We start from the raw sequence: 72089 nt of genomic DNA, 5'->3' as shown, positions 1-72089 counted from the left end.
CTACTCCATTTATCAACTGTATGACTTGGGACAAATCTCTCTACTATAGTCAGTTTCTTCATTCATAAAATGAAAACAACAATTTCTGCCCTATTTCACAGTGTTTTTATAGGAATCAAATGAGACAACAGATGTGACAATGGCTTAAAAACTATTAAACAACATGAAAATATTAGATTTTTCTTCTTCCCACTCAAGCAACAATAAAGGTTATAAATTCTAGGACTACTGATACTACAATGAGTGTAATAACAAGGAAAAATGACTAACAATGTAGTAATCATTAGGGAAATACAACTTAAAACCATGATAAGATACCACATCACACTCATTAATTCGGCTATAATAAAAACAGACAGACAATAATAATTATTGGCGATGATGTGGAGAAACGAGAACCTCTGTGCTATTCCCATTGCTGGTTGGAATGTAAAATGGTGAAGCCACTCTGGAAAACAGCAGTTCCTCCAGAAGTTAAGCACAAAGTTACCATATGACCTGCATTTATATTCCTGGGCCACTTACCCAAGATAAATGAAAACAGATGTCCACAAAAGAACTTGAACATAAATGTTTATAACATCATCACTTGTAACATGCAAAAAGTGGAAATAGTCCAAGTGTCCATCAGCTAAATGACTGGATCAACAAAATGGTATACCCATACAATGGAATTTAATTCAGTTGTAAGGAATGAAGTACTTATACATATTAAAACATGGATGAGCCCTCAAAACATTATGCTAAGTTAAAGAAGCCAGACACAAAAGACCACAAAGTGTATAATCCCATTTATACGAAATGTCCAAAAGAGGAAAATCCATAGAGACACAAAGTAATTTAGGGATGCCAGAGGTGGCGAGAAGCAAGGACTGCGAAGTAACTGCTAATGGGAATGGAGTTTCTTTTGGGGGTGATTAAAATGGTCTGGAATTAGATAATGATAATGGTTGTACAACTCTGTGAATACACTAAAAATTATCTAATTGTACACCTTAAAAGAGTGAATTTTATGGCATGTGAAATTAAATCTTTAAAAAATGGGAAAAGTATATGCAGATAACAGAAATACACAAAAAGGAGAAGAACTATGATTTTTTGCTTAATATTTTTTACGGTTCCTAGTAAGAAGGATTTTTAAACCAGTTCAACATAAGAACTCAGAATTCAATTATATGTGGGGCAAAAGAAGAGTAGCAAAATACTGTTATATTAAACAATATCTTAAAAACATATACAACTTGACACTTTTCAAAGTACTCTGTTATTTTGTCACATGAACTACAAAAATACTCTTGGTAAGTACACAGAACAGTGTTTTTTCCCTTTTCATTAAAAAAAAAAATGGTAAAGTCATTTAGCTAAAGTCACATACATGGCTAGATGGTCACAGAGTGCAGATTAAAACTCAAGATTACTAATAAAATGTATTCTAAACCTTTCCTCAGAGGATCAGGAAATTGGGTGAAAGAAGGAAAGGAGGAATATCAACAGTATGCTAGTCTTCTCTCTATATAATTATGATTTTATGTCTATTATTCACTGGTTGCTTTGTTAGAATCATATAATGCAAAAATTTAGTCATAGTCGCCTTGATATTTAATTTGGTATTTTTTAATCTCTTTTTAATCTCTGCCCCACCAGTTAAGAACAATGTCCAGCCTTACTTTCTGACCTTATGTAATGAAAACAATATCTGTAATTTTTCTAAGCAGACAATTATTATACTATTGATTATTCTCTTAGAAATTATTCTGCATAAGCTACCCTTGTGTCCTGAGATTCTAATGTCTCACTTCTGGCACTGTGTCTCCTCAGCTGAGAGTTTAAGCCTTTGATTTTACTGATAAGAAACTTTGAAAACTAAAAATGTTGAAGGATTCACCCATAATGGGAAAGCTAGTTAGTAGCAGAGGCAGGTTTTGAACTCACAAGGGAGAAGTTTGCTTACTGGGAACACAGTTCTTTAGACATTCACAGTCTTTACCGTAAAGTAACCAAACTGGTAACTGTGAATGTGGATGGCAAATCACTTTTCTGGTGTTATAGCCAATTTAAGTAGAGATGAAGGCCTTGGAAAAAATACTGGGAGAAACAAAAGGATATAGGTCTTTTCCCCTATCGAGGATTTTTTTTTTTAACCCAAAACTTTAAAAATTTCAGTTAACACATACACAAAAGAAATTTGAGGTTTTTATAACTCTTTTCCCCAAAGATTGCCATATATGTAGGGCCTATTAAATATACAACTGCCAACTAAGCTATCAGTCTGGCAGGATTAAGTTGAGGCAGCTAAACAAGGCAAAGGAGACATAAGTAGCCCCTGCTAGTTGATACTGTCAAAGGTCAATGAAAAAACTGAAATATTATTAGAAATAGCTTCTTAAACTATAGATCACAGCACATTAATCATTTATAAAAAGAAGAATAAAGTAGAAAATAAAGTGCTTCACATGTAATAAAGGCAAACATTATAGTGCAAGACATGTTACTGGTTTGTGTGATGTGTGTTTTGGGTTACAATGTAAATTTAATGTAGATCAAATATATTTACTTTCACTTACTGTGAAATAAAATACATTACACAGATTTCATTCTCAGAGAATATGACCTAAATGTTTATAGGAGAAACATATACACAGAATTTGGAAGGTTCCTAAGTTGAAAATGAAAGAAACAAAAACCACTCTTGGGAAGAAACATGCATTATAAGAAAGGAAAGATCAAGAAAGAGCAAATACTACAAAATTACCTCGACAAGATGTCTCTGAGCTTTCCATTGAATCTAGCTTTAAAGCATCAAACACCTCAAAATCAGATTTCTTGACATGGATCAAATTGTTAATTGTGCCAAGCTGACTGGTAACCACAGGCTGAAACAGTGAATGGAAAAAAAAAAAAAATTTCATGAATCCCCATTTCAAATGCATCTCGTCCATTCAACTCTCCTCTTTTTAGAAGGGATTATACTTGGCACCACCATCTTTTATCAACAGGGAAATCCAACAGCAATGATATTTGACACCCAGAGGAATGATAGCTAAAAGGAGACTGTTAAGCCAGTGATTACCCTCAGAGGTCAAGGTCTTACCTCTGATGGATCATGAACCCACTGTCCATCCACAAAAAACTTGTACTGGTGCTCTCCCTCAGGGAGGTCCAGGATGGCAACAAAGTCATTATGGCTACAGAAGAAAACAGAAAGTTAAACAGACTAAATTCTTATTACAAGACAGAAGATAAAGTAAAAGCCATGAGGCAATCACAGTATCATACCAGTGATCTCCCACATTCCTAAGTGATTGCACCCCCTGGAGTAAAAAAATAATTTATAAACCCACTCTCCTTTTTCTATATCCCCTTGAGCATGTATTTGCTAGCCTTCCTAATAACTTTAATTTGTAACTAATATCTGGAAAAGAACAATAAAGATATTAATCCCCCAGAATGTTTCACCTTAGTACAACTATTTTGCTTCAGCAGAACAGATCCCTCAGGAGTGTAAAAAGGATAGCAAGTAGGTTCAGAATAAGAAGTGCCTCAAGGTACTCTTTCCACATTTTGGTGAGCATTTTCTAGCAAATTACCTACATACAAAGGGCCATAGTCAGTTACATAATTGACTGTTGCTCTGCAAGCAACAAATAACATTACTACCTAGAACTTTACAGTGTGTTTTGTTTAGTGCAGAAGTCAGGGCAACTGGACTCAGGCAGTTATGGGAGACTTCCCACAAGCACAGAAAGACTTCTATTAACACAATCCTAAAGAACATACCTACAAAACTGTTACAAGTCCCTCTGAGGCAATGACATTCTAAGTGGTACAACATCTCTGACTCACTATAAGGTTAAAAAAAATGTCACAGATATAGTTACTGGTCACAAAAAATGTTCTAGAGAGAGTCCCTAGCAGGTGGAGAGGAGTAGTCTAGCCAAGTCTCTCTCCTGAGAAAGGAAATTGGGTCTCTACTACTGGACCCAGTAGACTCAACCAAGACACTTGTCTTCACCTCTTAATCAGTGGAATCTTGGTGCTCCAATTGTTGAAGGACCCAGAGATGAAGACCTCCTTGCCTCCTTCAGACCAGCGGATAACAGTGGGCCGGGCCTGCTGTGTGGGCTTTACGGAGTCCTCCAAATCCTGCTGCCATGATACAAACTCTTTGTCCCCAGGGAGCTGTAAGAAGGATTAGGTCATCCCTAAATTGTGACCCTGGAATTTTGAAAAGGTCACTCTCCTCCTTAGGGCAGAGAGGGGTGCTACATTTCTGATAAGGATTAATAAGTCTTGAAATGACCAACTACATCAAATTTTGAACAAAACTATAGAAAAGAAACTCATCTAGGACCCAAATGGTCAAATGGCTTATGCTCAAAGTCTGCCCAAATCATAGCCTAATTTCTGAGTCTAAATGAATCACTCATCCTTTCAGAGCCTTAGGATTTCCCTTAAAATACAAACAAACAAAAAGCCTTACTTCCTGTTACCAGATTAACTCATAGGCAGACAATCATGACATGCTTCTCTCTTAAGAGAAAAAATATGAAAATAAAGCATGATTCTACAAAAAATAATTAAGTTAGTCATCTATTTTTTTTCTTTTGCTGTGCCATGCAGCATGCACGATCTTAGTTCCCCAACCAAGGATTCGAACCCTCACCCCTGAAGCGGAAGCACAGAGTTTTAATCACTGGACCCCCAAGGAAGTCCTAAGCTATGTAATTTTCATATGTATATATAAGCATCTCAATTATCAGTTGTAATAGAAATTAGAGATACTAAAATTCTTAAATAATTCATAATCTCCTCTTTAGTTAATAGGTTATAAAAAGACATTAAATATATAAAAATCAGATCATTGGTTTCCTAAATTTTGAGAAACAGTTATGAAATCTTACTTATTTATCTATGCCAGGCTTATACTAGTAATTTTCAGGAGTAGGGATGAAAATTGTGGAGCTATAAGAAGCATCAGATCAAAAACACAGTTTCCTTTAAAAAAGTGGTTCCAATATCAAATGAGGTATGTAGGATTGCAGAAGAAAACTGACTCCTTAGTCAAGTTTCTTTTCATTACCATCCTTTATAACAGAAACTGGCAAACTATGGCCAGTGCCAGATGCTTTTATAAATAAAGTTTTATTGGAAAATAGCCACATTCATTCACTTATTTTCTATAGCTGCTTTCATGCTGCAATGGCAGAACTGAATATCAGTGACAGAGACTGTATGGTCTGCCACAAAGTCTAAAATATTTACTATCTGGCCCTTTACAGAAAAAGTTTGTTGACCCACCCTTTAGAGTGGCTTAAATGACTTTGGTAAATAAGTCTTTATGGTATCAAGTCAAAATATTATTAATACCAAATAAAATAATGTGGGATTAAAAAAAAAAAGACTAGTTTATTCACTTGCACTTTACTTTCAAAATGGCTGGGGCAGTCTACCTTCCATACTGTCTCTGAATATTCCTCAAAACTACAGTATGAGACGTTACTGGCAACATAATCCTTAGTAAACAAACAGAACTGAAGGAACTTTCACTTATATAAGGAAGTGACTTAAGAGAAAAACTTGATCTCCATTTTCTCAAAGCAATGAACTCGTCTGACAGTCTGGATTAGAATTATAGAAATTTTTACATTCCTAACAATTACATATGCCTCAGATTCTGATTCAGATATAGAACCTGGGAATCTATTTTTAAGAAGCTTCCCAGACAATAATACTAAAATTTAATGTTGAAAATAAAGAAAGAAATCTCATCATTAGAGATACATCCTAAAATACTTGCAGATAAAGTAGTATTTGATATGATGGTCTGAGATTTGCTTAAAAATAATTGGTGGGGGTAGAGTGGATTGGGGTATAGATGATATGAATTCATTCATGATTTGATCCTTGTTTAAACTGGATGACAGTTATATAGGATTCATTACACTGTTCTCCTGACTTTGAAACATGGACAAATGTTTCAGATTTTCCATGAAATGTTTAAATAAATCCCAGCTAAGTCTAATGTGCAAATAGGACTGAAAACCATTGAACCAGTCCACTGAAGAAGGGTGGCATTTGAAGCAATACAGGCCCATCTGCCACTGTTTCTATCATTTACTTATATGCTTTATTATTTTAGAATTTGAAAGCTACAAACTATTAATATGCCTAGCTTTGGAAGAAAGCCCTTCCACGTATGATATGACATTTCTGTGGTAGGCATCAGTGCAGCTGACAAGCAGAAAGATTGTTTACTCCAAATTAAATACTCAGCAAAATCATCAGGAAAAGAGGCAAAACAATTAGAATTACAATTGAAAACTGTTTAAGTGAAACACTGAGGAAAGAAATAGAATAAACTGAGCAATTGTAAAATCTTAGATTTGGAAATGACCTTGGGAATTATTTGAACCAATCTTATTTCACAAATGGCAAGACTGAGGTAAGGGAAAGAAAGATCCAAAATAGGCTCCATTTCAGATCGAGCAACTTGGCTTTTATTCAGGACACCGATTACTGCAGTCACAGTTTGACAAGTACACAGTACTTAAATCCTGAGTCATCAGTGTAGGAAATGGATAAAAGTACAATCACCTTGAGAAAGCTTTGAAGAAGTAAATTCAGATGGCTGGGAAGACAGCCCAAGCATTGAGGAAGAAGTCCTGAAGTGGAAGAAGGAAGAAAGGAACAGAGAAGAAACCCCAAGAAATCACCTTCACTTCTCTTTGTGATTATGTTTTCAATTGGGATCCAAGAAAATAAAACAGAATCCACATTTCATGTGTTATCAACCCAGCAAAATTACTTTCTATTTACCCTGGTGGCTCAGATGGTAAAGAATCTGCCTGCAATTCAGGAGACCCAGGTTCAATCCCTGGATCGGGAAAATCCCCTGGAAAGGGAATGGCAACCCACTTCAGTATTCTTGCCTGGAGAATCCCATGGAGAGAGGAGCCTGTTCATGGGGTTGCAAAGGGCCGGAGATGAATGAATGACTAACACACACACACACATTTACAAGAGTAAGTAGAATAAAACCTCAGATGTGTGGCAAGGGATGAGTGATAACGTCAAACACACCCCAATCTCCTCAATCCCTCCATTTTTCTACTTCATCCCAGTCAGACTACCAGGTAGAATTAATGTATTTAATGCAGACAGCTCTAAAAGTGATTAGAAACATTCGGATGTAATTTCATTGCGGTCAGCTCCATCTATCCTTTCTGCAGGGTGAACACAAGTTGCCACTTTCCGGAAAGTCCTAGACTGACAGCCAGGTCTTCAAGGAAACTGTGGGTTGTCCGTTTTCAGCTTGGTAATATTATGAAGTACTATCAGGAAGTGAAGAAATCCTAAAATTATCTGCTCTCCCACTTAAGTAGCAGCTGGACGTGAAAAAAAGCACCTCAGCCACAACAACTATTAAGTATGAGATGAAAACAGCAGTCAACCAAACAATGTCTTTTATTGATCCCCAAGACTAGGAAAAAGTATTCATATAAGCAAGGGGTTGCTGCTCACAGTCATGCCAAAGGGGAAGAGGATCTGAAGTGCTGATCTCTTAGAAGGGCAAAAATGAGACTAATACAAAGAAGTAGAAGTGTTCAGGGAAAAGTAAGTCACCTGCCTACCTTAGGGCAGATGTGAGAAACTGCCGCCTATGGTCACAACTCAGGTAACCTACAGTCTGAAGTTTTTCACAACCTACAAATTCATCAATACTCTAGAAGAGGGCACCCGTGCAGGTCAAGAAAACCAAGGGGGAGTGGGGGGTGGGGAGGTTTGTTGGTCTCATGCTAAAAATGTGGCAAACAGAGGAGTCCAGTAACAAGAACTCCGCCTCTATCCTATGTTGAGGCAGTACCGCAAAAAGAATTACCACTCAGAATCTCCGTCCCCAGGAAAAAAAAAAACAAAAACAAAAACCACCTTTAATTCTAAAAACCTTAATTCGGGTCAGTGTGGTAAGAAAAAAGCAAAAGAGGGAGGAGGAGCCCTGACACCCAGCCTGCAGCAGGACGGCCACCAATTGGGGGCGTGGGGACGCTCACCTTGGAGTCCGGCAGGCTGAAGACGCTGGGGTCGTCCGTGCTCCCCACCATGATCTTATGTTCCTTACCCGGAGCATGGCCGCCGGCGCCCTCGGCGCGCGCAGCCTTGGCGCCGTGGCGCTCCCCGGCCACTCGATCGCTGGTGGTGTTTCCCATGGCGGTGCAGCTCGAGTCGGGGGCCACCTGCCGTAGGGAACAGCATGGGGCAAGGGACACCCCGGCAGTCCTGTCAGGGGAGCCCCCGGCCCCGCCCCTGCGCCTGGGGACCCAGGCGAGGGAATCCCCGCCCCAGGGAAGCCGCGACTGGAGGACCTCTTCCTCCCTGGCCTCCAAGAACGCCCAGAACCCCCAAACCCTCTAGAGGCCGGCTGCTCAAGAAACCCCCTTTCGGGAACTCCCCCGCACCCCCCGCGCTTACGGTCCAGGGGAGCCCCCACCCCAATCACCTCCCACGATGCTCTCCCTCCTCCCGGGACCAATGGTGCGATGGCTGTTCTGCGGAAAAAGCCACCAATAAAGTTATCGAAATTGAAGCCTCGCCCCGGGCTAGCGAGCCGGGTTTCCTCCTAAAATGGCTACAAGATCGGTGGCGCGGGGCCCGCCCCGCGCGCGTTCCCTGCGGCCGCGCCGCGACGGCGCCCGGGGCCAGCCGGCCTCTCTAGCCGCCGCCGGCTCGGTGGTGGGCCGCCGCGCGCAGCCTCCACCTCCAGGCGGGGGCGCCCGTGCCGCAGGCAGCGGAGTGCGGGGCCAGGACAGCGTCCCTGACAAGCCTGCGCCGGAATCTTAGGTTCAGATCAGTTCAGTTCAGTCGCTCAGTCGTGTCCGACTCTTTGCGATCCCATGGACTGCAGCACGCCAGGCCTCCCTGTCCATCACCAACTCCCGGAGTTTACTTAAACTCATGTCCATCGAGTCAGTGATGCCATCCAGCCATCTCATCCTCTGTCGTCCCCTTCTCCTCTCGCCTTCAATCTTTCCCAGCATCAGGGTCCTTTCAAATGAATCAGCTCTTCCCTTCCCATCAGGTGGTCAAAGTATTGGAGTTTCAGCTTCAACATCAGTCCTGCCAGTGAACACCCGGGACTGATCTCCTTTATGATGAACTGGTTGGATCTCCTTGCAGTCCAAGGGACTCTCAAGAGTCTTCTCCAACACCACAGTTCAAAAGCATCAATTCTTCGGTGCTCACCTCTGTTTATAGTCCAACACACATGACACATGACCACTGGAAAAACCATAGCCTCGACTAGACGGAACTTTGCTGGCAAAGCAATGACTCTGCTTTTTAATATGCTATCTAGGTTGGTCGAAACTTTTCTTCCAAGGAGTAAGCGTCTTTTTAATTCATGGCTGCAGTCACCATCTGCAGTGATTTTGAAGCCCCCCAAAATAAAGTCTGCCACTGTTTCCACTGTTTCTCCATCTATTTGCCATAAAGTGATGGGACTGGATGCCATGATCTTTGTTTTCTGAATGTTGAGCTTTAAGCCAACTTTTTCACTCTCCTCTTTCACTTTCATCATGAACTTGGTTGAGCCCAAATACCTGCCATGGGGAAGGGATGGTTCCCAAAAGATACTTGGGGTCCCTTCCTGGGCTCTGCTGCTCGGTACCCAGTGGAGCAGCATTAGCTTCTTCTCAGCCTCCTCACCTGGCCTCAGGTTTGCCAAATGTTTTCATTTTGTAGCATCTTTTCGACAAGCTTCCCAGAGAGGTGAGTTCCTGTAAGGAATAAGAAAACGGACTTGCAATTGAAAGCTAAGGAAATAATGGTAATTGCTGGGGGTTAAAACTAAGTGTTCTGTGGAGTACTTAGCAGGGCGACCCTGCTGAGTGGGGCCCCAGGGAAGAGGGAATATTTAGACAAATCTTGACAGATTGTCAAAATTAGAAGGAGAAAGCTATTCTAGGCTAAGAAACAGTATTTGCAGTGAGCAACCCTGGAAGAAATAAAATTCAGGAAAGAAAGCAACAGAAACATCAGAAGGAACACTTAAGGCAGAAAGGGCAATGACCCCTCAGGTTGGGATAAATTCAGCTTTCTACTGGTAATTAATGGGATATCTGTGGTGTTTACTAATTCTCACTCTGTATTATGATTATATGCATGTCTAATGACCTACTAGAAAGCCTTGTTGCTCAGTGTGTGTTACAGCGACCAGCAGCATTGCCATCATCTGGGAGCTTGTTAGAAATGCTGAATCAGAGGCCCATGCTTAGCCCTGTCCAACTCTTTGCGACCCCATGGATTATAGTCCACCAGGCTACTCTGCCCATGGGATTTTCCAGGCAAGAATACTGGAGTGGGTGGCCATTTCCTTCTCTAGGGGATCTTCCTGACCCAGGAATGGAACCTGCCTCTGCCGTCTCAAAGGCAGATTCTGCCTTTTAACAAGATCCCCCAAGGGAATGTGAATACACCTGAAAGTATAAGAACCACTGCACTGACAATAGGCAGAGAGAAAATCTAGGTTTGATTCTTTTTCGTATTCTTGCATGCACCTTGTACAGAGTAAACTTTTAATAAAAATTTTCAGAATGAAGGGTACATGAATTCTGCTTACTACATTTATAACAGGATAATTCCACTTGGTGGCTCAGTGGTAAAGAATCCACCTGCCCAGTGCAGGAAAAGCAGGAGACTCAGGTTGGACCCCTGGGTTTGGGATGATCCCCCTGGAGGAGGAAATGGCAACCTTCCAATATTCTTGTCTGGAAAATCTCATGGGTAGAGGAGCCTGGTGGGCTATATAGTTCATAGGGTTGCAAAGAGTCAGACATACCTCAGCAACCATGCAGAAATTCCACTTAGTCTTTAACGCAGACAGTCATGGGGGAACCCAAGTCACACAAGGCCACCCTTTCTGAATGAGCAGAAAGTTTGAAAAGTTCAAACTTTTTAGTGGAAAAGTTCATTTTTATTTTAAGTTGAATATCCATCACTTAAGTCCAACAAATCCACTGCTTCTGCTTATGTTTTTACTCTGCCCCTAATAAACTCAGTTATTCTGTGGCTCCTCACCAAAGACAGTTCACAGGAAGAAAAAGTTACATATTTCTGCAACCTTTTGCTTACTCCTACAAAATCTTTACTGTCTAGTTATCTTCTACTTGGATAACCTTATACCACCCCCACTTCTGCCTCCCCACCTCCCTTTTATTCCGAGTTCCTATTAATCTTTCTACAGGAATCTGAAGTGAAGGCCTTGAAGGACTAATATATTAAATCTTAATTTATTTACTATTCAGCTTTCTATCCCCAGAGTGGTTTCTGCACAGCAAATAATTTGTCCCTTGTGTGTATTTCTTTATAAGCATCAGATCACCATAGGTGAGACAAATCTGGTTTGGGGGGATTATCCATGTCACTGTTCTGCTCTAATAGCATTTATGAATCAGTCAGTAGTGAGTAATAGAAGTCAACTTTGCATATTGCATATTTTAGACATAGGACAAAAGTAATTTCACACTCTAGGAAGGATTAACTTCTTATCCCCAGTCCCATGTCTGTTTATTTTTCCTTCTACTCAGGAATGACTAGGTAAAGAAACATGACCTCTTAACTAATACTTGTATAATTTTATCTCTTTAGGCTTAATCCTGTTGCCCCAGTGTCCTATCTTTCCTTCTAGAGGGAAGGAAAAGAAGGTGGTAATAGGCAAAATAATTGGTGGAGGTTCTCTTGATATTACTGTATCTCAGATGTCATTGCCACTGTTCTCAGATAAGCCATTCTGCCGAATAAACTGAGAATAAAGGAGAGCTTGGGAGACTTCATAGCACAGTATGCTTTCATGTGTGCTGCCAAAGGTGTCCTGCTTCCTCTGAGAAGTGAGGATGGGGAAAATATATATTGATTTTATGGAACTGGATGACAGGTTAGATTCTGCATCTGGAGCTTTACTGTCTCCACTCCCCAGGTTGCATCCCCATTTATGATCAGGAATAAGTATGACATCTCATCTTGGTCATTTCCATTTCCAAAACAATTTGATCTTTTTCTATAAAGTTAAACGTACACCTAACATGCAATTTAGTAATACCACTCCTAGGTATTTATTCAAATGAAATACAGACAGGTTCACACAAAACCCTGTATATAAATATTTGTTTGTACAATATGTGGCTTTATTCATATTCACCCCAAAATGGAAACAACACAGGTGTCTTTCACGTGGTAAATCCATAAGCAAAATGTGGTATAGCCATAAATGGAATGTGCTCAGTCATGTCTGACTCTTTGCAACTCCATGGACTGTAGCCCACCAGGCTCCTCTGTCCATGGAAGTTTCCAGGCAAGAATACTGGAGTGGGTTGCCATTTTCTTCTCCAGGGGGTATTCCTGACCCAGGGATCAAACTCGGCAGTGAAAGAGATTAAACTCTCCATATACACATCATGGACAAACTTCAAATGCATTATGGGAAGTGAAAGAAGCCAGTGTCTATTTACATGACATTCTGGAAAAAGCAAGACTTAGGGTCAGAAAACAGATCAGTGCTTTCTAGGAGCTGAAGGTGGGAAGAGGGGTTTACAAACGTGAATGAGAAACTTTGAGTTATAGAATAAGTTTACATTATAGAATACTACTGTGTCTTGAATGTAATGTATCTGTCAAAATTTACAGAACTATATTACAAAGGGTGATTTATTGTATGAACATTATGCCTCAATAAAAATAAAAACAATTTAATTCTATTTAAAATCAGCGTTAGGAAGAGGAAAGATATAAGTTTATACATAAAAGAGACTACTCACAGAAATACAGAACAGATTTTGAACTCTGTGGGAGAAGGTGAGGGTGGGATATTTTAAAAGAACAGCATGTATACTACCTATGGTGAAACAGATCACCAGCCCAGGTGGGATGCATGAGACAAGTGCTCGGGCCTGGTGCACTGGGAAGACCCAGAGGAATTGGGTGGAGAGGGAGGTGGGAGGGGGGATCGGGATGGGGAATACGTGTAAATCTATGGCTGATTCATATCAATGTATGACAAAACCCACTGAAATGTTGTTAAGTAATTAGCCTCCAACTAATAAAAAAAAAAAAAAAGAGACTACTCAACCATTGTGGAAACTCTTATTAGAAACAAATAATATCAATATTAATGTTTTCCAACTTAATTGAGGTATAACTCCATTATATATACTTAAAGTATGCAGTGTAATGATTTTATCTATGTATGCACTGTGAAATGATTCCCACAATAAAGGTAATTCATACCTGTCACTTCACATTTTTGTGTGTTTGTGTGGGAAAATGCTTAAGATTTACTCTCAACAAATTTCAAGTATACAACACAGTATTATTAACTTTAGTCATCATGCTGTTCTTATTCATCTTATAACTGAAAGCTTATACCTTTTGACCAACATCTTCCCATTTCCTCTACCTCCCAACCCCTGGCAACCATCATTCTACCCTCTGTTTCTCTGAGTTTGACTGTTTTTTGTTAGATTCCAGGTATAAGGGATTCAATACAGTATTTGTGCTTCTCTGACTGATTTATTTCACTTTGTATAATGCCTTCAAGGTCTGTCTATGATGTTGGACATGGCAGGATTTTCTTCTTTCTCATAGCTAAGTAGTATTCCATTGTGTGTATGTATGCTACATCTTCTTTATCCATTCATCTTTAGACAGACACTTAAGTTGTTTCCATGCCTTGGCTATTGTGAATAATACTGCAGTGAACATGGGAGTGCGAATATATTTTCAAGATCCTGACTTCATTTCCTTTGGATATATACATGTAAGTAGGATTACTAGATCATATGATAGTTCTGTTTTAAATTTTTGAGGAATTGCCATACTGTTTTCCATAGCGGCTGTAGCAATTTACATTCCTACCAACAGCATACAAGAATTCCCTTTCCTCTGTGTCCTTGCCAACACCAAGTTCTTATCTTTTTGATAGTAGCCATCTGACAGATGAAGTGATGATATCTCATTGTAGTTTTGATTTACATTTCCCTGATGATTAGCAGTGTTGAGTGCCTTTTCATGTATCTGTTGGCCTTTTGTATACTTTCTTTGGAGAAATGCCTACTCAGGTCTGTGACATCATGACTTATAATAGGAAACATGTATTTGGTCTTTGTCTCTATTTCTGGCACAGAGCTCTCAAAATCCTTGGCATTTTCTAAGTGATGAGAACATTAAAGGTGTCTCTTGTTAGGTTAATGAAATGACTTTTGGACTGAACCTAAGGATGGGGCTGGTTGCCAGGAAAACCAGACACTATTTAGAGGGTTGAACTTTCAGTCCCATACCCCTGACCTCCAGGGAAGGGGACGGAGCTGGAGGTTGAAACAGTGGCCAGTGGCCAGTGATTTAGTCAGTCATGATTATGTACTGAGGCTTTCATAAAAACCTCCAAAGGACAGGGATCTGGAGAGCTTCCAGATTGGTGAATACATGGAGAGCCACAGAGAGTGGCTTACTTAGAGAGGGCCTGGGAACTGAGACCTTTGACCATACCTTGCCTTATGCATCTCTTCCTTCTGGTTCCTGAGTAATATACTTTTATAATAAACCAATAATCTAGATAGTAAATGGGTTTCCAGAATTCTGTGAGGTATTCTAGCAAATCAATAAAACCTGAGGAGGAGGTCTGGGAAACTGATCTATAGCCCATCTCTCAGAAGCTCAGATGACAAGCTGGACTTGTGGTTGGTGTCTAAAGTGCATGTTTTTATAGTGGGGGTAGGACAGTCTTGTAGGACCGAGCCCTTAACCTGTGAGATCTGACACCATCTTCAGATAGATAAGATAGGTGTTCCATTTCATTCTTTTGCACGTGGATATTCAGTTTTCCCAATCTCTTACTAAAGAGACTCTCCCCATTTTGCATTCTTGGTGCCTTTGTCAAAGATTTGTTGACTGTATATATGTGTGTTTATTTCTGGGCTATCTATTCTCTTCCTTTAGTCTATGTGTCTTCTTTTTTATGCCAGTGCCATACCATTTTGACTATTAGTATTTAAAATCAGAAAGTGTAATACCTCCAGCTTTGTTCCTTCTCCTCAAAATTTCTTTGGCTATTGAGTCTTTGTGGCTTCTTATTTTTATTTTATTTATTTTGGCCACACTGCACAGTTTGTCGGATCTTAGTTCCCCAACCAGAGACTGAACCCAGGCCCATGGCAATGAGAGCACTGAGTCTAACCACTGGACCACCAGGGAATCCATTCCTTTTTTATTTTATTTGTAATAATTTTATACAGGCTGAGAAGCAGTAGTGAAGTTTATGTATTCTGTCTACCAGAAGGAAGAAGGACAAAATTCAAGGGTCCAGAATTTTCCCCACATATTATCATAATTCTTTCAGGCTTCAAAGGATTTCCATATGAATTGTGTCATGTGATCCTTGAAACCACTTGTAAGGGTAGGTAGAACATCTAGATGATCATTGTATAAAACAGGTTCAGGTTAAATACTTGGCCAGTTATTTCCTGAAATGATACGTATAGTCTGTTAATTTTAAAAATCCTTTATGTGGGGCCTAGTACTTGCTGGTCTTAGCTAAAGGCCCTTGCTCGGACTTGCTCACAATCTTGAAATCTGCATAGAAATCACTATGACCCCAAAGAGATATGATTCCTAATCTGACACTTATAGACCCATAAATGTCTATAATGACACATATGACTGAAATGTTCACTGAAAATGTCCTCCAAAATTATAGGCTTATATTATTGGAAGAATTAGTATCTTAATTAACCTCTTAACTAAAATTCATTGATTTAGCACCTGGCATATACACAGCATCACCATGTAACTATTGATTTGATGCAAGTAGACTGCTAACTGTAAGTTGTTTGACTAGGGGAAGTATCTTTATCTTTCTAGTTGTAAATTTTCTCCTATAAAAAGTAAGAGGATTAGGCATGGGATCACTAAATCCTAGATTAGAGGTGAAGCCATTAGTGATAGCTTATGATGGTTGGAGAGGGAAATAGCAACCCACTCCAGTATTCTTGCCTGGAAAATCCCATGGACGGAGGAGCCTGGTAGGCTACAGTCCATGGAGTCACAAAGAGGTGGACACAACTGAATGACTTCACTTTCACTTATGGTGGTTGGTGTCGGGTTCATGGCCTCTGAAGGAGAAGATTTCACTCTAGGACCGGAGACGCAGTCTCAGTCACTCAGAGCTTTGTGCAGCAGAGATTTTGTTAAAGTTGAAAGTATAGGGAAAGCTTCCAGCATAAGGAACTGGAAGTGGGTAGAAGAGTACCCACTTTGTTAGTATGAGCTGAGCATTATATACTTTTAAGTTGGCTGCTGAGAATAGATAAAAAGAATACTTCAAGGTTGTAAAAGTTTTACTGGACCCTTCCCCCACAACATACATCTTGAGAGAACATCAGGAAAAGTATAGCCAGGAGGAACAGGTGCCAGGTAACATGTCTCTGGGATTCAGTAGTGCCAGTCTTGAGAAAGAACAAAATCCCAGTTAAGATATATTGTTATAATTACAGTCATTAACTCAGAGCCTCAGAAAAGCATTTGCATGAGTAAGATATATCATTGTAATATTTATATAGGACTTAAGGGAAACAAGTCCTATGTGACTAAGGCAAAAGAATATCTGAAAGAATGCTTGCCTGCTCCTCAAGGGGCCTTGGACTCCCTATCAAGCTGCATAAGCTTTAACTCTCTCATTAGTATGAAGTCATGTTTAGCTTAGTGTAGAAATAGATGGATAAGTATAGAAATAATTGTGTATTCATGAGTTAGAATACACATATTTCCAAGCTCTGTCCTCTGAAGGGCCTGGAAGCAATGACACCCCAGTAGCAATGAGCACACGTAGCACCAAGTTTTTGATTTCTAATACCATTCTCTAGTGAGAGTAACCAGGACTCCTGAGAGAAATGGCTGTTCCTAAAACTGGGACAGGGAATGCACAAGATGAGTTTGGAGCATCTTGTAGTGCCAGAAAGTAAAGAAGTGCTTTAAAAAAACTAATGAGGGTATGTCAGAGGCACCAGTGCAACAGCTCCAAATGGCTAAAGCTGGAATAATTTGAGCAATGGAATAAATAATGTAGTATTGGATTATACCCCATGTTATGAAATAAATATCCATGAATCCATACTGATATAAATAATTGAACAAACAAATACATGGGGGAGGATTCTTCCCAAACAGAAGAATTCTAAAAAATTTATGTAGATACTCTGCCCTCAAGGAGATGGATCATAACTCTTTGACCCTTTAGTATGGGCAGAGCATAGTAACTTCCTTCCAAAGAAGACAATTTGGAAAAAAGAATAACTTTACAGTGGAGAAGCTTAACAAACACAAGCTCAACAGGTTAACATCATTAGTGGTAAATGATTAATAGTACGCTTGGTATGATGTGATGAGAATAGCCCTTCACCTCTGTAGTTTTTCTCCTGACAATGCAAAACCCTAGCCTCATCATGAGGGGAAAATATCAGACAATCACAAATTAAGGAATAGTCTACAAAATACTTAACTAGTACTCCTCACAACTGTCAAGATCATCGAAAACAAGGAAAGTGTAAGAGACTGTCACAGTCTAAAGCAGCCTAATAATAAAGGGCATGTGATATTCTCAGTGGGATCCTGCGATAGAAAAACAACATGAGGTATAAAGTAAATAAATCAGAAATAAAGTATGGAACTTAGGTCTTTCAAACTGTCAAGGTCCTGAAAGACAACAAAACATTGAAGAATTGACAAAGATTAGAGGAGATTAAGGATACATAACTACTAAATGTAATATAGGATCCTGGAACTAAAAGGGGAAATTGGTGGGAAAAGTGATGACAGTTGAATAAGTGGTTTAGTTAACAATTTTTTATGAATGTTAATTTCCTTGTTCCTTTGTTGGTATGTAAAGTCTTGCCTTTAGGGAATTTGGGCAAAAGTTATGTAAGAAATCTTTGTTTTAGTTTTTCAACTTTTATGAAAGAATGAAATCTGTTCCTCCCCCCCCCCAAAAAAAAACATAAAAAATTACTAAAGCAATCCAAATAGTAGAACACAGACATCTAGTACCATGATGTTTCGTAAGAAGACTCTTCACATGAGAGAATTTGCCTGCAAGGAAATCGAGAAAAAGAATGCTCTGAAGAGAGCTTTAAAATAAGTTTATTTAAAATCCACAGGGAAGGGAAGATGCTAGTTTGCATAGACACTGACTCCATACCACTCTCATCCTAACGCACTTTCATCTATGGGTTCTGGCAGATAGTGGAGACCTCAGGATCAGTTTGAAGCCTGACAGAAAGAGCAGGTACAGGTCTTCCTCACTATCTGGCTAAATCAATGGTTCTTAAACTTTACCATGCATCAGGAGGACTTACTAAAATTTCTGATTCAGTAAGTCTGGGGTGGGGTTTGAGAATTTCTGTCACATCCCAGATGAAACTGATGTTTCTGGCTCAAGAGCCAAATTTTGAGAAACACTGGGCCAGGCAAGAGTCTGGAGACCAGTATTGGAGACTCCTCATAAAAGGCAATGTGCAGGAAAGGGTTAGCTGACTCCTGTAACCATAATAGTCCTTCCCATATCCCCCAAAATAAAGAATTAAAACCAACCAGAATATGGGGAACAAATCTTCTGTACAGAAAAATTCCAAATAACTTATGTATGTATTGCCCTCTCAAGGAGGGTATGACTCCAGGCCTGAGACTGTTTATCCTCAGGAAGGCCAGGTGGCATCCTTAACCCATGTCTGGTGTCTGAGAATTTGGATTTGGGGAGGGTTCTTACCACCCTGATAAGAGTAGCTCCCTGAGACGAAACTGTATAACCATGTGGGTTTGTTTTTTTAAATTATGCTTGTAAAGGAATTTATCCATTTCCTGTAAATTATGGAATCTAGTATCTTATATTTATTTATTCTTAGTTTTGACTGTGCTGGGTCTTCACTGCTATATGCAGGCTTTCTTTAGTCGTGGTGGGCGGGGACTCCTCTCAAGTTGCAGGGCATGGGCTTCTCTTTATGGTGGCTTCTCTTGTTGCAGAGCTTGGGCTCCTGAGTGCGGGCTCAGTAGTCGTGGTGCTTGGGTTTAGTTGCCCCATGGCATGTGGAATCTTCCCAGACCAGGAATCGAACCTATGTTCCCTTCATTATCAAGTGGATTCTTAACCAGTGAAGTGTAACCATGTGTGTTTTATATTGAACACCTGCTTTCCTTTTGGGAGCCTGGAATTTTGATATATGCTAGGGCTACGTAACTAGCCCTCATTACAAACCTGAGTGGAAAGATGTGACAATCTTCTGACTGCTTCTGTCTTAGGGGAAAAAGAAGCAAGGTTTAGTAGTCATGAATTTAAGATGTCAGGTGGTATTTTTCTCTCGCCCTATTTGAGTGTTTGAGTGAAGACACATAACAAAGGTAATACCCAAGCAAGTATGCGGGAAAGGGCAATGGAATCCAGAGTGCAAGGTAGGGTATGGATATAATGTTGGACCATGGGTTTTAGACCAGGTGGGTTAAGAAGTGAAGATAGAGCAGGCTGATGAAGCTTCCCTGGTGGTCCAATGGTTAAGAATCTGCCTGCTAATGCAGGGGACGTGGGTTCAGCCCCTGGTATGGGAATATCCCACATGCCGCAGAGCAGCTGAGCCCATGTGCCACACCTGCTGAAGCCTGCGTGCCTAGAGCCTGTGCTCTGCAACAAAAGAAGCCATTGCAGTGAGAGGCTTGCACACTGCAACCAAGAGTAGCCCACCCCTGCCCTGAAGCAACTAGAGACAAAAAAACCCACACAAAGCAACAAAGACCCAGCACAACGCCCCACCCCCCAAAAAAGAGGAGGTTGATGGAGGGCACACAGGGGAGTCAAAAAACTGTTGGAGTTAAGAGTACTGGAGTAAGTGTGCTGGAAAGATAAGAGATGTTTTTGGAGAGTAAGATGCTTGAAATCAAGGTTTTGATGATAATGACATAGGTAGATTATAGGATCATTGGGGTGAGAAGGTCATTGAACTGAGAGGCCAGGTGGTAAAGGTCTACCTCAACACTTATACTCATTCTCCCATCCTCCTTAATATCAGAACCTTGATTTTTACCTGGGCACATTGCCTCTCTGTATAAGGATACATTTCGTAGCCATTCTGGTAGCTAGATATATGTGACTAAATACTCCCAATGAGATCCAAGTGGCAATGTTCTGTGGAAGGCAGTGTTCTCCTAGGAAGCTGCCTTAAGAGAAAGGAAACTATATTTTTCTTTCCTTTTGTGTAGAATGTCCATATAATGGCTGGAGCTCCAGCAGCCATCCTGGGCCATAAGACAGAAGCCATATGCTGATAGTGGAGCAGAAAGAGATGCTGTGGAACTGCTCTACCATTTCAGGACTGTCTTCCTCCAGACTTTTTAATATGAGGGGGAAATAAACTTTAACCTTGTTTAACCCACTGTTACTTTGGGTTACTGTTACTAATCCTAACTAATACATTGGAGGGGTGAAAGTGTTACTTACATAATTGTGGAAATCAACTACAGAATAAGGTTATACATCCATGTTTATAGCAGCATTATTTACAATAGCCCAAACATGGAAACAACCAAAGTGTTCATTTGTGGAGAAATAAAGAACATGTGGTGTATATACACAAAGGTATATTATTTAGCAATAAAAATAAAGGAAATCCTGCCTCTGCGACAACATGGATGGATCTTGAAGGCATTATGCTAAGTGAAGTAAGACAAAGAAAGAAATAGCATATGATCTCAGTTATATGTGGAATCTAGAAAATAAAACACTTCAATCACAGATGCACAGAGAAGACTGGTAGTTGGCAGAGGCAGGACATGGGCAAAATGGGCAAAGGAGGTCTAAAAGTAAGTGTACCATGCTTGGTAGCTCAGTCATGTCTGACTCTTTGCAACCTCGTGGACTGTATAGCCCGCCAGCCTCCTCTGTCCATGGGGATTGTCCAGGCATGGGAATCATGGTGGATTCTTTACCTCCTGAGCCATCAGGGAAGCCCCTAAAGGTAAATACTTCCAGTTATAAAATAAGTCCTGGGGATATATTGTACACCATGGTGACTATAATTAACAATATTCTGTTGTACGTTTGAAAGTTGCTAACAGAGTAGATCTTTAAAGCTCTCATCACAAGAAAAAAACTTTATTAACTATTTGTAGTGATAGATCTTAACTATACTTACTGTGGTGATCACTTAATAGTATATGCATAAATCATTATATTGTACTTGAAACTTTGTATATTTGTATACACTTGAAATTGTAGATTTGAAACTAACATAATGCATGTCAGTGATATATCAATAAAAAACTGAGGTTAAAAAAAAGTGCTGAAAAAATCAACTACAGGAGTAATATGTATAGAGAAAGGTGGAAAGCTTGGTGCTCAAATCTTCACTGAATGAAGAGTAAACAGGAGGTCTCTAAATAACTTCAAATAGAAGAGACAGTAGGTACTTTAAAGAAGCTGGGGAATGTGACAAAACATGAAGAAACAGTAGTGAGGTGTCAGGGAATGTTTCACGGGAGGATTCCTACATGCTGTCTCTCATGAGTCCTTTGTCCCTCTTCAAGCGGAACAGCACGCTGCTCCCAGGGACTGAGGTCATTGTGTGAGGCAGGCTTGGGTCTCCTTTAGTAAACATTCTCTTTAGGACAAAACTGCTTAGTCTCGTCCCCCTTTCTTGAGATATGGATTGTGTCCTGACCTTGTGACTAACATTACCCCTTGTTCCCTTGGTAACAGTTGCTGTACATTTGGTTTTGTGATCTCTATCATTCCCGAAAGAAGTTTCTTATACCACAGCCTATATATACTCATAGAAAAATCATTAAAGCACCTTTGCTCCATCAGAGCTTAGGTCCCCGGGTCTTTTTTTGTCTCTCTCTCTCTTTCCCTCTTTTACTTTCTTATCGTCGACTCCATACCACCAGGTTCCGGTCCATTAAAGGACCCCAACAGTGAGGACCAGGACAGCAAGGAGGATCAAGGAAGACTTGTCGCCCATCTTCTTTCCTGTGCTGAGACTGACTTTTTAAATCCTGTGTTTGATCGAAGAGATAAGTTATAGACAGGACATATCACTTGTGTTTCAAACCAAACAGAATATTAGAGATGACATACTGACTCAGATCAAAGATTTATCCAAGAGTATTTTCTGGAAGAACGTGCTTGGCCCACAAACATTTCAAAGTGTTAAGAACCCCTCAGTCTCCTGATCACTTTTTGTTAAAATGGTAAAGTATTATTCACTATTTTATTTACTTTTTAAAAAACTCATTCATACTGTTATCTCCCATGTTGAATTTATTTAATTAACTAATCACTAATTTACTGAGGTCTTACTATGTTTCAGACACTATATTGGGTACTAGGAACATACAAATTAATTATAAAGTATTTTTCTCAAAGGAATTTACTAGTTCAAAGAAGAACTAGGTGAGAGACACAATTGATATTATGTAGTGTGACTGTGATATTCATCATGTATAATTGAGCAATATACCAAGTGTGGTGCAGGCATAAAGATAAGTCACCTGTTTCATCCTGGAAATCAAGAGGAGATTTCTGGAAGAGATAACAGACAAAATGAATCTTGAAGGTGAAATATGAAATAGGCTGGAACATGTAACAGGAGGAGGGAACAGCATGACAATGTATATAGAAGCATGGTAAAAACACAGCACTTTGGTAAATTCCAATAGGCAGTCTGGAGGATGTTTATATAGTATATTTTATATTACTATTGATAAAATTAACAATGCAGAGATCCAATATTGAGTAAAATTATCTCATTCATGAATGTACTTGTCATTGATATATCATACAGTTTGCTAGTGGAGACGATTGGCTTAATATACCTAGCCACAAGAGAGACATTAACTGAGTGTCTTAAGAAAAGGTGTCTTTGGCCTCCCATTACCATTTTCTCCTCTCCGCACCTGTAGCCTGTGCTTATTCAGCAAAGGGGAAAATTGCTATGTAAGTTACAGTGTGCTTGATCACAGCAGCTTTATTTGTAGACTAATCAAGGGAAAAGACAGCAACTTAAATGAATGGGACTGTCCAACAGAGCTTCTTCTCTGAGAAAATTCCACTAGACTGTGGCTCTGGGTCAAATCCTGAACCAAAGGAATATGTTTCTTTTTTCTTTACTAATTTAAGATTTTTAGAATAGTTTTAAGAGAAACTTGGGAAGATAGTATAGGGCCCCTGTATATCCCACATCCAATTTACTTTATTGTTAACATTTTACATTATTGTGGTACATTTGTCACAACCAATAAACCAATCAGTACACTGTTATTAACCAAAATCCATACTTTATTAACACTTCTTCAGTTTTTACTTCTTGTCCTTCTTATTTTCCAAGACCCATCTAAGATACATTGCATTTAGATATCAGGTCTCCTTAGGCTCCTCTATACTACAGCAGTTTCAGACCTTCCTGTTTCTTTGATGAGCTTGACAGTTTTGAGATGGTCAGGTATTTTGTAAGATATTCTTGAACTTGGGTTTCTCTGATGTTTTCCTCACAGGTAGACTGGGTTATGGTTTTAGGGGGGAAGACCATAGATGCTAAGTACCTTTCTCATCACATCATATCAAGAGTACATACTGTCAACATGACCTCACTGTTGATGTTAATCTTGATCACCCAGTTGAGGTAGTGTTTGTTGGACTTCTCCACTGCAAAGTTATTCCCCCCGCTTTTCATACTGTTCCCTTTGGAAGGAAGTCACTCTCTGCAGCCTATACTTAAGGAGTGGGGAATTATGCTTCAACTCCTTGAGGGTACTGTAGTTATGTAAATGTTCAGAATTCTTCTTTGGGAGTTTTGTCTGTTCTGCCCTATTTATTACTCAATCACTTATTTATATCAGTATGGACTCATGGGCATTTTTAATACTTTATATTGTAATCCAGTACTAGTGAGGCAGGAGGTAGATAACCGTGCCCCCGCCCCACCCAGTAAAGTGATTGGAGATTTATTCCCTGTGAACTGAAACTCCAAGACAAGAATATCGAGACAATTGAGGGAAGAGGTTGAGCCCTGCCCAGGCCATGTATTTCTTATTCTTGAAGCCAGGAGACCTCCTGACCACACATTCACAGAAAGTCTCCTTGAAGGAGAGTGCTAAGGGATGCTCAACCCATAGGCCTTTTCCATAGACTCCATCTTGGCACACACGGGAGGATCCTGAGATATACCAAATATGAACACCAAACCAGGCAAATCAAAATGATTGGCCGAAAGAAACTGGAAGAAATGGCCCATAAAAGTAATTCAAATTGCCACGAAGGCACAACTCAGGGACGGTCTCTCTGTCTATGTATCTATCCACACATATGGTACTCTTTTTCTTCCTAATAAATACTTTTGCTGGTTTCACTACTTTCTCTCTTTGTGGGAATTCTTTTCTGCAAAGCTGAAGAGCCAGGGCCTTGTCACTGACGACTGGCCTAGTGGCTAGGATTTGGTGCTTTCACCATCATGATCCAGCCTCAGTCTCTGGCTGGGAACCAAAACCCCACTTCAAGCTGCTGCAGGCCTAGGCCACTCGAGATCACTAGATTATTTATACTGTTATTCAGCTTTGGCCACTGGGACCATTTTCAGTTGGTTCCTGTGTCCCTATGACATACTCCCACCAGTTTGCTTTTTTTTTTCATTTATTTTTATTAGTTGGAGGCTAATTACTTAACAACATTGCAGTGGGTTTTGTCATACATTGATATGAATCAGCCAAGGAGTTACATATATTTTCTGGTACTACAAGAAAGCTTTCTCTCTCTCTTTTTTTTTTTTTTTGTATAATATAATTAGGAAAATGATATTACTTTTTAATATAATTACAAAAGAAAGATGTGGTAAATTGATGAGTATTAATCAGTAACTGGGGCTTCCCAGATGACTCAGCAGTAAAGAATTCACCTGCAATCCAGGAGACACTGGAGATATGGATTTGATCCCTGGCTGGGAAGATCCCCTGGAGAAGGAAATGGCAACCCACTTCAGTATTCATGCCTGGGAAATCCCATGGACAGAGAAGCCTGGTGGGTTACAGTCCATAGGGTCAAAAGAGTCTTAGCAACTAAACAACATGACTTAGCAACTAAACAACAACGACAACAAGGTCAGTAACTAGGGCTTTGTATCTTGAGTTTGTTTTGAGTTCACTTTCCTATTCACATCTGACTTTTAGCTTGGTTTACGATGATGGGCTTTTTTTTGGTAAACTTTCATATCATACATAAAGTGAGAGAGTCAATGAACTTAGAATTACATGCTTTTTATTTAAAGAGGAAAGTGGAGTATTTATTACTGATAACTAGGAATTATGTTGTCAAAGGACTATTAATTCAACAAACTTACACACTAAAAGAGGAAAATGTATATGTTAAAAGAAGGAAATGAAAAAGAAGTGGCTTTTCATTTACTCTTGCACCAGAATAGTCTGCAGATTAGAAAATGCTAGGTCCATTTTAGAGAATTTACTGTATAGCAAAAGGAACCCTATTCAGTGCTCTGTGGTAACCTAAATGGGGAAGAAAATCCAAAAACAGAGGGCATATATGTATACATATAGCTGATTCACTTTGCTGTACAGTAGAAACTAACAAAACATTGTAAAGCAACTACTCCAATTAAAAAAAAAAATACTAGGTCCATTTTAATAGAAGATAAATCCCAAGTATCACAAGAATTATGGAAGGCAAAAGACCTTCTCATTCTCAAAAAGTTTTTCCACAGGCAAAATAGCAGGGAATTGTACACATATTAATAGTTTTATGATTAAGAAGAAGTTGTAGTTCTCACATTTCTGGTTCTCTTATTTATACTGGGAAAGCAGATAATTTCTAATGTTGTTTCTTCAGCTGGTCAAACGTATTCTTTTGTTAAGTCATAGACAGCAATCCCAAAATGTATTACACAACAGCGTCTTTATGAACACACACTTGATGGGTACATCCAGTACCTTTCTTCATGAAATTCAGTTTGCCCAACAGTTAACATTGAGTTAACTTCTCTGAGGCAGAAGAACAGAGCAACACTACTATGGATGAGAAAACAGACTCAACAGCAGCTCTTGGACATAAACTGGAGTCCCTGATTTTCATTTCATTTGCTTTGTTTTTCATAACTTGCAATTTCTGACATAACTGTTAAAAGTAGAATACCCCCTATATTTAGTTATCATCAATTTTAATTTATTACATAACTGGCCTCTTTGAATTACCTTGACTTTCTGAGTGTGGGAGGGTATGGAGGGGAGAAAGTAGGAGTTGGGGGTGGGGGGGAAATCCAGTCACATTTGTAGGTCATACTATAGCAGTTGATGGCTACTTATCACAGTTCCTAAGATAAAGTCTTGTATCCTAATATGAGAACTGAGAGATCAAAAAGGACTGGACTGCTAATTTAAAATCCCAGTTTTTCCAGTCAGGTTGAGCCTGTTGGCAGCTGCTAGATTGTTAGAACGATCCATGAGCCTAGATAGTTGAAGGTAGTTCTCAGTGAGAAAACAGAGATGTGTTGCTTAGGGGAAAAGAAGAAAAATGACCAGCTATCAGATATACTAGTGAATAGATAGTGAAATGAAATGTTTAAGTGTCTATATGTCTTATCTTAGGTGTGTACAACAGTTATAAGACCATTTTTTTCCCCTCTTATCTCTCAGGAAAAATGCATTTAGTTATATATTCAAAACAACAAAAGATTCAGCTTCTAGTAGAACACCAAATACTGTCAGAAGCACAGTTACATGGAGTCACCCATTTCTTATGTAGATATTGGCTTATGTTCCCCACCACAATATTTGATAAACAACGGCACACATTTATTAAGCACCTGCCACATGCCAGGAATTCTGCTAAGGAGAAACAAAGATGACTAAAAGAGTATCTAAGCTCATGGTCCAGGAATGACTGGAAGGAAAATGTAATGAGTCATAAGAATAAGGGAAGTAAGTCAATACAAATGAAATGCTGAGATTTCACTGTAGGGAAAAGAGGAAAAAGAATGAATGCTTTGGAAAGAGAAAGAAAAGTAGATTTCTGGACAATATGAAAGATCTCTTTTTGGACAATGAACATTGTTGAATCTTGTCAGGCTCCAAAGGCATCTGCAGATTCAGCTTTCAAAGAAAACTGGGACCATGACAATGGAACAGCTACAGATAGGTTATAATCATAGCAAAGAAAACAACAGCCAACATAAACTTGGCCATTGTTATTGTCGAAGTCTTGGAATTATCGGTTTCAACTATTCTTGTCATTAGTGGCTTCCTGATACGATCTTCTGTGGTGAGGATCACTTTCCGAGCTCTATCCCACTTTCCAGGACCCTGTAGACGATACTGCATTGGAGTACAGGGTCCCCAAAATAACTGGAATGCTAGTTTGGGGTCAGTGAAGGCCAGGGACAGCAGATTGGGCTTGACGCCCACCAGATCAGCAAGCTCATCCATGGTACTTATATAGTCTCCCTGAATGGTATGGCGTTGGCTTTCCACAAACCTGAAGCAGAGAAGACAGAAACCACGGCCTATTAACAATTCAATCAATCAGTGCTTTCTGAGTGTCTGCTATTGGCTCAATATGGGGATAGGAACTGTAGAAAACAGAGAAGAAAGCTAAGACCCTGTCTCTATCCTTAAGGACCTTATTTTTTTTTTTTTTTTTTTTTTTTTTTTTTAGGACCTTATAATCTATTGGAGTAGACAGGTACACATGAAACAGAGAAGAATTTAAGACTTTGTTAAATCATGTGGTTTTAGGCTGATAAATAGAAATGTAGAGGAGGGTAGTTGAAACAGAGCTATGATAAGTTCTTGAAGGATATGGAAGAAATAGATAAAGTAAGAACAAAGAGGAGAGCATTACAAGTCAAGGGAATGGCACAGTGAAGGAAGAAAGCAAGAATGAGGATAGAATGTGAGCACAGAATATTCGTGGGCACTACCTACAGTAGAGGAAGCATGTTGTAGAAAATAAGGGTGGACATATGGAAGCAAACATAGCAGATCGAGATACAGAGGACTCTGATGTTGTCAGAAAGAACGCACCACAAAAATTCTCAAGTTTGGGATCCTCACTTACTTTATGAGGGAGGTGATGGTAGAGTCCAAAGGGCAGGACTTCCCAGGACCAACATTAATTTGGAATCCTGAAAGGAGGGGGAGGATGACTTATCCTACAAGTTTCCTCTAAATGGAACCAGATGGAATGATTACACCAAGTGCAGATTTGAAGAGCAAAATGGGCTTTGGGGAGAGAAAATGTGGCAACAGTACAATACCTATGTGAAAAGTACATGCTGAGTCGCTTCAGTCATGTCCGACTCTTTGCGACGCTATGGACTGCAGCCCACCAGGCTCCTCAGTCCATGGGGTTCTCCAGGCAAGAATACTGGAGTGGGTTGCCATGCCCTCCACCAGGGGATCTTCTCCACCCAGGAATTGAACCCACATCTCTTACATCTCCTGCATTGGCAGGTGGGTTCTTTACCACTAGTGCCATCTGGGAAGCCAGTGGGATTTAAGAGCTAACTGATGACTTTCTCTTTTTACTTTCTCTACAAAAAGAAAGAACAGTGGGGCAGAAAAAAATAAGAGAAAAGTCAAGTCAGGTTAACTGTGATTAGATGGGCTTACTAGAAATCCAAAAAGGACAGGAAAAGGAACTTCCCTGGCAGCCCAGTGGTTAAAACTCTGCACTTCCAATGCAGGGCAGCGGGGAGAGGAAAGGAGGGTATGGGGTCAATCCCTGGTCAGGGAACTAAGATCCCACATGCTGTACAGCCAAAACAAATTTTTTAAAATAAAAATAGAAATGCCAAAAGAAACTATAAAAAACAGGGCAGGAAAAATGATAGAAAATAAATTTGAAATAGAACTGGTAAGATAGAATTCCTGAGGAACTGATAGATAGGCAAAGGAATTTATGAAATGGGACTAAAGTTTAGAATAGAAGAAGGTAAGACAGGAAAGAATTTGAGAGTTTTCCCTTATGGGTGTTGTGTTAGCTCATGGGTTTACAGGCATGTAGTGGGTCAACAACTGTAGTATTCAGGGAGATGTCACAGAGATACACTAGTACCTGCTTTGTAGGATTGTTTCAAGAATTAAATAAGCTCATACATGTAAAACACTTAGTATTTGCACAAAGTTGACCCTCAATAAAGGTTAAATATTATCCTTAGGCACTGCTCACAGTCGGAAGGTAAGTCAAAGGAAAGAAGGAGGAAAATTGACATGGGGTAATAATAAATATATTGAAATAATATAATAAATAAATAAATAAATATAATCAATAAATATAATTGATAATAAATACATACTAAATAATAAACATAATAAAATATTTAAATAATATAATATTGTGACCCCATGGACTGTAGCCCACCAGGCTCCTCTGTCCGTGGAATTCTCCAGGCAAAAATCCTGGAGTGGGTAGCCATTCCCTTCTCCAGGGGGTCTTTCCAACCCAGGGATGGAACTCAAGTCTCCTGTACTGCAGGAAGATTATTCACCATCTGAGCCACCTAGGAAGCCCAATAATAAATATAATGAATAATGAAAATAATAAATAGTGCCAGGGAAAGAAAGCACTCCAAGCAGGAAGAGGTGTTAAAAAGCACGAAACAGTAGTGAAAGAAAAATTAAGTTGTTCATAGATAACTCTTAAGAGAGCAATTGCAGGAATAAGGATGGAAGTTACAATGGAAGGAGAAAAGGGTGCCAAGTGAAAGCATGGAATACAGAATGTTTATATTGCTGAAGCTTGGCAGTGAAAGGAAGGAGGAAAACAGGGGGGCACCTAGAAAGGGTATCAGGGTTAAATAAAAACTTTCTCCTCCTCCCCACACTGGTATAATCACATAACTGAAGAAAAGCATGTCTTTGGGCATGGGGTGATTGTGCCTCTGACTTTTAGGACTTGATCAACATCAACTTTGTTCAAATAAAAATCACCCAGTGAATAAGCTTAAGTTCTGAAACTCAGATTGCTAAATAAGCACTGAGCACCACCTTCCCAGATCATATAGACTATTCATACCAAGAGCGACTGTGGCCTCAGTATGCTGTCACAGGCCAGCCAGCAAATGACCTCTGCAGATCTGCAAGTCTACCTACAGATTTGTAATTTGACCGTATCTACCTCTCATTAATTCATCGCTGCCCCTCCTTTCTCTGGCAGCCAGTGATTCTTGCCAAAATAACATACCTGGTTTTCTCTCCATGTGCTTTTTACTACTTGACTTTTCTTTTAGGCCCTACACATAGGATTTTCTTCAGCTCTTCTCTCCTTTCCCATCCATACTCAAATCATTTGGTGGTATTTCTCTATTCTGTTGTCACAGACTATTATTTCCTTTCCTTCAAAATATCTAAATCCTTAAATGAACACAAGGAAAATAAATATAGTACAACATTGCCCTTATTAAGAATTGAGTGGGAAAAATTGGGAGAATTCTTACTGTTTTGCCATAGCTTCGTGACCCTTAGCTATTTCTGTCATCATTTCACCTTTTGGGGGCAATGTCTTTAACCCTAAAGAGAAAAAAAATAAAAAGTTTAAGTGTAAAATTACCTCAGTATGAATAATAATCCTATTAACAATTACCATGCTCTGGAGAACTGGAGGGAATACAGGCTAGTTTTCTGTACCAAGGAAGTTACACATTCAGTTGATCACCTTACCCTTCCACCACCAGAATATAATCATATTAACTTTGGTAGCTTACTCTTTCCCACTTTGTCTTTGGAAGAAATTTCTCCTAATCTGCTTTCCAACCAATATCTGCCTCCTCCCTAAAATAGTCTTTCAAATGGGAAATGAGATATGGACATGAGAAAATGATAAAAAAGTATATGAAAAATTAGGCTCAAAGTAAAAGGGTGGGAGGATGATGGGAAACACATCTGTACTCAGACTCAGTCACAAAGGGGCTTTATACCACAGAGAGAAGGAAGTAAAAATAAACTGTCAATCTGTTTTATGCCTTAAGTCCCTTGGGAAATAAACCTTACCTTATAAACTTTTTTATTTGGTGAGAGTGAGGGGTAAGGTCAAAGGCAATTCATAATACCCAGTCTTAACAAATACATTTATGCACCAATGCACAGAGTTCCAGTAGCAGGCATTTAACACCAACACCAAGGACATGGCTAGACAAAGGTAAGAAAGCACTAACATGGAAACTCTCAATTTCAATGATTAGCTTTATGCCCAGAACTTATAGGTACTATGCCATATAGAAAATTTGAGCCAACTCTAAAGGTACTCAGACCTTATGCCTTTGCTTCTGCTGTTTTCTCTGTCTTTTTTTGCCTTCCCCTTTATTCCTTATTTGTGTAGAAAAAGCCTGTTCATTTCCTCCCTTGGTTGTATCCAACTCTAAACCCAACTCTAAAGTGAAGCCCAGCCTGCTACAGTCCATGGGGTTGCAAAGAGTCAGACGCGACTTAGGGACTGAACAACAACTGTAGAGTTCAGAAAACCACCAAAGCTGAACTTGCATTCATTGAATAGAGATTTATTGGCTGCCTCCCATGTGCTAGGCATTGGTCTAGTCTTGGAAGACAAAGGCAAATAAACTTGATTCTTTCATTTAAAGAACTTTCAGGGGACTTCCCTGGTGGTCTAGTGGTTCAGAATCTGTCTGCCAATGCAGGGGATGTGGGTTCAATCCCTGGTTAGGGAACTCAGAACCCACATGCAGCAGAGAGGCTAAGCCCTCGCACCACAACTAGAGAAGCCTGTGCCCTGCAAGGAGGACCCAAGGCAGCCAGAAAAACAAAGAGCTATGTTTGCTCTTAGTGGGTTAAGCCAGCTAGAAGATCTAGAAGATTGTAGGATCTAGAAGATGAGAGGATATATGGTAAAAGTAGTGAAAGAGGGGCCTGAAAAACCAGCATGTGAAGTAACTTGTGAAGGAACTTGAATGCCATGCTATGACATAATGCCTCCTTGTGATCCAGAGAATTGTTTCACTTCATATGGTTTGCAAAGGAAGAAAGTTACTAAATGAAAGTGCAATCCTTGTAAGGTCTCTTGAGAGGTTACAAAAGAGACAAAGATAAAAGAAAACTAGATTTTGGTCAAGGCAAGCAAGCAGACTCAGTGTTCCAGAAAAGGTGTAATATTTCCTTAACAAGAGAAGAGTAATTCTAGAGAACAAAGGAAGAAAGGAAATGGGACTTGTTAGGAAAGAACACGTCAGGCAAGAAGACAGGCTGAGCTGGGCATGTGTGAAACTAGCTGATTCTAAAGGCGTAAAGTCAGCACAGTGAGGGTATAATTCAGAGATGAGAAAGGCAAGAATTTGGTAGGTAGAGTGTAGGGGTATGAGTCTTAGAAAAAACTCAGGGTTCCTTTTGGAAGTTTGATAAATTTATAGGGATTCTCTGATGATTCTTTCTTCCAGTGTTGAAAGCTGGAGGACTTAGCACTAAACTCTGCTAGCATAGATAACTGGGCTTTTTATACTATTCCCCTAAAAGCCCTTAATCCCACAGCCATAATGCAGAATCTTCCAAATGCTTTTTCCCTAATCCTCTCAATAGTTCACTTATTCTGGAAGAGTCTCAGTTGTTTGTTCAAAGTATACTAAGGTGCTGTGGCCTATTTTAATGCAACTTTTTCCTCTTACTTAACTGACCCACGTAAAAGACCCACTTAATATGACTGGAGTTAGCTAACTTAATGGGTTACTTGCATTGGATTGCTGGTCCAGCGCTCAAGGAATACAAATCTACTGGATAGAATTAAAGAAATAAGAAATGAAAGAACTCTGGGAGTCCCTGGGAGTCCCTGTGGTTAGGACTCCATGCTTCCAATGCAGGGGGCATGGGTTTGATCCCTGGTGGGGAACTATGATCCTATGTGCCCCATGGTGTGGCCAAAAAATGAAGAGAAAAAGAAGAAAAATGAAAGAACTTTGGGGAAATCTGGAAAAGATTTTTTTTTTTTTTTTTGCTAATCTTTTTAAAAAATTCATTTATTTAATTAGAGGCTAATTACTTCACAATATTGTGGTGGTTTTTGCCATACATTGTCATGAATCAGCCATGGGTGTACATGTGTCCCACCATCCTGAACCCCGCTCCCACCTCCCTCCCACCCCATCCCTCTGGTTTGTCCCAGGCCACCAGCTTTGAGTGCCCTGCTTCATGCATCAAACTTGCACTGGTCATCTATTTTACATATGGTAATATACATTTTCAATGCTCTTCTCTCATATCGTCCCACCCTTTCCTTCTCCCACATAGTCCAAAAGCCTGTTCTTTACATCTATGTCTCATTTACTGTCTTGCATATAGGGTCATCTTTATTGTCTTTCTAAATTCCCATATATATGCGATAATATACTATATTGGTGTTTCTCTTTCTGGCTTACTTCACTCTGTATAATAGGCTCCAGTTTCATCCACCTCATCAGAACTGACTCAAACGTATTCTCTTTAATGGCTGAGTAACATTTGACTGTGTATATGTACCACAACTTCCTTATCCATTCTTCTAGCAGTGGACATCTAGGTTGCTTCCATGTCCTGGCTATTGTAAACAGTGCTGCAATGAACACTGGGGTACATGTGTCTCTTTCAATTCTGGTTTCCTCAGTGTGTATGCCCAGCAGTGGGATTGCTAGGTCATATGGCAGTTCTATTTCCAGTTTTTTAAGGAATCTCTACACTGTTCTCCAGAGTGGCTGTACTAGATTTCACTCCCATCTATCACCATTGTTGCTTTTTCTCTACTACCATGAGGTCTTCACCAGGGAAGAAGCTGTAATTTTTATAAGAACTCTGAAACAGTTCAGTTTAGTCACTCAGTCGTGTCCGATCTTTGTGACCCAATGAATTGCAGCATGTCAGGCTCCCCTGTCCATCACCAACTCCCGAAGCTTACTCAAACTCATGTCCGTTGAGTCAGTGATGCCATCCAACCACCTCATCCTCTGTTATCCCCTTCTCCTCCTGTCTTCAATCTTTCCCAACATCAGGCCGTTTTCCAGTGAGTCACTTCTTCACATCAGGTGGCCAAAGTGTTGGAACTTCAGCTTCAGCATCAGTCCTTCCAATGAATATTCAGGACTGATTTCCCTTAGGATGGACTGGTTGGATCTCCTTGCAGTCCAAAAGACTCTCAAGAGTCTTCTCCAACACCACAGCTAAAAAGCAACAAGTCTTCAGCACTCAGCCTTCTTTATGGTCTCTCACAGCCATACATGACTCCTGGAAAAACAATAGCTTTGACTAGATGGACCTTTGTCAGCAAAGTAACGTCTCTGCTTTTTCATATGCTGTCTAGGTTTGTCATATCTTTTCTTCCAAAGAGCAAGCGTCTTTTAATTTCCTGGCTGCAGTCACCATCTGCAGTGATTTTGGAGCCCAAGAAAATAAAGTTTGTCACTGTTTCCATTGTTTCCCCATCTATTTGCCATGAAGGGAAGGGACTGGATGCCATGATCTCAGTTTTTTGAACGTTGAGTTTTAAGCCAACTTTCCCACTCTCCTCTTTCACTTTCATCAAGAGGCTCCTTAGTTTCTCTTCACTTTCTGCCATTGGGGCAGTGTCATCTGCATATCTGAGGTTATTGATATTTCTCCCGGCAATCTTGATTCCAGCTTGTGCTTCATCCAGCCTGGCATTTTGCATGATGTACTCTGCATATAAGTTAAATAAGCAGGATGACAATATACAGCCTTGATATACTCCTTTCCCAATTTGGAACCAGTCCGTTGTTCCATGTCTGGTTCTCACAGTTGCTTCTTGACCCTCACTCACTTATACACTCACTACAGATTTCTCAGGAGGCAGGTAAGATGGTCTGGTATTCCCATCTCTTTAAGAATTTTCCACAGTTTGCTGTGATCCACACAGTCAAAGGGGCTTCCCTGGTGGCTCAGCTGGTAAAGAATCCGCCTGCAATGCAGGAGAGCTTGCTTCAATCCCTGGGTTAGGAAGATCCCCTGGAGAAGGAAAAGGCTACCCACTCCAGTGTTCTGGCCTGGAGAATTCCATAGGGTTGCAAAGAGTCAGACATGACTGAGAAACGTTCACTTTTCACACAGTCAAAGGCTTTTGCATAGTCAATAAAGCAGAAGTATATGTTTTTCTGGAATTCTCGTGCTCTTTCTGTGATCTGACAGATGTTGGCAATTTGATCTCTGGTTTCTCTGCCTTTTTAAAATCTGGCTTGTATATCTGGAATTTCTTGGTTCACACAAAGTTAAAGCCTAGCTTGAAGGATTTTGAGCATTACCTTGCTAGCATGTGAAATGAGTGCAATTTTGTGGTAGTTTGAACAATCTTTGGCATTGCTCTTCTTTGGAATTGGAATGAAAACTGAACTTTTCCAGTCCTGTGGCCACTGCTGAGTTTTCCAAATTTGCTGGCATATTGAGTGCGCAGCACTTTCAAGCATCATCTTTTAGGATTTGAAATAGCTCAGCTGGAATTCCGTCACCTCTACTACCCTTGTTTGTAGTGATGCTTCCTAAGGCCCACTTGACTTAACACCCCAGGATGTCTGGTTCTAGGTGAGTGATCACACCATCATGGTTGTCTAGGTCATTAAGATCTTTTTTGTATAGATTTTCTGTGTATTCTTGCCACCTCTTCTTAGTATCTTCTGCTTCTGTTAGGTCCATAACGTTTCTGTCCTTTATTATGCCCGTTTTTGCATGAAATGTGCCTTTGGTATCTCTAATCTTCTTGAAGAGATCTCTAGTCTTTCCCACTCTATTCTTTTCCTCTCTGTCTTTGCATTGTTCACTTCAGATGGCTTTCTTATCTCTCCTTGCTATTCTTTGGAACTCTGCATACAGATGGGTATATCTTCCCTTTTCTCCTTTGCCTTTCACTTCTCTTCTTTTCTCAGCTCATTTTAGGGCTTCCTGAGACAACCATTTTACCTTTTTGCATTTCTTTTTCTTAGGGATGGTTTTGATCACTGCTTCCTATACAATGTTATGAACCTTCATCCATAGTTCTTCAGGTACTCTGTCTATCAGATCTGATCCCTGATTCTATATGTCAGCTCCTTTTTAGTACCTCAAATGGCACATTTTCAAATCCCTTAACCATTCTTATCTCTCTCCTTTTAATGTACTCCAGTTTCACTTTTAAAATATCTTTAGGTGTGGTCTGACCAGTTTAGAGAAGAATGTTGTAAATTCCAGGGTATTATAGTTTTTTAATGATGTCAGGTATAATTAAGTCTTTTAGAAGCCACATTATTCTGCTAATTCATACTGAACCTACTACCCCAAACCCCCAAGTTTTTCTCATGGTCTCGTAGCCAAAACTTTCTGAAAAAGGGAATATAAAGGGGGAAAATTGAGAATTTGAGTGGCTGAATCTTCTATATTCTGGACTAGTCTTTACCTGGTCTTAATTTTTTGCTGAAATCAAGTCACACACTTCTATATTTGACTTTCTCTAACTATAATGAAAGAATATTGCTTCACAAATGTGTATCAGTTTTCTAACATCTAGAAGAGTGGATTTTAATCTGGAGTGCACATTGTAATCACCTGGGGAACATTGTCTCAATGATTTTATATCAGCTCCATCTCAGACTTATTAACTAAATACCACCAGCAAAACATGCCTATTTTGGGAAATTTTCCCAGGAGATTTTGCTATAGGTCCATGGTTATAAATTACTACTTTATATTCCCTCAAAAATTAATTTTTGAGCACTAACTTTGTGCCAGGCACTGTTATAATCATACATACTATCTGACTATTTACAAGCAAGAACACAAACATAATTAAATATACTGCTAAGTAATTAGGTAATCATCTTACATGGTCACTTACCTTTAAATACTTGAGTGGCCCAGCGTCCTTGGAGCTCTGAAATGGGCATAATGGCACCCAAGGGCTGGATCAAGCCTATGATTGCAAGAGTTGGCTTTTCAAGGTTAGGAGGGAAGACCTTTTTATACAGGGATACCTTGTTTTTGACTACTTTGACAGAATCTTCAAGAAAAGGAAATGCAAAGCTATAGCCTGTAGCAAAGATAACAGCGTCAATGTCATCCTCCCTGGAGCCGTCCTCAAATATGGCTGCTGTCTCTGTGAATTCCTTCACATTTGTTTTCACCTTCACAAAGCCAGAAATTATACGGTTTGGCAGGTCATCATTTACTGTTGGATGCTGACTGAAAACTCTGTGAATGATGATAAAGAAGGAGAAACGAGAGAGATCATGAGAGAGAGAGAGAGAAATCATTACCATGTAAATAAAATTCTGCTTTGATTGAGGTGGTTAATCAATATGCCAATAGTTTCCCTTTATTCATGAAATTTGGGAAGGGTCTAATATATACCAGCTTGATAAAGATAAGGATGATCTCAGAGTAGATGTTGGACTGTGGCAGGCATTGAAAGGGAAGATATTGGAGAAGTAAGGGAATAATGGTCTTATTTGAAAAGTACATGTATGGTTTCTCAAGGAATAATAATGCTCTTGGTGATATAATAAGGCCAGAGTCTAGTGGTTTCTATCCATATGTCAGAAAGTCTGCAGAACTGTATTATCAGCATCCTATTGAGTCTCATTTTAGTTTCAAAGAACCAGAAGGTAGACTTGAACCATCATTTTCCAAACTGTATAATGAACTACATGTGTATAGAAATCTACAGTTATAAATTGATTTTACATACATGAATGTGAACCTAATGAAGGAGACAGGCCAGTTATCACTATCCAGGTTTTATAGATGAGGAAACTGAGGACTAAAGAAGTTAAGTGACTTGCCTAAGGTCCCGCAGCCTAGGACTTTAGGATTCACATCAATACGGTTTTTTATGAACTCCCTTGAGATCCTCTGGCTATGGTAAGTAGTGTTTCCCAGAAATAGCATAGGATAAGGTGACAAAAAAATAAGACAGGTTTGCAGAATTTGGACCTTTCTAAAAACAGTCTGAATCCTTGGATACTGTGTTAACAGGCTCTGAGAATCCTCAGCCTGTCATGTTCAGACAGAGCTGGCCTCTTCTCAGGAACTGGTCTGTTTAAACAGTATTACTGGCTTGCTGCATTTAGCAATTCTTTGACTCAAACCTTTAGGTTTGTGATTCTGTTCTCATTCTAACCTTATCATTTCATCTTTCTCTCCAAACTCACTCCTTTTCACTAACAGTACCACAGTTCCACACTGTCGCCCAAATCACAGACCTGTGAGTCTCACGTCTGGTCAGCAAGGCCGCCCTTTCTCCTTTAAACGTCTTCAGGATAGTTTTACTCATTCTCTGTTTCACTGGGACTGCTAGAGTTGTCTTCAGGGCCTCCTGCTCCATCCCCCTTCAATCTGTGTTCTACATTATTTTGGGAGTGACTGTTCAAAAATGTATTTATTATTATGTCACTCACTTGCTTAAAACCTTTCGATGATGGCTCTGGACTGTCTTCATTCTAAACTTTTTATTTTATTTATCTCCAGCACACCTGGAGATGTCCCCAGGCACTCTTCTATCTCTGCCTAATAGTCTAGCCTAACCAAACTAAGTGCAGGTCTTACAGGATATTGTATTTCTTGCTATTCTAAGACCTTGTACTTAGAATTAGAATGCTACTTCCTTACCCTATTTGTTTGACTATCTCCTCTGTTATTTCATAAAGACTCAGTTTATTTTTGTGATTCCCAAAGTTTTGGATGCTACAGTTTCCATAATTGGGTCAAATAAATGGCTGAAAGTTTGTTGGGAAACACACTCTCCAAGTATCATCCCACTGATTAATTTCAAAGAAAAAAAATATCTTTACAGAAGAGAAACCTGGTAGCTACTACCAAATCCATGTGATCAAATTTAACATCATTAATATGCAATAACCTGTGGTCATTTGGTTCCTGATGTGATCCACCAAGAAGGCACAACATAACCTATGAGTATTTGCACCAGAACCATTTAATCTAAATATAATAGAGGAAGAACAACTATGAAAGTCCAACTTTAGAGAGTTCCTGCAAAACAAATGGCTTCAATTCTTAAAAAAAACAAAAATCCACGTTAAAAGAAGAGAATTATTTCAGATTGAGAGAGATTAAAGAGATATGACAGCTGAATGCAATGGTGTAATACCTGACAGAATCCTAGATTTTAAAAATAAAAAAGCTACAAAGAATTCCCTGGTGGTCCAGTGGTTAGGACTCTGCACTTTAAGCCATGCAGTGTGGCCAAAAAACAAAAAGCTACAAATATTATTGAAACAATTTGGGAAATTTGAATATGCAATATATTATCAATAGATAATGGTACTTTATCAATGTTCAGTTTGCTAAACATAACATATTATGTTTATGTAAAAGAATGCCCTTTTTCTTAGGCAATGTATGCTAAAGAATGTAGGGTAAAGTGTCTTATTGACTACAAGTAGTTACTCTCAGACAGTTCAGGTAAAAAAATGTATGAATGCATGCATGTATATATAGATACTATATATGTATGGATCTGTATACCTCCAGAAAGAGAGAGAAAGGAAATATAGTGAACTGTTAATAATAGGTCAGTCTAAATGAAGGGTATATGGGTGTTCATTATACTTACTATTTTACAGCAAGTAAATCTAAACATTAAAGAAATTAAAAGTTGGAGGGAGTAAAAAGCATTTAAAATCACCCTCTGGAAATGCCATCACAGTCCACTTCTGTGTGAAGACTTTTGTCCTTCACAATCTCCATGCATTTCTCTTATCATATCATATTCTACCACCTGTCTTCTTGTTAGAGTATTTAAAGAACTAGCTATTTCTCATTTATTACTTATGTGATCTTGGGCAAGATAGTTTCTCCGTGTCAATTTTTATATTTGCAAAATGGAGATCAAAATAGTACCAACCTATAGGGCTACTGTGAGGACTAAATGAGATCGTGCGTGTAACACATTTAGCACCGTGTTTGTCTTATATTAAGTCTTCAAAAAGGTAAGATGTTAGTATTACTATTAGGTCTTCAGTCTCAGTATTCTCAAGCCAGTTTAATGCTTGGCTCAGATGCTCAGTTGTTTGTGGGATGAATGAAGGATGAACTGCCCTCTACTACCATTTTATTGCTGCTGTTGGGCACCATGTAAAAAGAACTTGTACCTTGGAGAACGATAAAATGGTTAATGCCAAGGAGAATTCTAGATGGAAAATTACAGACCAGTAGATCTTGGACTTCTGTGGGGGCAAGGTAGAAATCTGATTTCTGACCCTGCATCTGCTTCATGTACAGGTAGAGGTAAGCTCTACTGTTAGCCTGTGGGCACAGCCCTTATACTTTGCCTTGGCCATCACTGCCAACTCCAAGCCTTGGATCATACCTGTGTTTAGGCTTCAGGCCAAACATTTCATGATTAAACCTTTGGTTAATCTTTTTTTCCAAATGTCTATTTGCTGCTGATTCACCAACAATCTTCTTCAGCAAAAGATTAAATCGAGATAAGAAAACTATATCATAAGGATATCCATAGTCTCCTACACGATTGACGATCCAAGCCCCTCTTCTGGTACTGAGGAAAACCTGAGGGATGGGGAAAAAATAATTTTTGCTTTTGCCATTCTCTGAAGAAATGGGAGCCCATTTTTTTCAAGATGAAGTTCAAATTCATTAATCTAGCTTTTTATTCCCTGCCCATCTCTTTATTTATTTAAATTTCCTGCCATTTTCTTCTCAAACACTAAGCTTACAATTAAATTGGTATATTCACTGGACAAGAATATATCTTGCTGTAAACTACCACTGCATTTCTGTTTAATGTCATTATGCCTCCCTGAAAGGCCCCCTATTCCCTCACTTCTCCAAAGCTTACTCCTTTTTAAGATCCAGAATCAAGTCTCCCTCCTCCACAAGATACCACTGATCATTCTGGCTGATAATTTTCTCTCCATTTTCTGAACTTCTCTAGCACTTATCACCTGTCCAACTCATTTAAAATCAGGGAACAGTCAAGCTGACAGCAAGTGGACGTCATTTAATCTAAAACCTTCAATCTTTTCTTGGCCTTTGGCGTTGTTTGCATTATTACAAAAAACATCAATTATACTGATATTTAACATTGTATATTCTGATTTTTGTCTTTCCGAATGTATTTTCTCCAAGGTGGAAGCTATAGCAGATACATATTTTAGCTCCCAGCATGTCATCATCACCACTTCCATTTATTGAGAATTATAACCCATTAGTCACTGTACTAGGTTCTTTATCTGTATTTTTATTTGATCAATAATTAAATACCTCTTGAGGTAGGTAATGTTATGTCCATTTGATGGATGAGAAACATGGAGAAGATGAATAATTTGCCTGAACTCATATAGCTACTAAGTGGTAGAGCTGAATTTCTAACCTAAGTCTTACCTACGCCAAAGCGTGTGCTTAAGAAATGTTTCAGTTATTTAAGGGAAAAACTGAAAATTGCAAGTAGAACAACAGGGGAGCTGGTCACTCTTTCTGTGTCATCTGCTGGCTCAAGTCCACATTCAGAGCTAATAGAAGTTTGGTATTCAGCTACTTGGCAAAAGCATCACTTTGTCTATGTTATAACACTCTCTAGAGATAGTTCCCAGGGTTGTAAGCTATTTAAGTACATTGTTTTGGGGCTTTTCTTGTTTTTTTTTTTTTGGCCATGCCATGCAGCAAGTGGGATCTTAGTTCCCCAACCAGGGACTGAACCCATACCCTCTGCAGTGGAGTCTTAACCACTGTACTGCCAGGGAAGTCCTTGTTTTATGGTCTTTTGTTTAAGTCCTCCTGTTAAAAGGTGACCTGTCTACAGAGGGATGATCATATACTTCATACGTGTATTCTCACCAACGGTGACCTTAAGCATGATCATAATTAAGCACGTTTATATGTCACAGTTGAACGAGCATGCATGGTCTTAGGAATCAAATGATTTTGTGTGCAGTCTATATAACTTTTAAAGTACAGGTTATAAGTAATGTAAATGCTCAGAGCTTCAGTTTAAAAGTTCTCAACCAATACATTATAAAGCAATTATCCTCCATTTAAAAAAATAGTAAAATGTTCTCTATGTATAAAATAGTGACAGTAATACATATGTCACAAACCTTTATCAGAAACATAACCACCTTACCTCCACCCACTCTTGCTGCCTTGTTCTTTGGCAATTTATGGTTCTTCAGTGCTTGTAAGGCCAAGCTTCTCTATAGCTGACAATTTAACAAGCCAATGGTATTAAAGAAAGCTCATGCCTTGGGTCCCTTCCATATACTTTGAACATTCTTTTATCACAACACCCACATACATTTTTACCCTTTATTATTTATATACCTGTTTCCTAATAAATGCTTATTGAACTAATTCATGGAGTAACATATAAAATCAATTTTGTGGTGATAGATGGGGATAAACTTGAGAAGTGTTATTGAATGGAGTTTCTAGGTAAAGGTCATTTAACAAAGTTGTGGCATTAAACTTCTATTGAACACATGCACACCCATGGAGGATTCAAGTCAATGTATGGCAAAACCAATACAATATTGTAAAGTAAAATAAATAAACAAATACATTTTTTTAAAAAAAGGAAAATCATTTTTTTAATTAAAAAAAAACTTAAAAAGCTTATCATTTTTAAATAAATAAATAAAAATAATTTAAAATGTATGTTTAAAAAATAAATAAATAAAATGTATGTTTAATTAAAGTTACTGAAGAACAACCAGGCATATAACTATGCCAAAAAAGTTATGATTCCATAAAGACATGAATCTTTATGATTCCATAAAGACAATGATGTCTTTTTCTAGGAATTTATAATGAAGATACTTTCTTCCCAGTTCAAAATCTATGATACAAAAAAAAAAAAAAAAAAAGAAAACCCTCAAGGACATAGAAATGGCTTCACAGTGGATGTTATTCTATGTTAACTAACTGTACGTAGAAGCTGGGGAGAGCTGCTTGCATGTGCTATCATATGGATGCTTTTCATACTGATGTCCATGTTGTCTTTAGAGGATTAGACTGCTTTTTTTTTTTTTTTCATTTGGGGAGTGAAGAAGAGCAAAGGGGGAAATTCCCCTACCAGCCTATGAGTGAAAAGTTTTCAATGACCCAGTACACTTTCCTTCAAAATAAGAGCTTAGCACTTATGCTGGCCAACAGGTGGTCCACACTGTGGATGCTGCATTCCAACAAGCTCTCCCAGCAATCACTTGGTCTTACAAAGCCAGAGGCACACTCCGAAGAAACAGCTGAGTGAGATTATGGGCACAGTCCTTGGTCATGTCTGAATTCCTTAGAGGGAGGCCAGATGAATGATGGAAATCTTAACTTGTAACCTGGCTCAGTCACATCATCAATCATGATGTTGCCAATTGAGGCAACACAACCAATCCCTACAATTTGCCATTGGCACAGATGGGCTGTGTGCAGGTATATATACTCTGTTGGGTCCACCTGCAGCTTCCTTGGTGAAGCAAAGTAAATAATTTTACTAATTCAAACCTGTTTGGCCCTGTGGCTAATTTCCACTGCCAGGTCCCCTCCAGAATTCCCAATGCCAATTACAATGACTCTCTTTCCAGTGAAACTCTCTGGATCCTTATAATCTCGACTATGGAAGTATTGTCCTTTGAACTTCTCAATTCCTACAAGAGAAGGAAAAATAATTACTGGGTAATGGTTTATCTGATTTACTTGTTAAATCATTCAATTGCTTTTGCAGTGTGTAGAGTTTATGCATATATTCTCCATGTGTTCTCCTTTTATTCAAGTGCACTGTCACCTTTTTGAATATTTTTGCATGTTTCTTTTCCCATAGCCCCAGAGTCAAACCTTGTGATTTCCTTATCATAAGTAGTCTGCTGAACTCAGGATCTGTTTGTATTTTGGACTTGTGGACTCACAAATCCAAACTACTTCAGAAAACCTCCATTCTCTTTTGTCTTTTCATTTTCTTCTTTTTTTTGTAGTTGACTTATATCAGTTCCAGATGTACAACACAGTAACTTGATATTTTATAGATTATGCAACATTCAAACTTATTACAATATTATAGTGGCTTAGATGCTCAGTTCTGTCAGACTCCTTGTGACCCTCCGGACTGCAGCCTACCAGGCTCCTCTGTCCATGGGATTCTCTGGGCAACAACACTGGAGTGGGTTGCCATTTCTTTCTCTAACAATATTATAGTATTTTGACTACATACTTTGTGCTGTATATTATATTCCTTGTGACTTATTTTATAATTAGTAGTTTGTATTTCTTAATCCACTTTGCCTGTTTTGCCCACCCCACCCTCTCTTCGTCTTCTGTAAATACCTACTTCCATTTCAATTGTAGTATATATGTTTTTTATATACTCTAGAGTATACATAGAATCCAAGTGCAATGCAGGAAGACCTGGATTCAATCCCTAGGTTGGGAAGATCCTCTGGAGGAAGAAATGGCAAACCACTCCAGTGGTAACACAAAGAGCTGAAAACTAAGCAACTGAGCACATACATAGTATTTTTTCCCCTCAAAATGAAAATCCAGGCCAAAGACTGTAATTTAACCCTTTCTTTAAGCTTTGTTTTCTTGCTTATAAACTCAATATTTCTGTTTGTTTCCTCCATTGCTAAAAAAAAAAGTGTTCATTCAGGATAAAGAGATGTGGTACATTTATACAATGAAATATTACTCAGCCATGAAAAAGAATGAAATAATCATTTGCAGCAACATGGATGCCCCTAAAGGTTGTCAAACTGATTGAAGAAAGTCAGAGAAAGACAAATATCATATGGTATCTCTTATATGTGGAGTCTAAAAAAATTGCACAGATGAACTTTTTATAAAACAGAAAGAGATATGAAAAACAAACTTACGGTTACCAGTGAGGAAAAGTGGGCGAGGGATAATCTGGGACACAGGGACTGGCATATACACACTACTGTATATAAAATAGATAACTAATAAGGGGTCTCTGGTGGCTCAATGGTAAAGAATTCACCTGCCAGTGCAGGAAACACGGGTTCAATTCCTGGGTTGAGAAGATGCCTTGGAGAAGGAAACGGCAACTGACTTCAGCATTCTTGCCTGAGAAATCCCATGGATAAAAGACCTGGTGGGCTACAGTCTATGGGGTCGCAAAAGAGTCTGACACAACTTGACAACTAAACAGCAATAACAAGGACCTGCTGTATAGCCCAGGGAACTCTTTTCAATACTCTGTAATGACCGGTGTGGCAAAAGAATCTAAAAAAGAGTGGATATATGATTCACTTTGCTATATAGCAGAAAACTCTCAAAACACAATATTTAAATCAACTATACACCAATAAAATGTTTTGAAAAGCCCTCATTCAATCTAATGCAGATCAACTCTTTTTATCCTTAGAAAAACTATAATCATTGTGAAACTAAATATAAAGCCTTCTAATGTTCCTCTAGTTCTCCATGTTACTGTTACCTCTACCTCCCAAATATTATTAATACAAGTTACCACAACATTTTTCAGGAGAATATGCAGAATTAGGATAAGCCTTATTTCATCCCAAGGTAGGAATCACTCAGACCATTCTTTAGGGACCAGGTCACAGGCATGGTTCAAGGGTCTTCCTCCTTAGTAGGCTACTTACCAGGGAAGCTTTCCAAGGGTAAGTGAGCATAGGTGTGATGGCCAGTGCAAACCATAACTGCATCGAAGACATGCGTCTCCTTTTTCCCTTCAGATTCCGTGACCACCTCCCACTGGCCTGAAGTGGGGAAATCAGGCTGCTTCTTCACACTGCACACAGTGGTCTAAGAAGAAAAGGGGTCACCACAGGGGACTGAAGCCACAGCCTATGCAGTGGTCATCTTCCCTGACAGGTCTGTCTTTGCAGGGGGTTACACATAGGGCAGATACCACATAAGAGGGCTAAGGCAGGGATATTTGATTTTCATACTCTACAAATAAGAACTTTTTTTGTTTGGGGCTACGGTCAGAGTGAGAAAACTTTCACGAGGCAAGCTAAATAAAACAGAGTTGGCAGACTAATGTTGCAGTATCCTCTCCTTCTAGAAGAGTACAAATGACTACTTTTCTTGGGCCATGCCTCAATTGGTAAAGATTCGGCCTGCAATGCAGGCGACCAGGGTTCGAGCCCTGGGTCGGAAAGAATCCCCTGGAGAAGGAAATGGCAACCAACTCCAGTATTCTTTCCTGGGAAAATCCCATGGACAGAGGAGCCTGGCAGGCTACAGTCCATGGGGTCACAAGAGTAGGACACAACTTAGCAACTAAACCATCACAACCACCACTACCTTGGTCAGACTGAGAAAACTTTCATGAGGCAACCTAATTTAAACGAGTTGGGAAATTAACGTTGCACTGTCCTCTCCTGGAAAAGTGCAAATTCCTAGTTTCATTAGGCCATGCGTGTGTGTATGCTCAGTCGCTCAATCATGTCTGACTCTTTGTGACCTCCTGGACTGTAGCCCACCAGGCTCCTCTGTCCATGGGATTTTCCAGGCAAGAATACTGGAGTGGGTTGCCATTTCCACCTCCAGGGGATATTCTTGACACAGGGATCAAAGTCTGCTGTGTCTCCTGCATTGGCAGGTAGATTCTTCACCACTGTGCCACCTGGGAAGCCCTTCTTGGACCATACCCTAAGGCAATATGATACCTGAATAAAATTTGGGCTTCTCTTGTGTTTCTAAGACACTCAATGCACTAAATGCCTATTCCTCCCCATATTCCCAGACATCCTGAGATCCTCTGATGCCTTCTTATCTCAAGTTCTGATCTCACTGTCTAATCTTAAACATGTGACTGAGCTAATAAGGCTCCCTTTCCTAACAGAGTAGAAAAACATCTCAGTGGCTCATGTTTTGTGTAAATGTACTTCTTTGACTCCCATAAATGCCCATTTTACAAGTAACTAGAAAGAAAGAAGATACAAGATGGGATAATCAGTGGTACAGTTTTTAGCTTTACAAACAAATACAGGTTACTCTACCTAGTCTAAGGAAACATTAAGAGTATGTCCTTTGTGCTTCTAGGATGACCATAATGTCTTGATGGACTAATGGAGATACCACTCTTATATACCCAAGTAATCCTATATTATTTATAGTTCCTCTCTATAGTGTTCTTACTTTTACACAGGCTGGTGCTTCTGCCTGGATCATCCTTTTATGCTTTCTTCATTTGGAGATACTCACCCTTCAACTTTTAGTTTGGTGTTACCTCCTCTAAGAAAACGTCCTTGGTACCTGATAATTCAAGCTCTGATGGGTTAAGTGTCCCACCTCTGAGCTGCAATGGATCTCGGAGCACTTATCACCCTGTCACTCTGTATTTTTATTAATTATGCTTCCAATGAAATTTTCACTTTTCTGTCTCTTTAACTAGACTGTTAAATCACTGTTTTTTCTTTTGTTGGTTTTTTTTTTTTTTTTTTTTTTTTTTGGTATTTGTTTCTTCACTGCTTAATGTGGTAACAGACCTAGTGTTTTTAACAAGTGAAGAGAAGCACCACTAGGCTGTAAATGACTGACTTTGGAAGTTGCCACTGGATATTGCCATTTTAATTTTGTTGTTAAATAGAAAAAGGCATGATTTAGTAGAATGATCAGAAAGTAGAAGATTTGGGCCTTTTGCCAGCTGTCAGAAATACTGGTTCTTTTATGGTCATGGCTTAAAATGATAGAACTATCATGGAAGATTTTACAGCAGGAAGGAACCAAGGAGGTGATATACTACAATCATCTTGTTTTACAAATAAAACTAAGACATATCAAACTTGAGGAACTTACTTGCCTGAAGTCACAAGTAGATTAGCAGCACAACAAAGACTAGAACTTAAGATTTTTTTTCCCAATTCAGTGTTCTTTCTTCTACACCAGAGTTAACTTATTTGCTTTCTCATAACTGTTCAATAACTAATTCATGGGGTTGTCGTGATCACATAAAAAACGCATTGGAAAGCCCTTCAGAAAGCATAAAAGGCTAAGTAGCAAGTTGTGGAACAAGTTGTGGCACCAGAAGCTTTCAAAGTGCCCATACCTGTCAGTTCTCATTTGTTTATTGTAATCAAATGATACAGAATGATGGCAATGAAATGAAGGTTGTACCTGGATCTGTGGTCAAAATACATAGAAGAGGGACTTTCCCACAGATATTTTTCAGTCAGAGAGAAGACACAGTGTGGAGTCTCTTGGACAAATACACGAGCACATGAAACAAAGCTGCACATAAGTACTGCCAAATGAACACATTATTCATTTACTTTGCAAACAACTTCAAACACAGAGGTACCCACAAAATTCCCTACCTTAAATTGAATGTACTTTAGAAGGTCAAATTCTTTGGCATACATCCTGAAATACTCCAGGACCTGGGAGTTGTGCATGAAGTTAGGATAGTGATCTGGGATGGGATAGTCACTGAAGCACATCATCTCCTTCGAAGTGTTGATGATCACTGACTTATAAATACTTGCCCTTCCTTCTTCAGGTTCTTCCTGCAGTAAATGAAAAGCATTCATAGCAGCTTGAGAATTAAGGTCATGGTTTATAAACAGCCAATTAAAATTTGAAAAGTTATCTGAAACACCAATTAAAAAAAAGTTATACATACATATCCCTTTATATCTCCCAGGATTTGCACCCTCATGCTGTCTCCTCCCCTTGAATCTGAGTTGTCTTTATGACTTGCTTTTGACCAACAGCATGCAGTTGGAATGATACTGAATGGATTCCAAGACTAAGTGGGTAAGTATTCTTGCCGCTTCCACCTGGGTTTCTTAGAAAGCTTCCTCTAGTAGAAGTCAGCAGCTGTGTAACAAGTCCAGCCACCCTGAGACCATCATCCTGTGAGGAAGCCTGAGCTAGCCACATGAAGAGCATGTTTATGAGGGAGAGATGTGCAGCCAGCCCCCAGAAGTCCTAGTTATCCCAGCTGATGTTCTAAACATGGGAACAAAGAGGTCATAGTATGTGTCCAGTCTTAGTTGTCACCTGATTAAAATGACAAGAGACTCCAAGTGAGAACTGCCCATCTGAGTACTAGTTTCAAGGTTTTTCATGTACTTAGTGGATATTTAATAGATGTATGCTGAATTACACTGAGAAAGGTACATATAGAAAAAAGAAGCAAATTTCACATTATGCATAACGAACTAACAAAATACATCAAATTCATTTCAAAAAGTGTTGAATAAGATATTTTTATCTTATAAAAATTTGTCATAAAATGATATAAAATCAAATGAAGATATTTATATTATCTAAAATAGCTATTAATTAGAAATCACTTAAAATGGCCCCTCCCTCAATAGGCAAATGGTTTAATAAATTATGATCTTAGTATGATGTAGAATTTGTCTTCCACACCACTTCTTAAGTATCCTGCTAAATTCAAAGCAGATCCTGTCAGCCCACTGCTTACTGGCTTCTACTGATTCCATGTGGGAAACCAGATTTCTTATTCTAAAACTCAGCATGTTGTACAATCCTAATCTACCTTATTATCTTCATTTATTGTTCTCCTCAATTAACTTCAAGCTTCTGGGTCATTAAATTGTTTTTGAAACATTCTAGACTCTTTTACAGCTTTAAAATTTTGTAATACTACTGCTTCTCCACTTGGAAAATGCTTATCAGTCATTCAAGAGTCCCATCAAATGTCACTTCTTTAGAGAAGTACTTCTTCTCCACTGAGTTAAATGCCCCCATTCAACCTCCAAGCTGCCAAAACTCTCTGCTCATATTGCCATCAAGGCAACTTAGAATATACAGTAGTCTACACTTGTTATTATGACTGTGAGGTACCCAAAAGTAGAGTTTGTGTCTTATTTTTTGTATTTCTGATGTGTGTGTGTGTGTGTGTGTGTGTGTGTGTGTGTGTGCGCCCACGTGTGCGCGCTCAGTTGTGTCTGACTCTTTGCAACCCCATGGACTGTAGCCTGCCAGGCTCCTCTGACAATGGAATTTTCCAGACTACTGAAGTAGGTTGACATTTCCTACTCCAGGAAGTGTATATCTTCCCAACCTGATACATAGTGGATGCTTAATAAATGATTTGAAATGAATTAATGAATGAATTATAGAGATTGAATTTGGAGACACTTAAAAATGTGATTTTGAAATCTGTAAAGGAACACTTAAACTAGCCTATGCTATAACTTTAAGTGGAAAAAGTAATAGACAAAATTAAATTCACATTGTAATCACCAAATATAATATTATGTATGCCTGGCGAAACTGTCTGCCTGCATCTACCCATGTTTACATAATTATACAACGTATAATCTCTTCCCTGTTATATGAGCATATTTTATTTATTATAAATCAATAAAACTTGAAGGTAGGAAAAACAAATTGATTTACTAAGGAGGTAGGATTTTTCTTTTATTTTTGTAGAAATATTTATACCACACCTTCATGATAAAAACCTTCAGCAAACTAGGAATAGGGGGAAACACCTTCAATCTGATAAAGAACATCTACAAAATACTTACAGGTAACATTATACTTTGAGGAAGGGAATGGAAACCCACTCCAGTATTCTTGCCTGGAGAATCCCATGAACTGAGGAGCCTGGTGGGCTACCATCCATGGGGTCGCAAAGAGTTGGACACGACTGAGTGACTAACACAACAACATTGTACTTAATAGTGAGAAAATGAACAATTTACCCATAAAATTGAGAACAAGGCAAGGACAGCCTCTCTTAACACTTCTATTAAACACTGTATTAGAAGTCCTAACTAATGTAATAAGGTAAGAAATGGAAATAAAGGTATACATATTGGGAAGGAATAAGTAAAGTGATTTTTATTTGCAGATGATATGACTGTCTGTCTATGCAGGAAATTCCAAAGAATTTTTAAAAATTCCTGGAACTAATAAGCAATTATAGCAGGGCTGCAGGCTACACTGGTAATATACAAAACCTTAGTGCTTTCCTATATACCAGAAAGGAAAAATTGGACTTTGAAATTAAATACCATACCATTTATAATAAGACTCCCCAAATTAAATGCTTAGGTAAAAATCTAACAAAATATGTATGAGACTTATATCCAGGTAATATAAAACACAGAAGAAGAAAATCAAAGATATAAATAAATGAAAACATAGTCTATACTCATAGATTGGAAGACTCAATATTGTTAAGATGTCAGTTTTCCCAACTTGATCTATACATTCAATGCAGTCCCAGTGAATATCCCAGCTAGCTTTTTAATAGATGTTGACAAACTGATTCTAAATTTTATGTGGAAAGACAAAAAGCCTAGAATAGCCAACTTTGCTCTTCGGTGTGGACTGTGCGCAGTGAATGTCTTCCAATGAGTACAGTATGACACAGGAGGAAAAAAGAGAAACTTCACAGTGACAAACCCTGATAAACACCATTTCAAGGCAGGTCGTCAAGGTTAACATCAATCAGTGTGATAAGTGTGATAGAGTGTAGCGTTCATATGATGTGATGAGAATGGCACTCTACCTCTAAGGTCTTCCTCCCCAAAATTCATAACCCCAGTCTAACCATGATGAAAACATCAGACAAATCCCAGCTGAGGGATTTTCTATAAAATATCTAACCGGTGATTCTCAAAACTGTCAAGGTTATCAAAAACAAGGAAAGGCTAAGAAACTGACACAGCCATGAGGAGCCTAAGGAGACACGACAGCTGGAACAGAGAAAGGTCATTAGGAAAAATAAGTCCAAATAAATCTGAACAAAGCATGGACTTCAGTTAATAATAATGTATCAGTATTGGTTCACTAATTATGACAAATGTTATCACACTAATGTAAGATGTTAATAATATCTGGACATGAGGTATATGGGAACTCTGTACTATTTTCCTAATAATCCTGCAAACCTAACACAGTTCTAAAATTAAAGTTTATTTAAACATATTGTTTGTAATAGCACATTAAAAAATTAATTAGTGGCTAGGTCCTTTTGAAAACAAGGTGTTTGTGAGGGCAGGGGTAGAAATATTCCTAACTATTAAATTTGAATTCATTCATTCAGCAGATATTTCTAAAGTAATAAAAAGACTATATTAGGGACTCCCCTGGTGGTCCAGTGGCTAAAACTCCACACTGTACTAAAGTAGAGGGCAGAGGTTCGATCCCTGGTTAGGAAACTAGGTCCCACATGCCACATCTAATAGTTCTCATGCTGCAACTAAAGATCCTGCATGCTGCAACCAAGACCCAGCACTGCCAAAACAAAACAAAACAAAACAAAAAACCCCACTATCTTAATGCTAAAAAGTACACATCTATCCTTGTTTTCCAAAGGTTCGAAGTTTCCAAGTAGAAGGAGTAGACCGATGCTTTCCACAGCAGGTCTGTTGGGGGTCACTGAGCTAAATGAATCACAGATCTTACACCTTATATGTGACAATAATCATATATTTCTATTAATTTTCAAATAATTAAGACAATGAAATATTGTATGTCCACAAAAACCTTCAAGCCCTTCTAAACACCCTACTGGATCCTTGCTAGTGCTTATTACTGTCAGCTCACTACTTTATATGTGAGGGCAGAGCAGTATCAGGTCAGTGAGTAGAAAAAAGGAGCTTCCACTCCTACATTTTAGTATTTTCTACCATCAGTGAATAATCTTCCCCTATACAGACATACCTTGATCATATTTCCTGCCAAAGCACATGACTTGTATTGAATAGGAAATTCATGTGAAAAAAGAGAATGGGGACATAGGGTAGTGTAATTTAAACTGAAGGGATCGGAGGCAATAGTAAGGGCAGAAGAACAGAGAAAAATGACTCGCCTTCAGTGGAAGGAATGAGAACAGTGTGGACCTTCTGTTCCTTTGACACTCTCTGAATCCCATGGGACCCCAGCTGTCTTAGGACTGTTCTCAATATTGTCTTCACACAGGGATCACATGAGGAACTCTCAAATACTAATGCCTGGTCCCTTCTCCCAGAGACCCTGTTTTAATTACTCCTCGTCTAACATGTAGATAAGGTTGAGATCTACTGATAAGAGGTCATGTGCTGGCCCTAGAAAGCTCAGGGCACCAGAGTTTATCCCATCCACCTCAGAAGTCCTTTCTCCACACATTCTTAGCTAAATTGCAAAATACCTGAGGGCTGGTTATATAACTCTGTTTCAACATGCCATCTAATATAGTCTGAGGTCCAAAAACGTTTATTCAATAAACTCTTATTGATTTTGTTTTAAAGATGCAATGTCATCCTCATTTATCACGTGGGAAAGCAGGGGTAAAGGCTGAAGGCCAAAGGTTTCCATGTTGGTTGTGCATTAGAAATAACTAGTAGGGAGTTTTATTGGCACTCCAGGCCAATTAAAGCCAGAATCTGGATGGGCTGATAGCAGTATTTGTTAAAGTTTATTAAAGTTCCCATGTGATTGTTCAGTGTGTAGCCAAAGTTAACAGCCACACATTATCAGTTAGTAATAACTGATAAAAACTGTTGAGAAAAATTTTATATTCCAAATTAAAATCATATGTGAATTATCTAGGTTTTCTTATGTAGGCATCTGATTTAAAGTGTTTTGTTATCAAGAACATAATGTGTTTATAACTAAAGAAACCTATTAATGAATTTAAATTCAGGTGACCTAGAGAATCTGAAATATAAGCAGTGGCAGATAAAATGTATATTCCACAGAAAATAAAGAGCGTTTATTATAGGTGGAAAAAATTCATTTGATTCAATCAGAAAAGAATATTTTAGCTGGATGTATTATAATTTAGCAGATTATTTAGTCACATTCAAAAGTTATGCTAGAACATCTACCCATTTTAAATCACAGTAAAATGTTTGTCATATGAGTTTATTGGTTTTATTAAAATAAAATAACCAGTGGTCATACTCAGAAAGAAGGAGCTTATAGAAAGCTAGATTTGGAAAGAGATAGCTGCAGTCTAAATTTAATTTCTTGCTTTGTGATTTTTCTATTCATTATTGAAATGTAGTATAAAAAAAATTGAAAGGACTTCTGGTTAGACCTGACAGATTAAACATACACTGACAACTCATGTCCTTCCCAAAGCCCCTCTAAAAGGAAACTAAAGGGCTTAAAAAAATAAACTCAAAACGACAAAGAAAATGGGAGATAAGTTACAAAATTTGAAAGATAAAAAGCAGATGCATGAGTGCAAACTAACTTAGCAGACCTGAGAAAATGCAATTATAAGTTGGCAGAGGGGAAAACTGAGAAAACTGATTTATATACCAGGAATTCATACTACTCAGAGTTGGAAACACTGGGTACCTCTGGAAATGGGAGTTAAAATGGGGTTAAAAACAAGAGAATTGATTTAAAAATCTGTTTAAGCAGTTGGTTTCCAAGAGCTTGTCCTTCTCACCATATAGCTGGGTTACAGTGCCTGTCTTACATGGCAGCAGTCTAAAGGCAGATTTTCTATAAAGGGTGAAATAAACGCACCAGGACGGAACACCACAGAATAGTAAAAGGCAGAAGACAGGTGGGTACTGTGTTGAAATCAGGGATAATAAATGAAACTTTTGCATGTTGAATATTGAGACTTCCAATCTTCTCTGTCAGCCCACAGGATGTAGGTAATCAGACATATATTGTCAGAGCGAGATGGAAAGGACTTTTTCTAGTGAATGTAAGAAGTCCAAGAAGGAAAGACTTACAGATAGATTCTTTGGGGGTTCCCCAAGACACGGCTTAGTCAGATCATTCTTCAGTGAGCACCACTGTCAGCAAGCCCTATCCAGCCTATTGACCTTTCACTCAGCTCTTTAGTGCCCTACTCTATAACCATGCTAATAAGTGATATTTCATTTTAAAATTTTGATGGTGGTTTTGATTTGCATTTCCCTGAGGATTAATGTTACTGGGCACTATTTCATTTTCCTATTAGCCATTTTTATATCTTCTTTGGAAAAATGTCTACTCAAGTCCTCTGCCCATTTTTTAAATGGATCTTTTTTTTTTTTTTTTTTTTAAGCCGTCTGTATGTCTTCTTTGGAAAATGTCTATTAAGTTCCCCTTTCCTGATTGGTTGTTTCTCTGATGTTAAGTTTTATAAGCTCCTTATTTTGGATGTAAACCCCTTATCAGATATGTATTTTGCAAATATTTTTCTCCCATTCTACAGGTTACCTTTTCATGTTGTTGAGTTTTTCTTTTTTTTTTTTTTTTATCTGTACAAAATCTTCAGTTTGATGTAATCCTGCTTTTTTATTTTTTCTTTTGTTACTTGTGTTTTTGGTATCATATTCAAAAGAAATTGCCAACACTAAAGTCAAGGGACTTTTTACCACTGTTTTCTTCTAGAATTTTTGTGTCTTCAGGTCTTACATTTAAGTCTTTAGTCCATTTTGACTTAGCTTTGGTGAGTGGTGTACGACAGGGGTCCAATTTCATCTTTGTGTATGTGTGGGCATGTACTTTTGCTAGTGTCATTTACTGAAGGGACTGTCTTTTCCCCATTGGGTATTCTTGGGTCTTTTATGAAATATTAGTTGGCTGTATACTCATCGGTTTATTTCTGGCCCTGAATTCTGTTCCATTGGTATGGGTGTCTATTTTTATGCCAGTACCTCTGTTTTAATTACTGTACCTTCATAATATAGTTTGAAATTAGGAAGTGTGATGCCTCCATTTTTTTTTTTTTTTTCCTGTTAGGATTGATTTACCTATTTGTAGTCTTCTGTGGTTCAATATAAATTTTGGAGTTTTTTCTATTTTTATGAAAAATGTTTTGGAATTTGATAGGGATTGCAATGAATCTGTGGGGCTTCCCCTGTGGCTCAGCTGGTAAAGAATCTATATCCACTTGCAATGAATCTATAGATGACTTTGAGTAGTATGGCCATTTTAACAACAATATTAATTTTTCTGATCCATGGACATAGCATATTTTTTCAGTTATATGTCTTTTTCCATTTCTTTCATCAATATTTTATAGTTTTCAGTGTACAGATCTTTCACCTCCTAACTATCTTATAGGTTTGAAATGACAAATGGGATTGCTTTAAAAAATTTTTTTCAGATAGTTCATTGTTGGCGTATGTTCAACTGATTTTTATGTATCAATTTTGTATCCTGAAACTTTACTGAATTTGTTTATTAATTCTGGGTTTTTTTGTGTGAATTCTTTAGGATTTTCTTTATATAGGATCATGTCACCTGCAAACGGAGATACTTCTTTCTGATTTGAATGTTTTTTTCTTGCTGAATTGGTCCATTAGGACTTCAGTACTATGTTGAATTTGAAGGCAATGGCAACCCACTCCAGTACTCTTGCCTGGAAAATCCCATGGACAGAGGAGCCTGGTAGGCTGCAGTCCATGGGGTCGCTGAGAGTCGGACACGACTGAGTGACTTCACGTTCACTTTTCACTTTCATGCATTGGAGAAGGTAATGGCAACCCACTCCAGTGTTCTTGCCTGGAGAATCCCAGGGACGGGGGAGCGTGGTGGGCTGTCGTCTATGGGGTCTCACAGAGTCGGACACGACTGAAGTGACTTAGCAGCAGCAGTAGCTGCAGCTCTACAGTTAACCTTCTAAGTATTTTTGTATCCATTCAGTTGTCTTTTTTGGAGGGCGACATATTTAAGAATTTAAAAGACCTATCCATCTAAGAGTGGTTATTACTTAGTTTTATATTTTAAATCAAAATGTATTAAACATGCCTTACTTTATATTATATTGTATCAATATGGTATCTTTGTATAACATATACACTTTAGAACTTTACTACTCGAAATGTAATTATCAGCAGGATCAACATCACTTGGGGGCTTATTTGAAATACAGCATCTTGGCACCATCCCCAGATTAATGAATCAGAAAGTACATTTTAGCAAAATGTCCAGTGATTCATTTTAATTTTCAAGTTTGAGAAGCACTGCTGCTGCTGCTGCTGCTGCACTGTTTCAGTTGGTATGCATTGAGATTTTTTCAATTTAACTAAAATTAAAAATTATTCTACAGCATTGCATACTTATTAAAACCTCAACATTTCCCAAGCGATTTATCATTTTAAGCCACTTTGTTTATAAAGTAATAGTGTAGTAATGAACATTAAAGCGATATGTCTCACATCACTACCTATGTTTCACCCTCAGTCTGATCTAACATTAATGAAGAGGTCAAGAAGAAAGGCATGTATCCTGAATCCCTGAGACCTATTACAAAAAAGAAAATGGAAGCCCTGAGTCCCCAGTGACTTACTGGACACCTTGTAGCAACAGTGGAATTCCAATATGCTTGGGATGATCTTATATAAATGAAACCCCCAATGAAATTACAAAAATGTGAGAGGGGTAGGGTGGGGGAGAAGGCTCCAAATAACAAGCAAGGAGGTGAAAGAAAACAGATCTCAAAGGAAATGTTGGAGGAAACCAGCATCAACAAGTCACACAGGTTTAATTTGCAATTAACAAATGTTAATAAATACCTCAGGTGTCACAACTGTGTAACTGGAATATGTGAGAATGAAGGTCTATTTCCACAAGCAGTCTAAGCAGCCACCCAAGAAATTTTCCTTCTCAAGGATTCATTTATAAAGTGCAAATATGTTTGGTGTCTAATACATGCCAGGCATGGCCTTTGGCTCTAGAATTATAGTGGTGTGTATGTGTGTGTGTATAATAGATGTAAAAAATATATGTTATATATAATAGACACAGATGTGGTCTGTCTTAACAGACGTCAGAGCATTACGATGAAATATAGCTTATTTATTTTCAAGTAAGCAGTTCATAAGGTGTTGAAATTTTGCCAAGAGTATCATCAGAACAAACTGCAAGTTGAGTTTTTAACAGAGAAGAAGTTTAAGCCACTTTGGAGATAAATGCTAGAAACCTGATAATCAGGTAGGATGGTGAACCTTTAACCAATTTCCTACCTGATCAGTAGTTGCCAAACCTGCCTAGGATGCTTACCAGACGCCAAATATGTGGGCCCCACATTTGGCCTACTGAATAACAACCGATGTGTAGCACTTACTGTGCCACTGTTATTAGTGATGACATAATTATTCACTTAACCTCCACAATAACTCTGTGACGCGGGTATCTCCTTCTTAAAGATGATAACATAGAGGTACAGAGAGATTTAATGATTTTCCCCAAAGTCACAGTAATGCTAGTTGGTGCAGACACAGGATTTGAACCCAGACTATGCCCTTAAACTCTACACTATGTTATGGCTGGGTTTCTTTCTATTGATTACAAAATATTAATTAACATCCTTCTCAGTCCACGTGCAAGACTGACTATGACCGAGGCAGGGGTGGTGTGCTAAGGGGTGTTCACCTGGATCTGAATAAGAACCATTGTCAGTTAGTTGCCAAGACAGAGGCAAGATGCACAACAGCAGGAATGCTGTGAAACCACTTTGAAGTAGCTAACAAACACTATGTTTGTCTTTATGAAATATGAAACAAATCTGGACACCTTAGTACCATTCAGTGGCTTTAAAAAGTGAGTTTAAAAGCAAACCCAGTGGATGTTGCTTTGGAGGCAGTTAAGGAGCTTAATATTCTTTGACAAATAATAAGCTTAACTATCATTAAGTTAGATGATACCTTAATATGTTAGTTGCAGGGCTGGGTGTGCATATTAAAGCAACAACTTTATCTGTGCAAGGACAAGAAAGCCTAGTTGCATGTGCCTGCTGCCCTCCTCTGAAGATAGGACTACTGATTTGATTTCTCAAGCAAAAAAAAGGCTCAAAGAATTTTTTGATTCTTTTAGGCCAGGTTTTATATCCTATTCAGGGACTGGAATTATTAGAGAATTGTTTAAAGTTACTAGGATTTTTAAAAGAAAGGAAGAAACAAAGAAACAAACTAAAACAGTAAGATTAGAAGAGGAATTCCTGGAAGGAGCTGTAAACTATATTCTAGATCACTTACTGATTAATGCAGACCAAGAGTAACCATTCTAAATTGTCTAGCCACTTCACATATTGTCATTTTGTTACACCCTGGTGTCGGGACCGTTATGGGGGCTCCCGCCCGGGACAAGGTCATGAAGAAAATACCGGGCAGGCAAGGCCGTCCGGGACCCCATCCATGACGAGGTCACGAGGAAAAAACCTGACAAGCAAGGCCGTCTAGGATAAGGGACCCTCCAGGTTGGCCTCGGCCTCTACCCCACCCTGTATCCTCCCCCCTTTTTCTGCTGCTGTTCTTGTTTGCCCTGTTGCAGATTCTTGTGTTGCCTGCCGAGAGCTCTCCTGCTCCTCTTTCACTGAATGAGGACCAACTTAAAACGCTAATTAATAAATCTTCTGGACACTGGTACCCTATGAAGGGACCAGAGATGAAGAAAATGCTTCAATTCAAACCCTTTTGCTGGCATTCTGGCTTGTTTGATAAATATGTGCTCTCATTGCACAAAATGCTCTTGATTGTTCCAAACATCCTAAGCACAGTATGCTAACAAAAACTATTAAGCATAGGCCCCTTCATGGGGTGAAAAAAGCTCCACAAATATGATAGCCACAAATGTGCCTAACAAAAAACACTTTAGATAGAGATTAGCTGGCGACTTCTTGCAGGTGGTTGACTTTTAGACTAAGAGCCTGTTTTGTGCCATATCTGCTGTTTCTGCAGTCCTTCGCATTTCTGTTCTGTAAAAATGTAATCCTATCTAGTTCCCATAAAGACGACGCTTATTAGAAAGGAAATAGATTAATTATAAGAAAAACAGGGTCGGCTACTGAAGTTGCTTAAGCCACACCAGGTGCAAACCATAAAATGTTAGCAGGCCTGAAGGCCAAATGATAAGAAAGACTCTTGTGAACGAAAAAGTATGTGGGTGACGTCCTGATTCTGTTGAAGGTCAAGTTGCTGTAAATGTTTTGAGATGACCTGTGTGTAAGCAATGTGCACTTCGCCCAAAGATGTTGTTAAGGGTATAAAGGGGCAGTGCAAAAATAAACTTCAGACTCAGTCCCGAGCTTTGTCTCACTCTCTCTCTCATTTGCTGACGCCGTTCATCCTGAGGGTTCCCCTGGATCCTGCTGGGGCTGGACCCCGGCACCCTGGAACCACGGAGATTGTTGCCCTCTTCCAGATAGCAGCAAAACTTATTACAGACACTCCCCAGCTTACGTACCATGATTCAACTTGTGATTTTTTGGACTTTACAATAGTTTAAAAGCAATATTCATTCAATAGACAGCATATTTCAAATTTTGAATTTTAATCTTTTCCTAGGTTAGCAATATTTCGTACCATACTCTGATGCTTTTGGGCAGTGGCAGCTTCCACCCAGTCACAGATCAGGAGGGTAAACAACTGATCAGTTTACAACCATTCTGGTTTTCATGTTCAGTACAGTGTTCAATAAATTATAAAATATTCAACACTTTATTATAAAATAGGCATTGTGTGAGATGATTTTGCCTGTGTAGTCTAATGTGAGTGTTTTGAGCACATTTAAGGTAGGCTAGGTGCAGCTCTGGTGTTAAGGGGTGGTTTAGTCACTAAGTTGTGTCCAACTCTTGCAACCCCCTGGATTGTAGCCCACCAGTATCCTCTGTCCATGGGATTTCCCAGGCAAGAGTCCTGGAGTGGGTTGCCATCTCCTTCTCCAGGGATCTTCCTGACCCAAGAATCAAACCTGCCTCTCCTGCACTGCAGGTGGGCTCTTGCATTGTAGTCAGTCTTCTGCATAGCAGGCAGGTTCTTTACCAAGTTAGGTGTATTAAATGTATTTTGAGCTTAGGATATTTTCAATTTATGATGGGCTTATCAAGATGTAATTTCATTGTCAATCAAGGAAGATCTGTAAATGAAAATGATCTCTGTGCCATTTTCATAGTCATCAGTAAAGGAAAAAAAAAGTGATACTTCTGTCCCATTTTTGCTTCCAGCCTCGGGAAAGAGGAATCTGCATAGAACCTGAGGTGATGGTTGCTGAGAAGGGATCAGCAAGCTGAAGTCTAGCAGGTTGAATCACTATGAAGCCCATCATATTTCCTGACACAAGATAAAATATCTTTTGCACCCAGTTACAGCCAGAGTTCCAAGTATTAAGGAACCAGGAGGTTTACCTGGAACCGCCACAGCCCTCCGATGTCATGAGACCTTTCAAAGCAGAGGGGCTCCAAGCCTTCTTCCAGGCAGCACTTGATAGAGCTGAGCCCACTCACACCTGCCCCAATCACAGCAACTCTTTTCTTGGCCATGGTCTCCAGAGATTTTCACGGGGCTGCGTTAGTGTAACCTGTCTGAAAGAAAGGATGACAAAAGATAGAAAACACACATCAGTTAACATCTTTCAGTAAGACCTGGCCGTGGCATCAATAAATAAAGGCTGAAACAGCAGATACCTTTGAGGAAGCCAGACACCGGTGTCCTCCTAGCCACAGGGAATTACTACACCTTGGATGGGAGAGCCCTGCGGATACAAGACCCAGAGCTGAGACCCAGAGCTGAGAGTTTGACTGTGGTACACCAGCAGATCCTACCGCTGCGATCTGGAGCACACTGCAATTCTGGCTCTTTTCAAAGATATATAAAGCAACAAACTACCAACACCAGCAATAGCCAATGGGGAGGGGCTGTTCGGCTCCACACCTCTCAGCCGACACCCCGCCCGCTCAGCCGCACCCTTTACCCCAGGTGAGGAAATAAAAAGTGGGCCAACCCGCTTTAAGCAGGAAGGATTAACCCTACAACCTCTCGGTTTTTCAGCTGCAGACGCTGGAACTCTCAAATACTCCCAGGGGGCGATCTGAGCAGCCTGAATTTCCGTCGTTCGCTTCTCCCATTCACTTTTAACTTCCTGGTGTTTGTCTTAAAGTGACAGGCGCCTACTGGTGAAGGGAAACTGTCAACACCACCACCAAGCAAGTCTTGCTCCAAAAGCTTAAGTGGAGAGCATCTGTCTTTCGGGAGATCTGATAAATCACTTCCGGGCCTCCTTGTCCACTTTCGGCCTCAACCCCCAAAATTGGATCTTTGGTTCTATGCTTGTTATTCAGTCACTCAGTCGTGTCTTACTCTTTGCTACCCCATGGACTGCGGCACCCCAGGTTTCCCTGTCTTTCACTATCTCCCAGAGCTTGCTCAAACTCAGGTCCATTGAGTCGGTGATGCCATCCAACCATCTCACCCTCTGTCGTCTCCTTCTCCTCTTTCCTTCAATCTTTCCCAGCATCAGGGTCTTTTCTGATGAGTCGGCTCTTTGCATCAGGTGGCCAAAGTATTGGAGCTTCAGCATCAGTTCTTCCAAATTAATAATCAGGGTTGATTTCCTTTAGGGCTAACTGGTTGGATCTCCTTGCAGTCCAAGGGACTCTCAAGACTCTTCTCCAACATCACAGTTCAAAAGCATCAATTCTTCACGCCCACCCAGGGATGCCCCCTCTGCTGTTTGGGCTTCCCTGGTGGCTCAGCGGCTAAAGAATCTGCCGGCAATGCAGGAGACCTGGCTTCAGTCCCTGGGTTGGGAAGATCCCCTGGAGAAGGAAATGGCAACCCACTCCAGTACTCTTGCCTGCAGAATTTCTTGGGCAGAGGAGATTTGGCAGGCTACAGTGCACCGAGTTGTCAAGAATCTGACACAACTGAGCAAGTTTCACTTGACTTCAAAATGGTTCTATGCTACTGATAGAAATTTACTTTAAAATATCCATGCACTGACCTGGGTGCTGGGCTACAGTGAGGAGTGAGTGGATTGTTGTCTACTTAGAGGAGCTTAGAGTTTAGTAGGGAGGACAATACACAAACATAATTTCAAAAAACTAAAAATACTTTTAAAAGGCTCTTTTTCTCACACAGCTACCTGTGCAATTAAAAACACAAAATATCCACTTTTAAAAAGTAACAGATTTTTTCAAATCATGCAGAAAAGACCAATATAATGATACAGGACTTCACACACTGGGTCAGAACGAGGGTCCATTCAACCCAGAAGTCTGCTTTGACAGGTGAAAGGGGTTCTGGGAGAGGTAGGTTATGGCTGACACCATGCATCTTTGTGCACCTTGTACTACTGCCTGAGTCAGCGTTACTGAAGATGGTTTGATGCCAATAATGCCAACACTGGGTTTTGACTGACCTCACCCCAAAAGTATCCTTCCCAGACCAATGGTTATTTTTCAAGGGTTTACCTTGTATGGTGCAACAGACGTAATTGGGAATGGACACATGTAATCTTCGGAGCAATTTCATAATGTGTGTGTTTTGCAAGTGAAAATGCAGAGAGGTACACTGGCAGTCGGGCTTTGGGCCTGGGTGTCAATCACCATATATAATTCTCCTTTATGAGGATATCCTTTACATCTAATTTAGTCACAAGTCTTTCTTCCATTTCTCATCTCTCTTTTCTTTGCCTAAATCCTGCCTTTACAGTTTATACTTTTGTTGAACTGCTCTTAGCCGATCATAGCTTATCTTATTTTGACTACTTTAAAATATGTTTAAAAATAGATCTTTGGTTTGGGAAATCATTTGGCTCCATCAGGAAGACTTCTGCTCACAATATGGTCTGAGTTATATGAAAACACAGACACATACATGCGCACTAGGGAACACATGACATCAACATAGCCCAATGGGAGAATAAAGGGAAAGAAGCTTAAGGATAGAGTTTAAATTCTCAGTAATTTTAAAAAGTGGGGTTTTTTTTTAATGTGGTCCTATCTTTTTTGATATGGTTCTTATTTATCAAAATGCCATTTATCTCTCAAGAGTGACATTAAAATGAGCTAATCAAAAATCTCTCATGTTTCTAAAAATGCCACTGTTTACTATTGTTCTGGATTATTTTCTCACTTTGCTTCAGAAATCTCTTATTTAACTAGTGTCCTTACCATCAAATACCACAAAATAGAATGCCTTCTGTCACCAAATATCTTTTCTTCTGTCTAATGCTACTTTCTCCTAGAAAGAAAAAGCAGGGTCTTTTCTTTTTTCCATTACCTAAATGAATCTTCCTTGAGATTTCAGAATATTAATCTCTCATCTTATCACTGCCCAAGAGTTATGGTGGTGGAAGGGCCACTGAATACTAAAGAAGAAGAAGTTCTCATACAATCATCCTGTCTCTTCGAGTAGACCATGATTTATTGGGTATTGGAGAAGCAAGTGACTTCCTTTGCGTTAATGAGGTGCTCAACTACAAGAAACCAATCCATGTCTGAGGGAGCTGATTACGTTACCCAGAGATCCCTGAGTTTGAGATGGATTTGGCACCTGCATGGAATTTGGAGTTGTGTCCCTTGGGGTGGGGATGAGCAGAACAGAAGGAAGAACACAGAATTTTAGTGACTAGAGGGGTGTCAGACTGCTAACTCTTCATTGAAATCTGTTTTCCTCGTATTACAGCATTGTAGGACTGGAAGTGGGATGGGGCTGCCCAAATAGCAACTGTATTTCCCAGTTTCCCTTGCAGCTACTTGTCTAAGTTTGACTAAGTCCTCACTTAGGAATGTAAAAAGAGGTGATTAGGCAAGTTCTGCCCAATCTATTTAAAAAGGCAGTAGTTTGCCCTGGCTTACCCTGGACTTCTGACCAATTTTCTTACCTGTGGCCTAGAATATTGATAACTAGAGAGACCTTTGGAAACTGTGTATTGAAGTAGGTCCACCATCAGATTGGGGCTCTAAAAGACTGGATCTCCTAATCTGATCTATTAATCTTGGTCAGTTATATGAGAAATAATAAATTGCTATTTTGTTTGTGCTATTGAATTTTCAATTTTGCTTTTTACAACTGCTTTTACAACTTTTTACAACTCTAATTAATCTTAGCATCAATATTTTTTGGACCTATAGCTTTTTAAAGACTACTATCTTTCATAAAAGTTTTCAGTTATAAATATGAACTTACAATAGGTACTTTTAAACATAAAATTCTAAAAAGTGTCTTAATGCAACCATTTTATATACTGGAAGTATAACCTAAAATTAAATTATTTATAAATTGGATAATTTTGAATTCACTAGAGGTACCTAGTGATAGGAAAACTGATGAATATGTTTAAAAACTGAATAGTAGCCTGTCCCTACTGAATCAGTTTTACCATTTCAGAATACTACAAGAATTACCTTTAAAAGTTAGTATTTTAAAATGTAATTTTATTTTAATGCTCTACTACTTTCACTGTCTTGTAATTAATTACTTTCAAACTTGGCATGGATGTCATTTTTTAATTCTTCTGAAATGTCTTAAACCTTAACTCAAATTTTCTCTCTATTTAGGCTAACTGCAGATTTGCAAGTGAGTATATACAAACTCAGGTTTCCCTGGTATTTCAGCTGGTAAAGAATCTGCCTGCAATGCAGGAGACCCCGGTTCGATCCCTGGGTTGCGAAGATCTCCTGGATGAGGTCATGGCAAACCACTCCAGTAGTCTTGCTTGGAGAATGCCCATGGGCAAAGGAGTCTGGCAGGCTACAGTCCATGGGGTTGCAAAGAGTCCAACATGACCGAGTGACTAAGCACAACACATATATAAGCTCAACTTTGACTAAAGTTTTTCTACAGAGGAAAGGCAGGCAGAGGACATGCTGGGGTGCTCGTTTCAGGTGTGCTTCCTATGCATCCAGTGCTGCATGCCATGCTCTTGTGCACAAAAACAAGCAATGGAAGACCCTTCCCTTCGTGATTTTCAAAGATGATTGGACACACAGAATGTAAACCAATCAAAAAGATTTAAAGACACTTAAAAATACCATTAAAAAAAAGCAGATGGAAAGTCTCCAATGATGGGGAACACATGTAAATCCATGGCTGATTCATGTCAGTGTATGACAAAAACAACTACAAACTTGTAAAGTAATTAGCCTCCAACTAATAAAAATAAATGGGAAAAAAAAAGAAATGGCTGGGTTCTGAAAAGTTAAGCAATTTTAATAAATTGTTGAAAATCAGAATACATTTCCCCTTAGAAACAGTGTCTTTTTCCATGGTTAAGGCACTGGAAATGTTGTGAAAACCAACTGAGGCACAAAAAAAAATCAGTTAAAATTCTGGATCAGTGGGGAATGGAAATTTTGTGGTGATGGCTCAATCACATAGAGAAGAACAACAGTCATATCAGATGAGTCTGTGGGGCTCTTGTCTTTCCATTCATTCCTCAGACACAGGGTCCTGCTGACCTGCACATCAGCGACTGTTGAGATGTGGTCTAGGGTAGGGACAGTACAGATCATGAGAAGTAGATGATTCTAGGAATGGTTCAGAGGTAGATTGACCGTAACGATGAATGTGGAGCAGAGGAGTCATACAGAGTTTTCTTGTGCACTTTCCCGGCCAATACCCACCTCCAGAAGCAGGCATTATTTTCTTTTATCACCGTAGATTCCTTTCATTTTTGTTTATTTTTTTATTACTGAGGTAAAATTGACATATATTTAGTTTCTGGGGTTCAGAATTTATACATCGGAATATATTTGTATATGGTGAAATGGTGAAATGATCACCACAATAAGTCTGAGAACACCTGATACTTTAATTTGTTCTTGAACATCATATAAATTGTATGGTACATACTTTCTATTCTTGGAATCATCACACAATGTAGTGTTTTTAAGTTTTATCCATTCTCTTATTGATGAATATTTGGATTATTTCCACTTTTTGGTGTAATGAAGAAGGTGTTTTATTCTTGAAGAAGTCTTTTTTTTTTTGGATTTCTGCTCACAGTTTTCTTGTGTGCTCAAGTGGAATTGCTGAGTCATCAGTTCAGTCGCCCAGTCTTGTCTGACTCTTTGTGACCCCATGAGCCTCAGCACGCCAGGACTCCCTGTCCATCACCAACTCCTGGAGTTTACTCAAACTCATGTCCATCGAGTCAGTGATGCCATCCAGCCATCTCATCCTCTGTCGTCCCCTTCTCCTTCTGCCCCCAATACCTCCCAGCATCAGGGTCTTTTCCAATGAGTCAACTCTTTGCATGAGGTGGCCAAAGTATTGGAGTTTCAGCTTCAGCATCAGTCCTTCAAAGAACACCCAGGACTGATCTCCTTTAGGATGGACTGGTTGGATATCCTTGCAGTCCAAGGGACTCTCAAGAGTCTTCTCCAACTCCACAGTTCAAAAGCATCAATTCTTCGGTGCTCACCTCTGTTTATAGTCCAACACACATGACACATGACCACTGGAAAAACCATAGCCTCGACTAGACGGAACTTTGCTGGCAAAGCAATGTCTCTGCTTTTTAATATGCTATCTAGGTTGGTCGTAACTTTTCTTCCAAGGAGTAAAAGTCTTTTTAATTCATGGCAGCAGTCACCATCTGCAATGATTTTGAAGCCCCCCCAAATAAAGTCTGCCACTGTTTCCACTGTTTCTCCAGCTATTTGCCATAAAGTGATGGGACCGAATGCCATGATCTTTGTTTTCTGAATGTTGAGCTTTAAGTCAACTTTTTCACTCTCCTCTTTCACTTTCATCATGAACTTGGTTGAGCCCAAATACCTGCCATGGGGAAGGGATGGTTCCCAAAAGATACTTGGGATCCCTTCCTGGGCCCTGCTGCTCGGTACCCAGCGGAGCAGCTTGGCTTCTTCTCAGCCTCCTCACCTGGCCTCAGGTTTGCCAAATGTTTTCATTTTGTAGCATCTTTTCGACAAGCTTCCCAGAGAGGTGAGTTCCTGTAAGGAATAAGAAAACGGACTTGCAATTGAAAGCTAAGGAAATAATGGTAATTGCTGGGGGTTAAACTAAGTGTTCTGTGGAGTACTTAGCAGGGCGACCCTGCTGAGTGGGGCCCCAGGGAAGAGGGAATATTTAGACAAATCTTGACAGATTGTCAAAATTAGAAGGAGAAAGCTATTCTAGGCTAAGAAGCAGTATTTGCAGTGAGCAACCCTGGAAGAAATAAAATTCAAGGAAGAAAGCAACAGAAACATCAGAAGGAACACTTAAGGCAGAAAGGGCAATGACCCCTCAGGTTGGGATAAATTCAGCTTTCTACTGGTAATTAATGGGATATCTGTGGTGTTTACTAATTCTCACTCTGTATTACGATTATATGCATGTCTAATGACCTACTAGAAAGCCTTGTTGCTCAGTGTGTGTTACAGCGACCAGCAGCATTGCCATCATCTGGGAGCTTGTTAGAAATGCTGAATCAGAGGCCCATGCTTAGCCCTGTCCAACTCTTTGCGACCCCATGGATTATAGTCCACCAGGCTACTCTGCCCATGGGATTTTCCAGGCAAGAATACTGGAGTGGGTGGCCATTTCCTTCTCCAGGGGATCTTCCTGACCCAGGAATGGAACCTGCCTCTGCCGTCTCAAAGGCAGATTCTGCCTTTTAACAAGATCCCCCAAGGGAATGTGAATACACCTGAAAGTATAAGAACCACTGCACTGACAATAGGCAGAGAGAAAATCTAGGTTTGATTCTTTTTCGTATTCTTGCATGCACCTTGTACAGAGTAAACTTTTAATAAAAATTTTCAGAATGAAGGGTACATGAATTCTGCTTACTACATTTATAACAGGATAATTCCACTTGGTGGCTCAGTGGTAAAGAATCCACCTGCCCAGTGCAGGAAAAGCAGGAGACTCAGGTTGGACCCCTGGGTTTGGGATGATCCCCCTGGAGGAGGAAATGGCAACCTTCCAATATTCTTGTCTGGAAAATCTCATGGGTAGAGGAGCCTGGTGGGCTATATAGTTCATAGGGTTGCAAAGAGTCAGACATACCTCAGCAACCATGCAGAAATTCCACTTAGTCTTTAACGCAGACAGTCATGGGGGAACCCAAGTCACACAAGGCCACCCTTTCTGAATGAGCAGAAAGTGTGAAAAGTTCAAACTTTTTAGTGGAAAAGTTCATTTTTATATTAAGTTGAATATCCATCACTTAAGTCCAACAAATCCACTGCTTCTGCTTATGTTTTTACTCTGCCCCTAATAAACTCAGTTATTCTGTGGCTCCTCACCAAAGACGGTTCGCAGGAAGAAAAAGTTACATATTTCTGCAACCTTTTGCTTACTCCTCCAAAAATCTTTACTGTCTAGTTATCTTCTACTTGGATAACCTTATACCACCCCCACTTCTGCCTCCCCACCTCCCTTTTATTCCAAGTTCCTTTTAATCTTTCTACAGGAATCTGAAGTGAAGGCCTTGAAGGACTAATATATTAAATCTTAATTTATTTACTATTCAGCTTTCTATCCCCAGAGTGGTTTCTGCACAGCAAATAATTTGTCCCTTGTGTGTATTTCTTTATAAGCATCAGATCACCATAGGTGAGACAAATCTGGTTTGGGGGGATTATCCATGTCACTGTTCTGCTCTAATAGCATTTATGAATCAGTCAGTAGTGAGTAATAGAAGTCAACTTTGCATATTGCATATTTTAGACATAGGACAAAAGTAATTTCACACTCTAGGAAGGATTAACTTCTTATCCCCAGTCCCATGTCTGTTTATTTTTCCTTCTACTCAGGAATGACTAGGTAAAGAAACATGACCTCTTAACTAATACTTGTATAATTTTATCTCTTTAGGCTTAATCCTGTTGCCCCAGTGTCCTATCTTTCCTTCTAGAGGGAAGGAAAAGAAGGTGGTAATAGGCAAAATAATTGGTGGAGGTTCTCTTGATATTACTGTATCTCAGATGTCATTGCCACTGTTCTCAGATAAGCCATTCTGCCGAATAAACTGAGAATAAAGGAGAGCTTGGGAGACTTCATAGCACAGTATGCTTTCATGTGTGCTGCCAAAGGTGTCCTGCTTCCTCTGAGAAGTGAGGATGGGGAAAATATATATTGATTTTATGGAACTGGATGACAGGTTAGATTCTGCATCTGGAGCTTTACTGTCTCCACTCCCCAGGTTGCATCCCCATTTATGATCAGGAATAAGTATGACATCTCATCTTGGTCATTTCCATTTCCAAAACAATTTGATCTTTTTCTATAAAGTTAAACGTACACCTAACATGCAATTTAGTAATACCACTCCTAGGTATTTATTCAAATGAAATACAGACAGGTTCACACAAAACCCTGTATATAAATATTTGTTTGTACAATATGTGGCTTTATTCATATTCACCCCAAAATGGAAACAACACAGGTGTCTTTCACGTGGTAAATCCATAAGCAAAATGTGGTATAGCCATAAATGGAATGTGCTCAGTCATGTCTGACTCTTTGCAACTCCATGGACTGTAGCCCACCAGGCTCCTCTGTCCATGGAATTTTCCAGGCAAGAATACTGGAGTGGGTTGCCATTTTCTTCTCCAGGGGGTATTCCTGACCCAGGGATCAAACTCGGCAGTGAAAGAGATTAAACTCTCCATATACACATCATGGACAAACTTCAAATGCATTATGGGAAGTGAAAGAAGCCAGTGTCTATTTACGTGACATTCTGGAAAAAGCAAGACTTAGGGTCAGAAAACAGATCAGTGCTTTCTAGGAGCTGAAGGTGGGAAGAGAGGTTTACAAACGTGAATGAGAAACTTTGAGTTATAGAATAAGTTTACATTATAGAATACTACTGTGTCTTGAATGTAATGTATCTGTCAAAATTTACAGAACTATATTAAAAAGGGTGGTTTATTGTATGAACATTATGCCTCAATAAAAATAAAAACAATTTAATTCTATTTAAAATCAGCTTTAGGAAGAGGAAAGATATAAATTTATACATCAAAGAGACTACTCAACCATTGTGGAAACTCTTATTAGAAACAAATAATATCAATATTAATGTTTTCCAACTTAATTGAGGTATAACTCTATTATATATACTTAAAGTATGCAGTGTAATGATTTTATCTATGTATGCACTGTGAAATGATTCCCACAATAAAGGTAATTCATACCTGTCACTTCACATTTTTGTGTGTTTGTGTGGGAAAATGCTTAAGATTTACTCTCAACAAATTTCAAGTATACAACACAGTATTATTAACTTTAGTCATCATGCTGTTCTTATTCATCTTATAACTGAAAGCTTATACCTTTTGACCAACATCTTCCCATTTCCTCTACCTCCCAACCCCTGGCAACCATCATTCTACCCTCTGTTTCTCTGAGTTTGACTGTTTTTTGTTAGATTCCAGGTATAAGGAATTCAATACAGTATTTGTGCTTCTCTGACTGATTTATTTCACTTTGTATAATGCCTTCAAGGTCTGTCTATGATGTTGGACATGGCAGGATTTTCTTCTTTCTCATAGCTAAGTAGTATTCCATTGTGTGTATGTATGCTACATCTTCTTTATCCATTCATCTTTAGACAGACACTTAAGTTGTTTCCATGCCTTGGCTATTGTGAATAATACTGCAGTGAACATGGGAGTGCGAATATATTTTCAAGATCCTGACTTCATTTCCTTTGGATATATACATGTAAGTAGGATTACTGGATCATATGGTAGTTCTGTTTTTAAATTTTTGAGGAATCGCCATACTGTTTTCCATAGCGGCTGTAGCAATTTACATTCCTACCAACAGCATACAAGAATTCCCTTTCCTCTGTGTCCTTGCCAACACCAAGTTCTTATCTTTTTGATAGTAGCCATCTGACAGATGAAGTGATGATATCTCATTGTAGTTTTGATTTACATTTCCCTGATGATTAGCAGTGTTGAGTGCCTTTTCATGTATCTGTTGGCCTTTTGTATACTTTCTTTGGAGAAATGCCTACTCAGGTCTGTGACATCATGACTTATAATAGGAAACATGTATTTGGTCTTTGTCTCTATTTCTGGCACAGAGCTCTCAAAATCCTTGGCATTTTCTAAGTGATGAGAACATTAAAGGTGTCTCTTGTTAGGTTAATGAAATGACTTTTGGACTGAACCTAAGGATGGGGCTGGTTGCCAGGAAAACCAGACACTATTTAGAGGGTTGAACTTTCAGTCCCATACCCCTGACCTCCGGGGAAGGGGAAGGAGCTGGAGGTTGAAACAGTGGCCAGTGGCCAGTGATTTAGTCAGTCATGATTATGTACTGAGGCTTTCATAAAAACCTCCAAAGGACAGGGATCTGGAGAGCTTCCAGATTGGTGAATACATGGAGAGCCACAGAGAGTGGCTTACTTAGAGAGGGCCTGGGAACTGAGACCTTTGACCATACCTTGCCTTATGCATCTCTTCCTTCTGGTTCCTGAGTAATATACTTTTATAATAAACC

General features: G+C 39.1%; 2 protein-coding genes across 3 annotated transcripts in view; both read right to left on the bottom strand.

Moving 5' to 3' along the window:
* The window catches only part of PRKAB2 (protein kinase AMP-activated non-catalytic subunit beta 2), a 16255-nt gene extending 7603 nt beyond the window's left edge, over positions 1–8652 (bottom strand). The window contains exons 1-5 of one of the 2 annotated variants that reach the window (XM_061121014.1): positions 8498–8652; positions 8052–8234; positions 4013–4179; positions 3092–3185; positions 2753–2873 (exon numbers count right to left, since the gene is read on the bottom strand). In XM_061121014.1, the coding sequence (XP_060976997.1) occupies positions 2753–2873; positions 3092–3185; positions 4013–4179; positions 8052–8207 (538 nt within the window). In that variant the 5' untranslated portion in view covers positions 8208–8234; positions 8498–8652. Of the gene's footprint in view, positions 1–2752; positions 2874–3091; positions 3186–4012; positions 4180–8051; positions 8408–8497 lie in introns of those variants that run through there. The other variant, XM_061121015.1, reaches the window with a different exon arrangement.
* Positions 8653–23416: 14764 nt separating this feature from the next.
* LOC133040825 (flavin-containing monooxygenase 5) lies at positions 23417–61757 on the bottom strand. Its single transcript, XM_061121016.1, has 10 exons — positions 61656–61757; positions 61307–61374; positions 61028–61204; positions 48300–48488; positions 45618–45780; positions 43504–43646; positions 40361–40560; positions 36872–37224; positions 30519–30591; positions 23417–27556 (listed from the first exon to the last, which is right to left on the bottom strand). The coding sequence occupies exons 3-10, from the start codon at positions 61160–61162 to the stop codon at positions 27211–27213; spliced, it is 1602 nt and encodes a 533-aa protein (XP_060976999.1). The 5' UTR covers positions 61163–61204; positions 61307–61374; positions 61656–61757; the 3' UTR covers positions 23417–27210.
* Between the last annotated feature and the right edge of the window lie 10332 nt (positions 61758–72089).

This window comes from Dama dama, chromosome 20 (genome assembly GCF_033118175.1).
Source record: "Dama dama isolate Ldn47 chromosome 20, ASM3311817v1, whole genome shotgun sequence".
In the NCBI taxonomy this organism is placed as follows: Eukaryota; Metazoa; Chordata; class Mammalia; order Artiodactyla; family Cervidae; genus Dama; species Dama dama.
This window is presented reverse-complemented; position numbering and strand designations above follow the sequence as displayed.

Excerpts from the sequence above, each read along its gene's own strand:
- LOC133040825 (XM_061121016.1), bottom strand. The coding sequence starts at position 61,162 with ATGGCCAAGAAAAGAGTTGCTGTGATTGGGGCAGGTGTGAGTGGGCTC. Across the intron at positions 45,781-48,299 it reads TAAAGTACATTCAATTTAAG|ACCACTGTGTGCAGTGTGAA; the intron begins GTAGGGAATTTT and ends TTTTCTTCTTAG. Across the intron at positions 27,557-30,518 it reads CACGAAGCTATGGCAAAACA|GTTTGTGGAAAGCCAACGCC; the intron begins GTAAGAATTCTC and ends TCTCTGCTTCAG.